Raw genomic sequence first — 72,089 nt, forward strand, 5'->3', positions numbered from 1 at the left:
ATATGGAATTCTATTATGAATGGCAAGCCAATTCGGTTCCCACATGTGATATGGAAACCTCTTTTGAATGGCAACTCAGTGAATCACTCCTTCTGTATTTCTATATTTTATGTGATATATTTCCATGTAAATCCATATTGGATTCCTTGTGATGTACTCCTATATAAACTGTCTTATTGAGAGATATCAATCAAGGAATGAAATTCAACTTACTAATTCCAACATGGTAATCAAAGCCACAACTCCAACGAGTACCCTAATTCTCTAAAAAAAAATTTCTCTTCACTTTACCATGACCGAAGGTGCTCTCTCCTCCACGGTTGCTGGCTCTATCTCTTCTTCTTCAACTAAGTTGCCGGGCTTACCTTCCTTCCCCAATGCACATCATTACATCTCCATTAAATTAACGTCGAAGAATTTTCTGTATTGGCAAACCCAGATAGAACCGTTTCTTGATGGCCTTGATCTATTTGGTCATGTTGATGGAACCAATGTCTGCCCCACTGATCCAGCGGCTGCTACTCACTGGCGCCGGCAGGACTCTATAATCCGCAGTCTCCTCCTTACCTCTCTCTCTGAAGAGGTCTTCTCTCTGGTTCTTGGTAAGCGTACAAGTCATGAAATTTGGACCACACTCTGCACCGCCTTCTTTGCTCCCTCCGAGAGTCCCATCATGTCTCTGTCCATGGCACTTCAAGATTTGGAGCAGAAGCCCGATGAGTCTATTTCGCAGCTTTTACAACGTGCCAAGGCTATTGCAGCTGAACATGCAGCTTCTGGGCAGCCTCTTCGCCCCACTCAGTTTAATCTTCACATCTTCAGAGGGCTCAAGGCAGAATTTTGCCCTATGGTGTCTTCTTTACTTACTCGCACGGACCCCATTGAGTATTATGATCTTCATGCGATGCTCCTTAGTCATGAATTCCTCAATGGTTTGTTCTTGAACAAACTCTCTCTCAATGAGTCTCCTGCTGCTGCCCCTTCATCTCCATCGACAAACATTGCTCAGCGCAAGCTCATGACTGGTGATTCTAGCGCTGCCCCTACTAACCGCGGTGGTCGTGGTGGCCGCGGTGGCCATGGCCGTGGTGGTAGAGGCCGTGGTGGTCAGCCCTATGGCCGCTTTTGGTGCACCATATGCCGTGCACTAATCATAGCACAGATCGCTGTTTTTATCGACAACAACAAGGCATCCCCAATTCCCCTCAACCGTCCTACCCACCCACCGGTCCTTACCCTACAGCCCATTACACTTATCCCACCACCCTACCTCCCTACGGCAATGCCAATCCACCACTGCTCCCTACACCACCCCCTCCCACTCGCTACCTTAGTAACCGAATTCGGGTACCACTCACCATGTAACCCCTGACCTTCACTCTCTCTCACAGTATGAAGAATACAATTGGATCAGATCAGCTTCATGTTGGTAATGGTAAAGGTTTGCCTATTTGACATCTTGGTCATTCATCTATTCCCACTAATTCTAATCGTTCTTTGCATTTAAATAATATTCTGCATGTTCCTGCAATTTCTAAACGTTTGCTTTTTGCTCATCAATTTGTCTGAGATAATAATGTCCATTTTGAGTTTCACCCGACTCATTTTCTTATGAAGGATCAGGTCACCAAGTCAATTTTGTTGTCCGGTCTAAGTAAGGGTTGTCTCTATGAGTTGGATCTGCCTTCTCCTCCATCTGCGCATGCCGCTGTTTCTACTTCTCTTGATCTGTGGCGCATCATCTCAATCATCCTTATGAGCGTCTCCTCAGTTCCATGCTACGCTTAAATAATTTGCCTTGCTCCTCTTCTCGTTTTGGTTCTCTTTGTAGCGCTTGTCAGATGGGCAAAGCTAGTCGCCTGTCTTTACCTGTTACTGGTAGCTGTAGTTTGTTTCCTTTGGACCTTGTTTTTAGTGATGATTGGGGGCCTTCTCCTACTACCTCTTGTAATGGTCATCATTATTTTTGTGGATGATAATACAAAATACAGTTGGTTTTATCCTCTTCTGCGAAAGCCTGCTGTTTTCACCATTTTTATTCAATTTAAAGCCCTTGTTGAATGCCTATTTGAGCGCAAAATTAAGTCGGTCTAGACAGACTGGGGTGGGGAGTTTCACACTCTCCCCTCCTTTTTTTCTTCAATTAGGGATTTCTCATCGCCTGTCTGCACCGCATACCCATGAACAGCAGGGCAGTGTTGAGCTCCACCATCGTCACATAGTTGAGACTGGGCTCACACTCCTTGCCCAAAGCAATGTTCTAAACCAAGGCCCAATGCCCAAAAAGTAATTCTGGTATACCAATATGTGTGGTGACCTCACATATGCATGCTTAAGAGTACAAGAGATTACAATTTACAAAAGTGAAATCCTAAATCAGAGAGATACACCACCATTGATAAAATCTTTGAAGAATGGTCGCTTTAAGATCTTGATCCACTCTTGCTTTGACGATCTCCAATTGGTCTTACTAATGGAAGCTTGATAAGTCAAGTTTGCTTAGCATTCATGATGCCGCAAAATGGTGGACTTAGATGCTTTTGATGTTGCCGAGTGTCACCACATGCCGTAGGTGGACTTACTATGGTGTAAAGTTTCCAATCCAAAAGCTTGAACTATTGGGTGGAGGGACTTACAGGTATATGAGGGAATAAAAGGTCTCAGGGATAATAGATGTGGGATTATTCTCCAAACACCCCCTCTTGTAGCTAGGACGAAACTGCCAACCATGGGAAGGCCAAGCTCATGATAGTGGTTTGACCATCCAGCAACCATTGCTTACAAATCATCTTGCACACTTATGAGACAACAAGTGAGGTTAGATAACACAAGTTGCAATAGACTTTTCCCATTGAGGATGCAATTAGTAATCAACAAAAACCAAGTGTATACACCGTGTCTCAACAATCACTCTCATATTTGAGTTGTTTAATATTTGGGTGGCCCCTTAAGTGATCCATACGGGGTTTTTAAACTCAGGATCACATCACTTGGGTTCAGGTTGGGTCCTTCTGTCATAGTACTAAGGATCCCTCAGCACTTTGGATGTGGTGGCAGTAAAAAGGTTCTGCAAGCCAAAGCCATTGCAGGAAGGTTAGCGTTTATGTAGAGTAGACTATCCCTCTATAGTGAGGGTAGATCTGATTAGGATGACCGACTGGAGGAACATATGGAGACAAAAAAAGGGATAGAAAGATGGATTATGGTTTCTTCTTTGGTAAAAAGTATATAGCAGTATGCCAAGATGAATTCTGCGTGTTTCTTCTTTTGGATTGGAGAGTCCATCCAAACTAGTTGCGCTACTAGGTGTATGGACCAAGTTCAATCTAAAGTATGGTTAGGCTGGTCTGTTCCCTGCCACACTGAAGCAGGGAATGAAGCTTGGATTATCAATAGGATACTAGATGCATATGATTCTATAAAGAAGTGAATATCTTTCTTATGCGTGCTATATTACAGGTGTTGTGGAAAATAATGAGCAATTACTGTTGCCAAAATCCCAGTTATGTCATTTTAGCTACTGTTTTCTTTAATGTGAATTCTTTTGGCCCTGTCTTTTGTAATTGGGTAACATGGGAGTTAAAACCAAAATTTTAGGAGATAATACCAATCCAAAATTTATTGTCATATAGTGGAGTTTTAGTGTGTGGAATCGTCATCGACTTGAGGAGCCAAAGATTACTGCAATTTGTTAATTAGTGTTGAAATTATTTATCCACCCATGTCCCCCTTTGGATAGTCCATTGTGTTAAAGCTCTTGTATGATATACATATTGTTTCCTCTCTTTCCTACAAGGTCAGTCGTTTAGGGGAAGTGGTTCCAACATGGTATCAGAGTAGGCAGGGATCACGGTATCAAGTCCCTCTGGGAGCGGGCAGGTGTTGAAACTATTTATCCACCAGTTGGATAGTCCGCCATGTTTGGGCTCTTGTATGATATACATATTGTTTCCTCTCTTTCGTACAAGGTCGGCCTTTTAGAGGAAGCGGTTCCAACAATTAGCCATAAACAAACCTAGCATTGTCTAAATATTTCCATCTGATGGATGTAATTTATTAGCATTATGCCTTTGAAACTGCTGTCTTTCTAATCAACAGGATGCCATCTTCAGTCTCTAATGGTGTTTCCCCCTTTCAACTTGTCTTTCACAAGGTTCCAGACTATAACATTTTACGTGTGTTTGGTTGTCTGTGTTTTCCCTATCTTCGTCCTTACAACCATCATAAGATGGATTTTAGGCCTTCTCCCTGTCTTTCTTGGTTATAGTCCTCCCCATCATGCTTATTGCTGCTTCAATCCTTCTATGGGTCGTTTCATAATAGCCCGTCATGTTCGGTTTGATGAAACCGTTTTTCCTTTCTCTACATCCATTCTTGGTTCACCACCACCCACGGCTTCTCCTCCTCCTCCTCCGTGGGGTGCTGCACCTGTTCAGCTAACTCCAAATGGGTCCCATGGCACACCCTTACCAGGCTAACCATCACCACTATCGTCCCCTTCTCCTCTCCCTACCCCGCTTCCCCATGGCACTCCTCCCCCCTCCCCGTTACCCCAACCGAACCTCTCACCAACACCCTCGCCTCCTTCCCCACCTGCCATGTACCGCCCTCTCCAGGACATTTATGCCACCACCCAACCGATTAAAACTCGATCTAGTGCTTTGACGGTTACTAATGCTACTGATGCTTCTGTTGAACCTACTTGTTTTACAAAGGCTTCAAAGGTTGCGGAGTGGCATGCTACTATGTTTGAGGAATTCAATGCTTTGATCCGCAAGGCACTGGAGATTGGTCCATCCTACACCCCACTAAAATCTAATTGGGTGCAAGTGGGTGTTCCGTATTAAACGGAAGGCAGATGGGAGTCTTGAGTGTTATAAGGCTCAGTTGGTTGCTAAGGGGTTTCATCAACAATAGGGTCTTAATTATGATGAGACATTCAGCCCCATAGTTAAACCCACTACCTTCCGGAGTGTGATCTCTATAGCAGTTTCTCAGGGCAAGCCCATTCGTCAGTTGGATGTCCACAATGCCTTCCTCCATGGCTGGCTTGAAGAGGAGGTTTATATGTCCCAACCTCATGGCTTTGTGGACTCTAACCATCCTCATTATGTATGCAAGCTTGAATGTTCCCTCTATAGGTTCAAGCAGGCCCCGAGTGCGTGGTTCCAACGCCTCTCTGAGTTTCTTCTACAGCTTGGTTTCCTTGGCTCCAAGATGGACACTTCTCTGTTCATACGTCGCATTGGTCGCCAGATCTGTTATATTCTCATTTATGTAGATGATAAATTGGTCACAAGCAATGACTCCAATGAAGTCTCCACTCTTCTCAAACAGCTATCACATGAATTTTCAATCAAATATCTCGGGCCTTTACAATTTTTTTTGGGCATTGAAGTGCTGCCCCATTCAAAAGGATTGTTACTTAGCCAATCCAGGTATATTTCAGATCTGCTACATAGGGATGGCATGAGTGATTGCAAGCCTGTGTCGACTCTTATGTCCACCTCTACGAAGCCTTCTGATTTAGGGGGTGATGCCATGCCTAATCCGACTGATTATCGATCCATTGTTGGGGCCCTGCAGTATGTCACACTCACTAGGCTTGATGTTTCCTTTGCGGTCAATCGGGCATGCCAGTTTATGCATTCGCCTACTATTGCCCACTAGCAGCTTGTCAAGAGGATTCTGCGCTACTTGAAAAGCACTCGGACACATGAGTTGTTGTTTGATCATTCCTTATCTAGATCTCTTTAGGCATTTTCTGATGCAGATTGGGCTGGGGACAGTACAGATCGGAAGTCCATAGGTGGATTTGCTATTTTTCTTGGGCCTAATCTTATCTCTTGGACGTCATGCAAGCAGTGCACTATTGCTCGTTCGTTGACTAAAGCTGAATTCAAGTCTCTGGCTGACACATCTGCAGAGTTAATTTGGCTGGAATCTTTGTTTTGCGAGCTAGGCTTCCCATTATCGGGTCCACCCATACTCTGGTACGATAATATAGGTGCGACATATCTCTCGGCCAACCCAATCTTCCATGCCCGCACAAAGCATGTGGAGATTGATTTTCACTTCGTGTGGGATCGTGTTGCCAAACGTCAACTTCAGGTCCAATTTATTTCTACCAAGGACCAGCTGGCTGACACGTTCACCAAACCCCTTAGTACTGCCAGATTTCAGTTTCTTTGAGACAAGCTGAAGATCCATGTTCCAGAATCTCTAGGAGTATCAAGGGTATATATGTCTTTCTCCTTTAGAGATTGCACGTGACTAAAATCCTGGTTGAAGATCACCACATGTGATATGGAATCCTAATATGAATGGCAAGCCAATTCGGTTACCACATGTGATATGGAAACCACTTTTGAATGGCAATTCAGTGAATCACCTTTTTTGTATTTCTATATTTTATGTGATATATTTCCATGTAAATCCATATTGGATTCCTTGTGATGTACATATAAACTCTCTTATTGAGAGATATCAATCAAGGAATGAAATTCAACTTAATAATTCCAACAATCTCAATTTCAAGGTAAGCCCTAGCCTAACAAGAATTCCTATTCTCTAATCCACTCCTAGCATGAGAACTTGGTTATCCTAAAAATCTAAAGCTATAGAGATTGTTAATTTCCATGGATACATGTATTCAGTTTAGGATCTTTGAAATTTAAACTCAATTACCCGTTGCATGCTCAATCCTAACCCATAAGCTTGAACCTAACCTTGTTTCTAACTTAATCTCTAGTTTTCCTTACTTGAAATACTTGAATTACAGCAATTGAAAACCAATTTCAACCATGCATGGCTGAATCCATGTGTTGGGAACTAAAATCCCCATGCATGGCTGATTCCAACCCCAATCCATCAAGTTACCCATTTCCTTAACCTAAATTGGGCTATACGAACTCAAATTCATATGTGGGTATCATCCCTAAGACCAATTGCAAAAAATCTAGTCAAAACCCCTTCCAAACCCCTGTTTTCAACTTTGATTTTGCTGTTGCAAAATCTCGAGTTGATGTCTCTGGTCGACTACTCCTATCAACCATAGAATGCAACCACAATCAAAATTGTAAGCCTAGCTACTGCCCAACTTTGGCTGACTGCACCCATCGATCAGAGTTGCTGTCATGATAGTTTTGACAACTAAGCCTAATCTAATCTAACCCTATGGCTACCCTAGGGCCCCACTTGCACTCTAACACAATTTAACACGCGTGTACGGTCTATCAATCATAGGATTGAATCGTTTGATTGTCGTTACCTATCGACAACTGATTCGGGAACCAATCTAACTTCGCGATCGCAAATACAACAAGGTGAGTGGGGATAGACAATCAACTTCTTTTTTTGGGAATGTTTCCTGCATTTAGTTGTTTTTATTAGGCGTCATGTATATGTATGAAATTCATGCTCATATATTTTGAAAATGTTCTGTTGATTTATTCCTGTTTATGTTATAGGATTATGGAATTATGGATGGTTATTGATGTGATGGTATGTTGTGTTTGGAATGCATGCTAATGAAATCGATAGATTAGATGTTGTAGCCGGCTTGGAAATGAAGGGTATGGTGTGTCGTAGTATGGGATGCGGGAGCACTGTACACTTCATACTATGTCATATAAAAAGCATGTGGCTAGGATTATCATCACCGTACTATGAACCCTTACCAATAAAGGTTAAGGTGTTAGATACCACAACTGTGTGAGGTCAATGTCCTGAAGGGGTAGGTATTGGTTGATCAGTAGACTCGTTCGGTCGTTAGGACAGGTGGTGTCGATTGTTCCATCAGTCAATAGGGCTGGTAGCACAATGGTAACATTGAAGGCTAGTTGGGATGACCTTAGGAAGGGATGCCAGAGCCGACTGATTTTCCCAACAACTCAATGAGTGTATCGCGGTAAGGGGTTAGAAGCTTGCACCAGGGATACATGTATTAGAGATTGTAGTAGTACTTACTTACCTAGTGACTTAGTTTTTTTGTTAGGTGAAATTAAGATTAAATCGAATTTCAGGCATATAGGATCTTGTTTGCGTGTGCTTGCATGATTTATCTTCACTCGTTGGGCAAAGTGGAGCTAACCCCTCGAGAAAACCCCCTTTTTAGATGTGTTGGGCAATTGGAGCATTTTGAAGTTGTGTTTTCGTTGTTGGCAACGTTTCTAGACATTTGATGATGCGGCAACGGTTTTTGGTGAGTTGGAAGAGTTGAACTGGTCAAATAGGCTTCTACACAGCGTCAAGGGCAATTTGGTCATTTGACAGGGTTATAGTGACATCTAAGCATGGGGGATGTATATTGACAGTATTTTGGGTCCCTAAAAGTGTTTGGCAAAGGCTCGAAGCAGCAGGTGAAGGTTTTGTACATCAAAAGCTGTGATTTCATAGGATTACGCAGTGGGGTCCACTTTGAATCTATTTTTGGAATCCTTAATGGCTGAACTGGGAAAAGAAGTTTTCATTAGAAATGAATTTCGTCAAGTCATGGTTCCAACACAACTGGTCTCGCATCATTTCAGTGTCGGACGAGAAAGTTACAGTTGTTTCCGTGTTGATGCGCAAAAACAGAGCAAATCTGGAAGAGGCAAAAAGTTTTATACTTAGCCAGATTTTTTGGTCATTTTTTTTTTAAGTGCTACTAGAGATAGAGGTTTCCCATTGTTTTGTTAAAGTTCCAGAATCACCACGGGCGTTGGATCGGCATCTAGTGCAAGATTCCTCTTAGACGCCGCGGATTGATGCAAGATTCTTCTTAAAAAAGAAGGGAGAGAGAAAGGAAATAAGGGATTTGGTAGTGGAGTGTGACATCAGCATGACATCACCTCCTATTTTTAACGTTGATAGCTTTGTGAATTTCTTTGACATGTGTCCTCGTTACGCATGGTTTTGTCACGAAGAATCTAGTTATTTACGATTCTGCCACTGGTTATCCGTTTTGGAGCATCCAACTTTGGAAAGCCATATCTTGGTCATCCAAAGTCCAAATGGGATGAAATGTTTTTTGAAATTGGGTGATTTTTCGAGAGGAATCCATTGGAATGAGTTGCAGAACCGTTTGAGCATAGAAAATCGATGACATCATTGGTTATGCTCGATGGCTCCGTATTGAAGATGATTTGAGCCGTGGAGCGTACACAGACTTGATTTCTATGCGTCAGAGGCTTCATGATTGTTTGATTACTCTACAAGAGGTAATCTTCCATTGTAAATCTCCATTGTGAGTTTCTAGGTTGCATGTTTAGTTGAAAAAAATCTAGTTTGATTGTAAGCCAATATTGGCCATTGTATTGGAGGATGTAGTTCTGTTATTTGCAATTAATTATTGTAACTCTGTCAAGTGGGGGCTTGCATAGAGATTAGGGTTGTTGCCCTCATTTGTGTGGTTGCACAAACTAAAGCAGAGATTGGGAGTTCCAAGGTGGTTGTAGCCATCAAAATTTGAGTAGTGTATTAAGGGAATACGAAACCCTATATGGGTATTCCTCCGTGGATGTAGGCATTCTGACCAAACCACGTATATCTGGTGTTCTGTCTTGCATTTATTTTTCAACATATATTTGAAGTGTGTGTTGTGCAGAGTGGAGGGGCACTGTCTGGTAGACCCAACCACATTGTGGTGTGTGGTGGACGTGTCTGTGTGTGATTGGTAATTACGGGACTGCCCCGGCCAATTTTGAATTGTGATTGAGAAAACATCTCCAGTGCGATAACTGTTAGAGATTGGAAGAAAGTTTTTGATGACCCTAATTCATCCCCCCTCTCAGTGTCAACCTCAGTTTATCAAGATGTTTTGCAGGTAAAGCTATATTAGTGTTGGGGAATGATGTTGATCCAAGAGGCATTACTGATGATGATTTTATAGAATTGGAGTCTGAGGGATTTGATTACGTTGTTTATGTGTTTACCGTGCTCTTTGTATTTATTGTATGGTTATATCTACTGTAAAATATATAATTGTATAGTTTAGTTTTCAATCTTGTTAATATACTTTTGGGGATGTAATCCAAGATGTGGGAAAACAAAACCTTAATGACTGTAAATATAAACTTATTTCAAATCAATAGGCTCTTTCCGCTGCACTTTGAATGGTTTTATTTAATTTCTTTATCTTAATTGTGGGGCTTGTGATGTGTAATTATTGCATCTGGATCCTAGAGGTATTTGAATACTTTGGGTATTTGGGTCGACTGCCAGATCCTCCCAGGGGTAGGTTCGGGTTGTGATAGCAAGTGATATGCTTGATTGGGAATGCGATGTGGACGAAATTTTGCTGCCACACCAGTAGTAGGAACATTCCTGCTACAAGGCTGGCAGCCAAGGAAATAGAATCTTAAGGGGTATTTTAGAAAATAATAAAACCTAGGAGGGTATTTATGAACCCAAAAGGGAAGTGAATTATTCCATTTCCTAAGTGTAGCAGCAAGTTTTTTCCACCTTCTCGTCTACCTGATTCTAGTAATCCATGGGAATGGGTGAAGTATTACCGACCAACTCTTTTGCAAGATGATCAGATTTTTCTTTTACTTCACCACCCAAAGACCCTCACCTTGACCACTAGGGCAATCCGTGGAGAAATGAAAAGCTTAAACCAAAAATCAACTATTAAGTTCTTTGACAAGGTTCAAATTTCTTCTCAATTGGGAGGGTTTCACAAGAAATCAACCTTTCAATTTTGATGTGTGCGTGTCTGTTGGTTTATTTCATGTTCTGCTCTGCAATTTTGTTGAATTTCAATCGCTCTGTAGTGGTTGAGAATGGTGGGGTGTGCTACTAAATCATCACTCCTCCAATGATGGGTTGCATTTAAAGAGAGAAAATCTTGAAGATGGCTTCCAGTGTAGAGATGGTGTGAGAGGATGCTTAGCTTGTAGGTGTTCTCACTCAACAGAAGAGGAATTGTAGATGTCCTTGCACAGCGGAAGAGGAATTGCAGGTGTTCTTGTGCAGCGACTAAGGAATTGTAGGTCTTCAAACCCTAAATGTTCGATTTTGGGTGAAGGGCATTTCTTTACCCTTACAAGGGTACATTAAAATGGCTTCAACACCCCTACCTTTCTCAACTAATAGGGACAATTAACAGTGAGTTTAGTTATTAATTAGTTTGGAAAACAAGGGAAGTATGCATTATTTGACAAACCTCACGGGTAAAAATATAATTAAAACAAAACTCAGGGGAGGTGCGTGTGAATTTCCCTTTTTTTTTTTTAATGGTAAGAGTTTATCCCTGACCTCCTAAAAGACCTTGCAACAACTGCCTGCAGGCTGCAAGGATACCAACATACTACATAAACACCAACAGCTTATGGTTTTCCATCTAGGCTGATATAGCTATGTATAGAATAATACATTAAGAAGTGTTTAAAAAGAAAGACAGGAGGTATGGAGGAAAGTTGACATGGATTAGTAAATTTGAAAAAATGGCAGGATTTTACGGGAAAAAAAAGAAGGTAAATTTGAAATATGACGGGATTTTTCTTCAAATCAGACAATTCATTATGGGTGCCCTATCTTCTTCCTGCTTTTGTTTTGGGTACTTAATTCGAATTCGAATAGAAAATTCTCTTTTCTTTATTATTCTGTTTATACACATTTCATACATTACATACCCGGAATTGGATCAAATTTCATGTGATTCAATAAATGAACCACAATATACATTCCAAGAGTTAAAAGGGCCGGTATCGGTTGACTTGACTAATAGCCAGGATAGGTTTTCATTGTCAAAGACAAAGCTATGACATAATCAAATACCAAAGGTGGGTTGAGTACTCCTCTGGTTAATCTAAAACAGTTTCAAAAAGGAACCACCGACCTGATCTGTCTGATCATGATTTTTTAAATTGTGGTTCAACTTAAGTTACGTTTGGATGTTAAGAAAAGAAAAACATAATAAAACAAAAATCATGATATGATGAAGGAATGATTGTTTTATGAGTCTACCTCTCTCCTAAAATTCAAGTGTTTTTTGAATTTTTCTTTTCTTTTCTTTACATCCAAACGTAGTCTTAGTCATTCCATATTTCACTGCAGAATTCTACAGGTTTTTGAAAAAGGGAAAACTATGTTCCCGCGAGCCACGGGGGGAAAAAGATTGGTACACTGTCTTTGTATATATTCTTTTATACGTTTCTCACATAACAAATACTGAGACCCACACTGACATTTCCCTTTTTTATTCTAACCATATAGGCCCCATAAAGATGATACCATTTTCTAAGCCGTTATTGCTTGTTGTGTGCATATTCATTTTTACACTATATATCCATGCAGGAAACCCTCTCCCCTCAATCAATCAACAAATCAATGTGAGCACAAGACACAAGTTCAACCAATCATTCCTTCTTTTCTTAGATGAATTGTCTAATTCCTATCTTCTTTACAAGTTCTTTGCTTGCAAAACTCAGTTTATTTTGAGAAAGAAGTTTCAGACCATTAGTTGACTGACCTGCATTATTGGGTTGCTTGAACAATTTAGAGTTGGGTCTTGCACGTTAACCACTTGCCTGCAAATTGCCCCTTATTTTTCTTGTTTGACAAGGGGAAGAAAACAAAAAAGCATCCCTTACTTTTGAATTAGGTTCCCTTTGACAATAGTCTAAGATTCTACTAAGTTTGTTTTTTTTTTCTCTTCTGTTTTTTTCCCCCTACTTCATATGAACTCAGTGATTATTACTTCTATTGGTGTTTCTTACATACAAAAATTTTATATTTGCCATTCATTTTCTTGGTTGACTTCATTTGTTTCTAAGTAAAAGCAATGCACCAAGGGTCTTGTTATAGGACACCCACTAAGGAGAATTTATGAAACCAGGCATGACATCAAATATTTGTCACATGGCAGTTCCAATGACACCTAAATTTTATCAAGAAGCTGAACCTAAGGTCCCTTGCCCACATCTTAATTTTCAGCACCCTCCAAATAGCTTAGGCCGTACGTGAATTAAACAATCAGAAATTCTAGGACTACAAAAGGGATGAATGGGCCATGATAGGGTGCATAGACATATATGGTGGATGTACCATTGCTGAAAGCGTTGGGTCCAATTGCACAGTGGATTTGGATCGGGTATTATACCTTTGCATTCAAATTTGATAAAATTTTAACGAATTGATATGGGAAACATTAGGTTACTTGAGAACTGCAATTGAAGTTTCTCCTCCAGATAATAGTTCTTCCTCGCTTGAGCGAGGAAGGGGATTGAACCATCCATCACCTTGAATCTTCAATCCGATGCACTATCACGAACGAAGATTTCACCAAAGTTGGGATTCCATATCCTTAAGCACCAAACATACATCACCTTTCAAGAGGAGAGAGAGTGTGTGTGTGTGTGTAATGCCCCAGTCTGTCCTGGGATAACGAAAAAGTGTTGCTCTCACGGGCGCTGACCGTAAGGCCAATATATTTTATATAATGTATGAATAATCATCTCTTTAACTTTTATCACTATCCACAATCGATACTTTAATAATCTTTCATAGTTACATCAGAGTAATCTACACAGCGGAAATGATTAAATTTACCATATAACAATTTCCTCTCAGCAATTTACATGGACCCACTCTCACTCCTACTTGAACTTACTTTCTTAATCTCAAGGGCAACCCTATCCATTACCGTACAATCTCAATCATAAATTGGTAACAAAAGGATATTCCGTTTGTCAAGCGATAGCAACATCAAAGGTTGTCTTGCAAAACTGAAAAGAGAGGGTACCCAAAGGGGTAAGCTACCACAGCTTAGTAAGAAAAATCTACTCTGAAATTCTCTCACCAACCATATTTTTTTTTGGTACGACTCACCAACCATATTAAAATAGTTAAACAGTTATGATTCACAACTATTTCTCATTTGCATTCTCTGAAAGTTATAATTAAATTGGTTCTCTCGATTTCTTTTGGCTCTCTCAAATGTACATTAATTCTCTAAGATTGGTACCATCGCCACACTCAAGGTGAGATGGCCCCCCATTAAAATTATACACACAACATGTTTGTTACAATCACACTGACCCAATCAGTTACATTCCCACACTCATGGTAGAATATGTTAGGATTTTGGGTTTAAGCACAAGGTTGCTTAAAGCAATACATCTTGCATATCAAGTTTGGAATAAATAGGTTACTGTCTCCAACTAGTATTTATAGGAAAGATTAGGGTTTTAGGATAGATGGACTCTATCCAGTGGGGCCCACCACAGCCTGATTCCTTATTCAAGTGAACTTATATAAGAACATATATTAGGGTTATAAAATATACCCAACAATCTCGTCCTATGTTCTACATATAGTCAGTACCAAGAATAGATAAACATTGTTCAAATGAAATATTGAATCAAATAAACAGAATATTTAAAACTTTAACAGATCATAAAGTAAACTTCAAGAAATAAAACATTTGAGTTTTAGATCGAATCTAAACCCAAACAACAAGCTCAGAAGTTTCACATGCAAGTGAAAAAGTAAAAGAAAAAAGATCTTTGCAATCCTTAATGACTTTACTCATCAAGTAAGTCATCATTATCGAAATCCAGATTTACATGTTCTCCTCCATCTTCGCCATCCTCTGTAATTTATCAAATATGAATTTCATAAGAAAAATGAATTCAATCATTTGCATAAAGATATTAGAGTATCTAGTTCAACAAGAAGAACTTAGTACAATTAATATAATGGTTGAAAATGAATCAAAATTCAAACAATAAGCATTATCGTCAAGTTTCTATAAAAAAATAAGACCCTATATAGTCTCTTTCATAAGGATCATATCATATTTCCATTTGGAATATTATAATCGTCATATCAACCACAGATGTTGTATCATCAAGTTTGGAATGACACATCAAACTATGAAGGACTGGAAGACAAGCATAATATCAACGAAACATATCAAAGCAACTTTCATATTTCTTTGTGGAATAACAAAGTACGGAAACGTCATACAAATATTTGCTACACCATCAGATCTAGAATGGCTTCACAAACCTTCATACTTAGTAATCTTACCAGATTATCTGAAATATTTAAATTGTCACAAATGCTTATTATGGCTAGATGAAATTCGAATAATTCAAAATAACATAGGATTAAATTAAGACCTGTCCAAAGGGTCTTTAATTTTATTTCTCCAGCAGTTTTGAATGTTCGATCTTTGTTAAATCCCTTTGGAAGAACATCTGCCATATTATCCTTCGATCGCACATCGATCAAAGTGATGATTCCGTATTCTGTCAGATAATTCAGCATGACTTGTTTCAACCTGCTATGCCTCCTCTTTCTATTAAAGAGTGAGTTATTAACTATCATTTTCGTAGCTTGATTATCACAGAATATAAATAGAGAGTTTAACTTCAAATTTCTCAATAGAATATTCATAATCAGATCTTTGATCCACTCTGCTTCATCTCCAGTAGAGGCTAGAGTAACAAGTTTCGATTCCATAGATGACAAAGCAATACAAGTCTGTCTCTTGGATTTCCATGCAATAGCTGCTCCACCCAGTGTAAGACATATCCACTGGTAGATTTACTATCTCCCAAATCTGAGCACCACGATACATCAAAATATCCTTCCAAAATTGGAGGATATCTAGTATAGTGTAAGACATATCTTAGAGTACCTTTAAGGTATCTCATGAGCCTTATTAGAGCATTCTAATGCTCTTTGCCAGGGTTACTAGTGAATCGACTCAGCATGCTTACCATAAAGACTATATCTGATCTAGTATAACTCATTGCATACATGAGACTACCAATCAGTCTAGAATAATCCAACTAATTCATGGTGTCACCTACATTAGATTTCAGCCGTTTAGTATTGTCATAAGGTGTCTCAATCGGTTTGTAATCACTGTATCCCCATGTGGAAAGTAGTTTATCAATATAATGAGTCTAGCTAAGAGTGATCCCTTGCCCATCAAAACTTACTTTCATATCAAGAATGATGTCTACTACACCAAGACCTTTTATGTCAAATTTTTTGGACACAGTTGCTTTAATGTCACTCACTACAGAATGATCAGAACCAAGAATCAACATGTCGTCTACATATAAGCAAATAATCGTAATCTTATTTGACACAAATTGAAAGTAAAGACATTTATCCGAGTTACTAGTATGAAAACCAAAGCTCTTTACTATTCTGTCAAACTTTTCATGCCACAATGTAGGTGCTTGTTTAAGACCATATAGAGATTTATTCAACTTAAAAACTTTATTTCCAAAACTTTTCATGACAAACCCTTCAGGTTGGTTCATGTAGATTTTTTTCATTAGGTCTCTATTAAGAAAAGCCATTTTCACATCCATTTGATGCACAATATAGTGTTCAATAGATACCAAAATAAGAAGAATCCTTATCATAGCCAAGTGACAGACCGATGAGTAGATATCAAAATAATCTATCCTATTAATTTGAGTATAGCCTTTAGCTACTAAGCATGTTTTATACCTGGCTATAGATCCATCAAGATTAAGTTTCTTCTTCAAAATCCATTTATTACCTATCGTTTTAGCCCTTGTAGACAAATCAACAAGCTGTCAGATCTTATTCTGCATTAAAGAGCTCATTTTTTCATCAATGGCTTCTTTCTATATTAATGAGTCCCTAGATCTCATCACTTCCTTAAAGTTGGATGGATTAGCCTCTAAATAGTAAGTCCCAAAGTCCTTACCAAAATTCTTGGGTACTCTATCCCTAATAGAAACATGTCTAGACTCTGATTCAGGGAGCATTGTGGGATGAGTGTCAGAAACAATTGGTTCAGATTCTAAAGGTGATTCTGTAACCATTCCTGTCAAACCTGGTAAGGTCATGCATTTGTCTTTGAGAAATTTATCCTTAAAAAATACAGCATCCTTAGATTCTATTACCACATTGGTTGAGAGATCCAAAAATCGATCTGTAGGGCACTGTCTTCTTCACATCCTAGCCACACATAAGTGTTGGTTCCAGTTTCCACCTTAGGTCTCTTAGGGTCTTGTATCCTTACATAAGCTATACAGCCCCAAATTTTAAGAGTGTCAAATCTACAAGGATGGTTATGCCAAATTTCATAAGGAGTAGAAGTCAACTTAGAATGTGGTAACGTATTTAGAATGTGATTGACAATCAACACTGCTTCTCCCCAATAACAAGCAGGCATGTCAGCTGTCAATAACATGGAGTTTAACATTTCTGTCAACGTTCTTCAACTATGCTGTTTGATTGAGGCGAGTAAGGAGTAGTAATTTCAAGTATTATGCCTTAAGAGACACAAATTTCTTGAACTCTGACAATTTATATTCTCCTTCTCTATCACTTCTAAGTCTTTTAATCTTTAAGTTCAACTGATTTTCTACTCTGTTCCTAAAAATTTTAAATTTTTCAAAAGCTTCATCTTACGATTTTAACAGATAAATATGACAATACCTAAAAAAGTCATCTATAAAAGTAATTAAATACTTCCTACCACCTCTGATAGTGAAACTTTTAAAATCACAAAGATCAGAATGTATTAATTCAAGAAGTTGTGTACTCCTAGAAACCAAACGGAAAGGTTTTCTAATAATTTGGTTTGAGCACACACTTCAAATTTGTCAAATTTAATCGAAGTGTCTAATGGCAAATTATGAGTTTTAGCTAATTTGAGCAATTTTCTATAATTCACATGTCCTAATCTGTAATGTAATATTTTAGGATCAAACAAATTTGAACTAACTTGATTAATTGTCTCATTTGCTAAACTTAATCTATACATGCCACTGACTAAATAAGCACAACCAAAATAATGAGAGTTAACAAAAAAAAGTTACTTTACCACCATAAAAAGAAACACACATGCCAGCATCACATAATAGTGTAAGTGAAATTAAATTCTTTCCAAAATCATAAACTACTTTAGCATCTTTCAAAATTAAAGTCTTACATGAAGACAAGATCAGATTTGTAATTCCTTTCTGAGTCACCTCCACTGATGCTCCATTGGTAACTGTAACCGTCTCTGATATTTTGGCTTTCTCAATCAGCAAATTCCTATTATTGTATACATGACAGGTTACTCCAGAATTCAACCACTAATCTGAAGAAGATCTGGCCTCATCCTTTCCAACTATGGAAACAAAATTTGTATGCTCAGTCTTATCTACCATCATGTGGACTTCTTTCTTTGGTGTGTCAGAATCCCCCTTTTTAAGGTGTCTACACTCAGATGCATAGTGATCCCACTTAACACAGTTGTGGCACTTGCCATTTTTTTGTGAAAGTAGTCTTTTTGGCCTCCAACTGCTTTGGTTCACTTTTAAGTGGCTTGGATTTCTTAGAAAATTTCTTGGGATGGAAAACCATTTTAGCAGCTGATTGTTGTTGTTTAACCATCTCCAAGTTATTCCTAGCCCTGTTCTCATCTTTGATTCTAATGAATCGCTTGAGATTATCCAGTCCCACTTGCACTTTCTTTCTATACATTTCAATTTTAAAGGAATGCCAAGTCGAAAGTAACTTTAAAATAATAGCACCAATTAGGAATGCATCACAAACAGATATTTTTTCTAGGTTTAGTTTAGACTATAAATTTTCAAGATCAGTAACTTGAGGGAGGATTGCCTTGTCTCCCTGAAATTTGAAGTTCATGAACTTATCCACCAGGTGAGTTTTGGATAGTTCACCCTCCTTCTTAAATTGGGCGTCTAAAGTATCCCAGATCTCTTTTGCAGTTTCAAATTTACTGTAAGTTTTTGCAAGTCTATCTGATAAGCAATTCAACAAATAATCTTTGTAAAAGTCTTCATCACTAACCCATTGAGAGTCCTCAATATCAATGCAGTCTTTGAAAATACTCGTTACAGTATAGAACACGTTCAAATATTTTAGACCAAATCGAGTCTTCCTTTTCTATGCATTGAACTCAGATCCAGTAAAAGTTTCCAGTTTGATCATCTCAAACGAAATGGCATGTTTCTCCATCTCAAGATTGCTAAAAAAAAATATTTAAAGCAAAACAATCGCACCTAGTAAAAGAAGAAGCGAAGGATACGGTGGATCAAGTACAACCGACGGGGACCCAGTGGATCTCGCTGGTCACTAGCGTTGACGCTGGTGCTGGCTAGTGACCGAAGCCAAAAAACTTTGTATAAAAACTTGACAAAAGGCTTTTTGCCAAAGGAGTTTTTTCTTTTGTTGTCTTCTTCTCCTTTTTTTTTAATTAACCAAAAGCTTTGAAGAGAAGAGAGCTTTCTGACAACGTTCCTTTTGGCCTATTTTTTTTTTAATCAACAAAAGCTTTGAAGAGAAGAGAGCTTTCTGACAACGTTCTATTTAGCTTTTTTTTTTTTTTTAATAATCAAAACAATCAAAGCTTTTGGCAAAGTCTTCTGACAAAAAGAAAACCTTTTTGTTTTCTCTAATCAACAACCAAAGTGTTAAACCTTGCACTTGACTGACTGGGATTTTGATTGAAGGACAGGAACCCCTGATCAGGCAACCAAGAACACTGTGGAGTATCACTCCAGTGATTTGGATTGATGAGGAAACCCTGTGTGGATCATCCTACATGCCTGTTATTAGGTGGATAGCAGACCCCTGCAAATGCATAACTCATAGCATGATGTATGGCCAGAACCCCAGGTAATCTCTCCCTTCCCCATAGATATGGGATCCACTTCTGAAAAAGTGTGTAAAAACCTCTAAAAGACATGTGGGGACAATGCCCTGATCAAGGGTCAAACCCTTGTGCAAGCCCCACTGAATTTCAACTTGCTGGAATTCTCTGGATGATGGTACTGGGAGATGCAGACAAGGCCCAGTGAAATTGCCCAGTGAGTGTAACAACACATTTTAATAAATTTTTAATTATGGGGACCACCCAACATGAACATGGGCACCCTCCATAGATAGAGGGGAGTTTGAGGGACCACCTCAAACCCTTAGTTCACTATGGACCCCACCAATGTGCCCAGAATCACTCAGAATCAGTTTAAAAACTCATTTTCAAGATAGGCCTTAATAACCAAACAAGCCTAAGTGAGGGCTGGGCCTATAAATAGGAATGTCTTGGGCTCATTTAGAGTCCTTAGCACTATTCAATTCGTGGGAGAGATGAGAGGAAAGAAAAGAGAGAAAGAAGAGGAAGGAGAAGAAGAAGAAGACGGAAGGGGATTGAAGGCTGCCACCCCCATCCAAGCTTGGATCGAGTTCTCTCACTTGGACAGGTATAAATCTTCATAAAAACCTGTTATCCTCTTAAGATCTCTGAGTTTTGAATGGCTTCTTGCTCCCTGGGCAGCCTAGAACAGCTAGGGTTTGCCCTGGACAGCTCCAGGTCTGCCATGCAAGCTTAAAGCATGGGAGATCTGTGATTTTTATTGGATTTTAATAGGATATAACACTGTTCTTGGGAGCCGAATCTGGCTGTGCACAGCTGTACTGCCCCAGATGCTCTGTTGCTTTGTGATTTAGAATCCTAGAAACAAGCTATGGCTGCATAGACCTAACCCTAGGTGATTGCAGCCATGAATCACCAAATTACATCTGTTTCCAGCCTTGCATGTGGCTGAAATTGAGGTTCATGCTTGGAGAAAACCCTGTGACACTATTCACTGGGTTGTCTGGGCAGCCTCTAGCAGCCAAATGGTGGGTCTGATGGAAGATCCATTTGGACCAAAATGGAGGTCACCCCTAGGACTACATAGCACCCTAACATGCATGGGGATCAAATTTGAACACTGACCACAAAGCCCAACCTTGGAATCTCAGCCCAATGTCGATTGCAGACTCTGGGCGATGCACCCAACGCCCAGAGCCATCGCCCAGTGAAAGGAAATAGACAAAAATGTTGATCTGGCTTTGAGAACCTCACCCATTGGCCATGAAACGCTGTGGCAAGATGAGAAATGACCTAAATGCCCTTTTCCACATCTGCCCTTATAAAGGAAATGCTTTGGAACCCAAGTGGGCCCCGCAGGTGAAGGAAACCCTGCTGTGCCTAGTCCTATAGCACAGACAAGCTGTGGACAGCACTATGAACTCAATCTGACCTAGGATCAGGTACAGTTGTGAAGAATGACTATTTTACCCCTAGACCACTAACTCTGGATAATGCACCGGGACATGAGCCTAAGGCCCAGTGATTCTAAGTGAGTACCAATTGAACACCGGGTCAACCTAGTAAGCTTAGGTTAACCGTAGGACTGCTAGGGACAGATTGGAAACTTAACATGACAGTTTTTTATTTACATCTAGGATTTGATCCCGCGCTCGAGGTCAACAACCAGGCTGCTGTCGGGACTGAGTTTGCAATCGAGTTTCTAGAACCAAACTCAGGTGAGTGAAGTATTGTCATATATGTATGTGTAACTATATGCCGGCAAATAATTATAAAATCTTAAATGCTATGATATTTAATTTCTGTTCATTTACTCAATTTTTGAACAATGATTGTCTGTTTATCAACACTTTGAATCTTACATGATGATTGTGATTGTTAGACTAGATGCCGTAGTCGGCTTGGAAATGAGGCCTATGGTAGCCCATAGAATGGGATGCGGTTGATACCACCCAACTCATACGATGCCATATAGACATGGGGTTAGAGTTTTATGACCCGTGCTACGCACCCTTGCCAACAGGGGTTTTGGTGTTGGATGCCTGTGAGGGTGACCATATGTGAATATGTGAAAAGAAAAGAAATGAAATGAAAAGAAATGTGATTACACCGGAATGGTGATTCTGAGCTATATGCCGGGCTATATGCCAGAAAAGAAAAGAAATGAGAAATGTGATGGATTACCCTACAGGTTAATCACAGAGGGCTGGTTGGGTTGACCTTAGTGAACGAATACGGGAGCTGACTGGTCCTCTCTGACAACTCAATGGGTGTATCGCGGGAAGGAGTTAGAAGCCCGCACCAGGGATACATGTATTGGGGATTGTAGCAGCACATACCTGACTTAGTTGTAATGCTAGGTGGCTAATAAATAATCTGGGCTTGCATATCATGTAGGATCATGTGAATTGTGGTTGCACGTGCATGTATGATGATATATTTTTCTCACGAGCTCAGTGGGGCTCACACTCTGTTATACATTATTTTTCTTAGATGATTTTGCAGATCAATGCCGTTGTGGCATGGAGGCTCATTACAAGGAGGCGAGCCCTAATTATTATGATGATATTGGTATGACCCCCGAAGGAGGTCGTGCCGATGATGCGTGCGTTCTCGGTGGTCATTGATGAAGACCGTTGAAGAGTGCACTTGATGTTTTGACTTGGGGACTCCTTTTTGTTTTTGTTAGCAGTTTATCCCCGTTCTGACTGTGGTTCTGTTGTAGTCGTCTTTCTTTTCCTTTTTGGGGTTGAGTTAGCTCACCCTGTATATATTTATGTATGTATTTACTTTGGTTTGTTTCTTGTCAGCTTTGCTTCCTAGTTTGTGGGTTGTTGGGTAATGTATCAAACTTATCTATGTATATATTATCATCATTTCCCGTATCGCTACGCTTTCTATTTGTTATTGCAATTGTAGTTTATCTGTAGCACTCTGATCTTACTTTTGGTAAAGTGATGAATGTGGTTTCGTGAATGTAAGCACTGCTTCTGGATCCGTGGGATTTGGCGGATTGCCGTTACACAATTCGGGTCACCTACTTAATCCTCCCAGGGGGTGGTTTGGGGTGTGACACAAAGCATTGAAGACAAATAGCAAAACCGATCACATGAGAGGCCAGATCCATGATTCCGATCACCAAAGCCGATCGCACAAGAAAAACTAAAACCGTGATTTGAACACCAAAGTCAATTCCATTTTGTCCTTTTGTGAGTAAATCAACCAAAAGCTTTGAAGACGAACACCAGAGTCGATCCCACAAAAAATCAAAATCGTGATTCCGAAAATTCGGAAAAGGTAATCGTTCAATCGAGGAGAGAAAAATATTGCTTTAAGATTGTTAGGGTTTTGGGTTTAAACACAAAGTTGCTTAAAGCAATACACCCTGCATATCAAGTTTTGAATAAACAGGTTGCTGCCTTCAACTAGTATTTATAGGAAAGACTAGGGTTTTAGGTTAGATGGGTTCTATCTAGTGGGACCCACCACAGCCTGATTCCTTATTCAAGTGGACTTATATTAGAATATATAATAAGGTTATAGAATATACCCATCAGAATATTATCACAATAAAATCATATTGATGACTAGTCATTACCATACTTACCCCGGGTGAAATGTACTAGTGACTGCACCCAAAAATAAACATTCATCGTAGTCACATATCACAATGCTCTCCATACATGAAGCATACTAAAATCTCTCTCTTATTAACTTCTCACCTCATGCCGATGATCACGTGGCCACATATCATTGTACTCTTCATCCCATAACTTCCACCGTTGGATGAGGTACACCATGAATACCCTCTCATCCGATAACTTCCTCTGTTTGATGAGGTATACCAATTACATTATCCCTCTCACCTCATAACTTACCCGTTGAATAAGGAAATCTCACAAATATTTCTCACAATTCCTATCACTGTCGTACTCACTCATCGAATGAGGTGGCTTACCATATCAATTCATGACAAATATGATTAACACATTGAAGTACCACGTGCAAGTAATCTCACACCACGTTTATTATGAATGGAAGTCACACAAGTCATCATATTTAGTTAGTTTTCAACCTTTCACACTAATCTTACAACAATAATTATATTCGTAACCTATCTCATTCATTCCACACAAATAGGTTACCTACTATGTACATATCACATTTCATTTAATGAAATATTCCTACAATGCACATTATTCAATCATTCCATAACCCATGTCATCACATCCATCTATCCAGAAAATTATATTGAAGCTCCCACCATCAAAACAGATTATCATACTATCCAAGGTATTTATACAAGTATGTTCACACATAGGGCTGGAAAGATAATCTCAAAGTAGAATTCACTCACATTGGTTTCATTGAAACACTCGCATCATGATCATCTGTCCATAAGAGGGATTAGAATAAGTTAGAGTCCTCATAGGTCTCATCCAACCCTTCTCATTGGATTCTGCCTATGAAAATGGGAAAAACTAATTTTGTGGCTGAGCTACGTGCGCTCAGGGATGGGCTCCGCATGTGCGATGAGTTGGGTTTTGATTTTGTGGTTAACTTGGATTCTGTTGATTGTGAATCAAATTAGCAATAATTTTTGCAGCTTGTGGAATTGTTGGGATTGGTCCAGGAAGTGTCAGGTCTTTGTGCCTCCCTCTGTGCTTGAGGTTCTTTTGCCTTCAAGGAAAGCAATTGAGCGACTGATTGGCTGGCTAATTTAGCTTGCTCAATTAATGGTAATTATTCCTTTCAGTCTTACTCAACCCTTCCCAAGGACCTCAAAGTTATAGTGAGGGAAGACAAGGTTGGTTTATCGGTATTTCAATTTTAAAGGTCATGTGGGTCTCGGGTTGGTTTTTTAAGAGTGTTTCCCTGAGTGAATTTTGTATTAGTTTTGGGGTAAGGTAGGTTGTCCCCCCCCCCACTTGTATTGCTTATTTGAGTTATTTGATTTAATAAAATTCTAGGGGCCAGCTCGGGTCCCAGGTATAATCAGGTAAAAAAACAAAAAATGGGCAAAACTAGCTTTTTGGGCCTATCGGACTCGCTGTTATCCTATCAGATTATCTTTCTTACTCGCCGACTGGTAATCTGATAGTCTCGGGTTTTGTTTGAAAATTAGGGTTTATGGTTCCAGGGGCTAACAGAAGTAACTGGTGTTTCCTCTAAAATTCCTTCCAGTCTGGAGACAGTTACAGACTGAGGGAACTTATAATGATCATGTTCCAGGCGAAGATGGATTCTACCAGTGCCTTGGTAATCCAAGGACATTTAAAAATGCAAAGATTGCAATGCCAAGAAGTAGAAGAAGAAATCAAATTACTTACTTTACAAAATGCATTTGTTGAAATCATTACAACTTGACAAATCCAAAATTGATGAGGCTTACAACTTGGTATCACTACCACTACTCTACGACCAAATTGCTACCAACATAGAAACGAGTTTGTTGAAGTCTTCATAACTCTCCCAACCACAAACTGTTGAAACTTTGTTGTGCCAAAAATCCTTCAGCCAACGAGGGGTGGGCCAAATGAGAATAGGACACCCTGTAACGTTGCAGCGATCTAGAGTTCTACTCGTGCCCCGGTATTCCGAGGACTTCTTAAAGATAACAGAACAAAGAGACTTGAAAATGGACTGTAATTGCACTTCAAATTACTCGTAGTGAACAATCTGCAGTGCAAATCATAAGGGTGCATAAAGCAAAATACAAGAAACCTTAGGTTCACACCATCGTGGAAAAGGAAAGAAAATAGTAAAGGAAAGTAAAGATAAGTAAATGCAGGTTTTGGTATGTGTTTGACTGATGCCGCTTTCTTGCTCTTCAAGCTTATTTTATACAGTAAAGGTAACCATAAGAAACGGTCTCCTTATTCATCGGCCACCATCCCCGCCACGTTTGAGTCAGCACATCATCCAAGTCTTAACTGCTAAAAACTATCATTGATGCTAACCGTTTGCCTCTTGGCCGATGAACCCAACCATGATCGAAAGGCGCCAAGGTGCTTCGGTCAATCCGCTTGGTCGAGTCACCCCGTGGCCGAGTGCCTCCATTTGGCCGTGAAGGAGTGGAGCAAAATCTGAGTGTAACAATGCCCCTCATAAGTTGGGAGGTTGATTTAGGGATCCCTCGTGACTCGTGCCTGCTCCAGTTTTGCTTAAAAATATCTTCTGATGCGCTGTAAACTAATGTGATTAAAACTCCTAGAAAAATACTGACCTGGACACGCGGCCCAATCATGATCCGGCGCTCATGCCCTTTGGGTTAGCCTTGCCATTTCCCAAGGCAGTCATCATTCCTTCTTTTGAGTTTCAAAAAGAAACCCTTCTTAAACCCCTCAGCGTCTCCAGTTGCAATACAACCTCTCATCTTCTCCTCTGCCCCTCTCATCTTCTTCTTTGGATCATCATGACTTATGCTCCGATTCTCTGCAACTTGAAGGAAAGGATGAGCCCAAAGGAAGATGCCGGTGGTTCCCAAACCGTAGCCGACCATCTCTAGGAGAGGCATGCTGGTTTACATCCTACCGTGAATTTGGAGGTACTTATTCCTCGTTCTGGCCACTTTGTTTTAGGTCCAATCTTTGAGGACCCCTCAGCCACTAAATCCATCAAAGACTTCCCATCTCACCTAGCCAACCGTCCTTTGTTTTGACGGGGCATTCGTACCACCCTGAAGTATAAGCCTGCTGTTGTAAAAGGGCATTGGGCTGGCAGGTACACCGACTGGAACGACTGGGTGAAAAGGATGTCCTCCGTTAAAGAAAAGTCCTGGAGGGAGCTTGGCATTTATGATGCCATTCACATGTCAACCGTCTACTATCCCTGTGACGCTGACCTCCTTCAGGCTGCTCTCCATTTTTGGTCCCGTTCGACCAACTCCTTTCATTTCAGTTGTGGGATGATGAGCCCTACTCTTCTTGAAGTGGGAGCTCTCTTGGGCTTCAGGGCCGCAGGGGAGGAGATTAACGGTAGCGCTGACTGCTCTCGGGTAGACTGGGATTTAAACCTTACTAAAATTGCCAGCTACACCTCTTATCTCTCCCAATAACAGATAATTTAGCGCTCGATACCTTGTCTTTCGGTCGACTTTAGCATCAAGATTCTAGAGAAAGTGATGACTGAAGATCTCCAATCCGGCTGAACCACGTCCAAACATCCTACCTCAAACAATTTGTCATCTAGAACGTATGAGAAAGTCTTTCTCTGGATGATGAAAACTTTTCCACCTCGCCCTTTGGATACGAGATGCTTGAAGTAGCTTGGGCCAGACAATTTGCCATAATGTTCTCCACCAGTGGAATGTGCTTGACTGAGGTGTCATCAAACTTGCTCAAACACTGCTAAGCCATAGAAAAATATGGAAGTAAAGCCTGGCTTTTGCAGCGGTATTCCTTGGCTAAATGCTTAATGACTAACTTTGAATCACCAATGATTTCTATCCTCACACCCATAGCGCTGAGCGTTTTAAGGCCAATTAACAAGGCTTTGTACTCGGCCTGGTTATTGGTGCACGAAAAACAAAGTTGGAAGGTGAGATGGGTCTCAACGCCGGCGGGAGGCAACAACACTATCCTTGCCCTTGCTGAGGCACTAGTCCTGGAACCATCAAAGAATAGTCTCTAGGGAGATCACGCAATGGCGTTTACCCCTTCATCCATGCTCGCCTCCCCTAACTCAATTGGGGGATGCACTGCGAGGAAGTCGGCCAAGGCCTGGCCTTTGACCGATTTCTGAGGAACATATTGAAGTGAGAACTCTGTTAAGGCCATCATCCATTTTCCTATTCGCCCCCTAATAATTGGCTTGGAAAGCATATACTTGATGGCATCTGTTTGACAAAGGACCAGCACTGTCGTGGGTAGAAAATAGTACCTGAGTTTGGTACAGGTGAAATATACTGTCAAACAGAGCTTCTCAATGGGCACATACTTCCTTTCCACATTGGTCAAGGCACAACTTAAATAATAAATGGCCTGTTCAAAACCAGTCTCATTGTCTTGAGCGAGCAAACTACCAATCGACTTGGTTGAGGCCGAAAAATACAACTTGAGTGGTACTGATGAGCACATTTATGTGTGAAATTATTCCATTTAATTCTGCGTTTTTATCTGCTTAAACTGGAGCTACCTTGGGTATTTTCTGTCTTTTTCAGGGTACAAGGGTATTTTATGCTATTCATGCTATTTTGGACTATCAAGCATCATATCTTCTAATTTACACGTAAAGTGGTCCAGTTTCTTTTCATGATTACAAAGAGGGCTGAATTCTGAGTAAGATGGATGTGTTACATTAAAAGTATGCATCGGTTTTGGAGTCCATTCATGCGATTATTCTTTTTGGGCCAGAAAAGAATAATGGGCTGGAAAATGAGTTGAAATGCAAGCCTAAGCCCAAAACCAGGGAAGATTGACTGGCATAATACAAGTGGGCCCCTCCTTCATTGTTGGACGAATTTTCTCTCCTATTTTCTCTCTCCCATATATCATCTATATTTTATTTATTTTTCTTTTTCTTCTTTCTCCCATTCACTTTCCTTTTTTTTTATTTTATTTTATTCAAACCCTACACTTCTCATTCCCTACTTCTTTCCCATCTTCTCTCAAACACCACACGGTTTGCCTTTCCTAAATCTATTTTATTCTCCTAGTTCTTATCCCCTAAAGTCTCTCCTCTAACTCCCATATGCTCCCCATTTCACACGTTCTCTCTCCCTCTCTTTTACTCTCCTATTCCAACCGGATTCCCTTTTATTCTTATCTTTGTCTTTTTAAAATCATCTAACCTATTCACGTGGAGGAGGGGGACTGATTTAAAGAGGGTTTCATTAAATTATTCTTATCTTTTTCTTTTTAAAATCATCTAACCTATTCACGTGGAGGAGGGGGACTGATTTAAAGAGGATTTCATTAAATTATGGGCAGAATTCAGATTGAGATCCTATCTCCCACCTATTTCCCAATTCCCTCACGGATACTCTATCTCCCTCATTCTCGCTATCTCTCATGCTTTCTTTTTCTTTTTATATTATTAAATTTCTTTTTAAAACACCAACTGTAAAATCCACGGACAGATCCCATTGCAAAAAAAAAAAAAGCAAAAAAACCGTGCCCTCTTCTCTTCTTCTTCTCTTTATTTTTCTTCCTTCTTTTGTTTTTTTTGTTTTTGGATCTTGGGTTCGGCAAGGGGAGGAGGGAGTGGTCACCGTTCCAATAGCTTCATCGCCATAGATCATTGTCACATTGCTGCCCTTTGTCTCTTAGCACCATGATTGGCTAAGTTCCCTCTGTCTTTAGGTGTAGATGAACTAATGGTGTTTGCTATTGAAAATTCTGGTTTGTATTCTTGATTGCTTGATGTTGAGACCCCATCCCTGTTTGGATGATTTTAATTGATGTATTTAGTTTCTATTGAAAATTTTGTTTCTGTGATTCATTATTTTTCATTCAAGCAATGGTATTTTGTTCTTATGTGGTTGTACCGATGATGGATTATAGCTGAACGAACTAAGCATGTCAAGTCCTATAAGCAAAGGACGATAGTACTCGTCAAGATAGTCCATACCTAGGAGGAACCCTACATTCTGTGGTATTATTAGGCCTGTGGTTATAATAAATCGAAACATGCAACCGAATTGAATGGCAACCCATTGGGGATTCGAACCCTAAAGATAGTCTTCTCCCGTATTTGCATATCGTTGTTAATTTAGATTTGTTTCTTTTGTTCTTAGTTTAAAAATCAGATTTAATGCATTTTAATTTTCATCACTTTCATCTTATCATCTTAGTAATTTAGTCTTCCAGTTCCCCGCAGATCGACCCCTTACTTACTACTTGTTAGATTAATTTAGGATTTTATTTTTGACCGATTAACGACACGATCAAATTTTGGCGCCGTTGCCGAAGAACCGAAGCACGGTTGCTAAGATTTATTGAGTTGTTTTGTGTTACTTTGTTTTAGCTTTAATTTCATAATTCCAGAATTTTTAATTTTTAATCTCTTTATTAGGTTAAATTTAGTATACCTAACACTCTTTGTTTGTGCAGCAAGCCGAGTAGATCGAGTAGGACAAGCTGTCTGTTTGGTTTACTTTTTAATTCCTAAATTGTATGTAATTAGGGTTATTTTATGTAATAATTTTTTTTTATTCCAGCATTAGATTGGGTGTTTAGGTTTAATTTTAATTCCCCCAGCCCCTTAAGATCATATGTGTAACCGTTCATCGGGGGTAGCACGTGGAATTGCGCAACCCCCAACACCAGGTAAGTATTTTCATTAGTTTTAATTTAGTTATTTTTTTTACTTTTTAGTTCAGATTTTTATTTTTATTAATTGTTTTTACTAGTTATCACATTTTAAATTACTAGTTTTAATTTTTGTTTAATTAGCACGTTCAACTGGTGTTGTGTTTTATGCATGGTCGGCGTTCTTTGCACCCCAACCTGACTTCCCTTGACCTAGAAATAGAGCGATCTGTGGCTAGACCTAAGGATACGAATAATAATAATAAAATGGGTGACGAAAACCAGCCAGGAAGGCTGCTGAGTGAGCACTTCGCTCAAACTGCCTATACCCTTGCATCTTGTATTCAGTTGCCTGTCATTCAGGCTGCTCAATATGAGATCAAGTCTAGCATCATACAAATGTTACCATCTTATTATGGACTTGCTAATGAGGAGCCTTACAAGCATCTTGATGAGTTCTTAGAGGTGTGCTCTACAGTCAAATTCCAAAACCTCCCTGAAGATGCCCTAAAGTTACTCCTATTCCCATTTTCCCTAAAGGACAAAGCCAAACACTGGCTCCATTCCCTAGATTTGGTTAGGATTTCTACATGGGAGGGAATGCAGTAGGAATTTCTAAAAAAATTCTTTCCCATTGGCTGGACTAATAGCCTTAGAAGAGCCATTACTAGTTTCTCCCAATTAGAGGGCGAACAATTTCATGAAGCGTGGGAGAGACTCAAGGAATTACTTAGGAAGTGCCCCCACCACGCTGTCCTGAAATGTCAGTTAGTCCAGTGCTTTTATGATGGCCTCCATGACTGATATAGGCAGATGGTAGACTCCTCTTGTGGTGGAACATTTATGCACACGAATGAGACGGAAGCATGGGATCTTTTTGAAACCCTTAGTGAGAATTCCCAACATCATGCTTCGGCCTCTCGGACTGAGATTCCACACATAGGGCAACCAAAGAAGGGTGGTCTCTATGAGATCAATCCAATTGTAGAGATGATTGCTAAGGTTGATATGCTGCCCAAGAAATTGGACTATCTGATGTCTGTAGGACAGCATTCTATGTCCCCTTTCCCAATGAGTTTCCCTCCATCCAATCAGACTGAAGCTTGTGCCCTATGTGCTAGCCCTAGTCACTATGTGACGAACTGCCCTTCGGCTGCACAATACTCTGAATTTGTTCAGGAACAGGTATAAGTGGCTCAAGGTTTCCCTAAATCGGGTAATGATCCTTTTTCCAATACCTATAATCCTGGATGGCGAAACCACCCAAACCTTTGATGGAGAAACTCAGTACCTAATAATCCTCCTAACCCACCATATAGGTCACCATTTAATGTTCAATCTAATGCCTATAGGGGTGGACAACCACCATATCCTCAACCCCAATAGAATCAATCCTTTGAGAAAAAGGTGCTAAAAGCATTAAGTGGACTCGAGCAGGACACATAGCTGCTACACTCACATACTCAGTACATTAATAAGCTAGAGAACCAACTAGGTCAACTAGCTGATGCTATAAGCAGGAGGGAGGTTGGCCAATTTCCAAGTCAGCCAATGGGTAACCCAAATAGTCAAACGGGTCGAAGGAAAGAGCCAGTCCAATCGGTCACAGGCCTAAGGAGCGGCAAAAGGGTGGAAAAACCTGATACACCCTTAGCCACTAATGAGACGTTGCCTACTAAGTCTCAAAGCCAAGGAGAGGCTGAGTTGTGGTGGTGTAGAAACACATGAGTCCATTATTGAAACACCACCTGTAGAAATCACTCATTAGTTCCCAAGGAAAGGGCTGCATATTCCCATTGTGGAGGGATCATCACCTGATTCTTACATTCCAAAGGTCCCTTTTCCCCAAGCCCTTCAGACACCATCTTACCCCCTTCAGGGTAAACAGGGTGAAAAGATGCAAGAGATGATCGACTTGTTCCAACAAGTTCGCATCAATCTCCCCCTTTTGGATGCTATCAAGCAAGTTCTTGCTTACGCTAAATTTTTAAAAGACCTCTGGACCCAAAAGCGTAAGTTGAGAACTCAAATCCCTAAGACTGTCCATTTGACTGAACAGGTTAGCTCTGTAATTTTCAGCCACCTACCCCCTAAGCTTAAGGATCTAGGTGCGCCTCTTATTTCCTGCATCATTGGAGATCTCTCCATAAGTAGGGCACTACTTGATTTAGGGGCTAGTGTGAATATCTTTCCTAGTTCAGTCTATGACAGATTAGGTTTAGGAGATTTGAAACCCACTGAGGTTATCCTTCAGTTGGCTGATCGTTCAATCAAAACACCTCGTGGGTTGTTAGAAGATGTTTTAGTGAAGGTGGAAGAATTGTACTTTCTTGTAGACTTCCTTGTCCTGGATATGGATATAGCTGTTTGAGTTAAAATAATACCGCAAGCGTACAGGTCAAACACGAAGAGATATACGCCACCCTATTTTACTCACTTTAAAGTAATACAAAGTGAACCAAATTAAAGTGTTAAATTAAACTAATTAAACTAATAAACTAATGGATCCTAACTCCCAAGCATCTAACGAATTAAATTGACGTCCTAACACATATCCATATAACCTATCAAACTCATGCGGATTGGAAGGGATAAATTGTAGCCACACACCACAACCACATAAAAAAATAAAAGAAGAAGAAGGAGAATGATATAGAAGAAGAAGAGAGAATGAGATAGAAGAGAGGGAGAACGAGATCAAGGGTTTAGAGAATAAAAACCTGGATGTGCTTGAACCAGATTGAACTTGCTTGCATGAATTAATTAAGCCTTGCATGAACACTTGAATAAACTTACCATGGATTCCTCTTCTAAATCTTCAAGTCTTGTCATCAACATAGGAACTCAGACTAGAAAGCTTTAAACCTAAACTAGAATTAAATTATTACAATCAAATTGAAGACATGAATTGAAAGTATGAATCAAAAGCATTACAACCATGAAATAAAAATCATAAAAATAAACTAGAACTTAGAAAGCCAAAAATTACAAATTAGGAGAAGAAGAGAAGAAATTTCACTAAGTGAATGAACTCAAAATTGCACTAAAAATTGGACTAATGTTGAACTAAAATTGAACAAATTACAACCCAAATAATGGGGTATTTATAGGGGAAGTAGGGAGAAGGGAGAAGAGGGGGGGGGGGAGCTCCTCTCCTTCTAAAAATCGTGGAGAGGAGAGAGAGTGGGAGAGGAAACCCAAAATAAGGGAATATTCCCTTCTCCTTCCTCCTTTACAATGCTTGACTCCCAAGAAAAAAGAGAAAAAATAGAAAGAGGGAGAGAAGAGAATCCTAGCTACATAAACCTTCTATTTTTACAAAAGTAACTTTCTAGTTCTAACTTGTGCTTCCTTTTCTTTGTAGATATCTTCTCCAAGCAATGAGATCAAGGCATCTTTGACCTTTCAACCTTCCATAGATGAGAGAATATCTTTCAAAAGAAATCTATCCTAAGTAGAATTCCAAAAGTGCCCTTGAAAAGTTGAAGGAGAGAGAGAGCAAGGGTGATGACTAGGATTTCCACTCAATCAAATAACGCAATGCCCATCATGTCCTCAAGCAAAATTATGGAGCACTGGGTGCAGCCCAATAAAAATCATGGACAGTAGTGGACCTTCAAAAATAATGGAATCTAGTGGCAGTGTGGATCCCTCCATGTGGATAACAGTCCTTCTCTCTCTTCAAGAATTAAAAATCACCATAACGGTCCTGTACTTGTAGTAGATCTCCACCATTGCTTAGAAATATCTTATATAATGTCAAAAATGTCCTTGGGCAGTGGTAGAATGACTATGAGCTTGCACTACAGCTCCTTTTTGATCCATTATCCTTTCTTGGGCTGAAAAGAACAATCAACTGCATGGAGGCCTAAACGAATGCGTACTTACGTTCTGTCACGTCCATCTTGCTCCAAATTTAGTCCTCTTTACAGCCATGAAAAGAAAAATGGCAACTTTACGTGTAACTTGGGACATACAGCTCCTGATAGTCCAGAATAGCCCAAAATACCCCAAAACCTGAAAAGCACAAGAAAGCACCAAAGTAACTCTGTCCAATGTGGTAAAATGTATGCTTTATGCCCTAAGATTTCACACATAAATGTGCTCATCAAATTCCCCCACACTTGAATGTTACTTGTCCTCAAGTAAAGCAAAAGAAAAACTAACCTAGAATGCGAAAAATCCTAACTCACTTTCGTAGGAATCAAGGTTGCACTTAGCATGTGCAACAAGCCTTTGAACCCCTAGGTTACCCCTGGTGGATGAGTTGTGTCTCGTGGGTGTTTGCACTGAATATACACCCAAAATTCAATAAATCAAAAAGAATGATGTAAATTTTTCTCATGGCATAAGTAAGATAGTGCACACAATCTCAAAGAGTGCTCAACTAAAGATCAAGGAGCCAAAGGTTCCCCCACACTTGAATTTTATCACCTGACATCAATTTAAGTAACAAGCATGCATCAAGGTCAGGGATCTCCTCATATGTTCTGAACACTACTCACCTTCAAGTAAACCACTCATAGCATTGATGGAACCAAAGACTTAGGCTTTGAGTATTTTTTACCATACTTTTTTTTTTCCAGGCATTAAGGCAAAAGTTTTTTTTTTTTCTTTCTCAATCACAAACTCTATTTCTACTCCACTACTGTTCCCTGAATGACATGGTGGAGCATACACTAGACAACCAAAGACTTTGTAGCTTCCCATTTTGCATATATCCAAAAGACATTGAGACATTGATGCAAGAGTTTTTTTTGAGTTTCCTTCCAAGGAATTTCGATCAAGTCACCCTGCTTCATGAGGCACAGTGCCCTGTCTAGTCCCAAGGAATTCCACTTTCTTTTCTTGTTTTTTCTTTTTTTTTTCTTTTTTTTTCCCCTTCTCTCATTCACTTTCATGCCTTGCCTTACCACAAACAAATTGGTCTCAACTACTAGCCAAAAGATCAAAGGGTCCATAAAACACATAGAGGAATCTAGCCATCAAAAGAAATAACGCTCATATTTTCCAACTCAATCCCTCTCATCGGATACAAATCAACTACTGTCCTTGAAAAAGGATTTGTTTATTATTTCGCATGTTAGGGCACCTAATTCCCTCTTCCTCTTGCTTTGTAATCAAAGAGACTTATGCACACAACCAATACTACCGCCATAATCAAAATTCATAAAATTCACCATTCAAGTCCAACACACCCCCCCTACACACTTAATTCATGCAATGTCCCCAATGCATGTAGAAAAGAAGGAACAAGGACAAGGGAGGGGATACATACCAGGAGATCAGTGGTTAAGGTAAAGAGGCTCATGGAGATCCATGACCTCTTCTACAAGTGGAGTGGGCATCTCTATGTATGGTTTCAATCTTTGGTCATTTACCTTGAAAGTAGCATCTGTACGAGGATTGGCAACCTCAACAGCCCTATGAGGATAAACAATTGGAACAATATAGGGGTCATCCCATCTAGAACGTAGCTTACCTGGAAAGATGTGCAAACGCGAATTGTACAACAAAACTTTCTGACCTACCTCAAAAGATTTTCTCAAAATGTGCCTATCATGGAAAGCCTTGGTGTTTACCTTGTAAATCCAGGCATTCTCATATGCCTCATTCCTAAGCTCTTCCAACTCAGATAGTTGGAGTTTCCTATGGACACCTGCAGTGGGTAGGTCAAAGTTAAGCTTCTTGATAGCCTAAAAGGCCTTGTGCTCAAGCTCAATAGGTAAGTGACACGCCTTTCCATATACCAAAAGGTACAAAAATTGACCAAGATTGATCTTAAAGGCGATCCTATGGGCCCACAAAGCATCTACCAATCGGTTAGACCAATCCTTGCGGTTCGAGTTGATGGTTTTCTCAAGAATTTACTTTATCTGCCTATTTGAAACCTCAACCTGACCACTAGTCTGGGAATGGTCGGGTGTGGCCAACTTATGGATGATACCATACTTTATCATGAGGGTCTCAAAAGGACGATTGCGAAAGTATTTGCCCCAATCACTAATGATAGCACGGGGAGCACCAAAATGGGAGAAAATGTTCTCCTTCAGAAATTTCACAATCACCTTATGGTCATTGATCTTACAAGAAATTGTCTCAATCCATTTGGACACATAGTCCACAGCAAGTAATATGTACAGATTACGAAAAGAATTAGGGAAAGGCCCCATGAAATCTATACCCCATACATTAAAAACCTCAACCACCAAAATTGGGTTGAGGGGCATCATATTCCTCCTAGAAAGACGTCCTAAAGATTGGCATGAAAAACACGCCTTACAATAAGTAAAAGCATCTTTAAACAGACTAGGCCAATAAAATCCACACTATAAAACCTTGGTCACAGTATTATTGGGCCCAAAGTGGCCTCCACAAGCCTGATCGTGGTAAAAAGATAAGACAGATTGTTGCTCATGATCAAAAACACACCTTCGAATTACTTGATCCGGACAAGTCTTAAAAAGATAAGGATCATCCCAAAAGAAATATTTCACCTGTGAAAAAAAATGATTCTTATCTTGGGTGGACCAATGTGCAGGTGTTACACCCGTAACTAGATAATTGATAATGTCAGCAAACCAAGGTTCACTAGACACTGCTATCAGGTACTCATCAGGAAAGTTCTCGTTGACTGGAGAATCAACAATCAAAGAATTAGGCAGCCGGGATAGATGGTCTGCAACAAAATTTTAACACCCTTTCTTATCCTTAATTTTAAGATCAAATTCCTACAACAAAATGACCCACCTAATGAGGCGAGCCTTAGCATCTTTTTTTTGCACAAGATATTTGATAGCTGCATGGTCAGTATAAACAATTACATATGATCCAACCAAGTAGGGCCTAAACTTCTCTAAAGCAAACACAACAGCTAAAAATTCTTTCTCTGTGGTGGTATAATTAAGCTGTGCATCATCAAGAGTCCTACTTGTATAATACATCACAAGGGGTAATTTGTTGATTCTTTGCCCAAGAACAGCCCCTATAGCAAAATCAGAGGCATCACACATAAGCTCAAATGGAACTGTCCAATTTGGAGCTTGAATAATGGGGGCTGAGGTCAATGCTCTTTTCAATTGCTCAAAACTCTTATGACACGCAGGAGAGAAATCAAATGGGCAGTCCTTTGCCAAAAGGGAAGTGAGAGGTCTAGCTATCTGGCTAAAGTCTTTGATAAATCTCCTATAAAAACCTGCATGACCCAAACAAGATCTAATGTCCTTCACACTCTTGGGTGGTGGTAAATTGACAGTAAGATCCACCTTAGATCTATCAACCTTAATCCCCTCTTTGGATACAATGTGACCAAGAACTATGCCTTGCTTCACCATGAAGTGACATTTCTCCCAATTCAAGACCAAGTTCTTTTCTATGCATCTTTTGAGAACCAAAGAAAGGTTATGCAAGCAATTAGAAAAGGTAGAGCCATGAATAGAAAAATCATCCATAAATACCTCTAAGAAGTTCTCTACCATATCAGAAAAGATACTCATCATGCACCTTTGGAATGTAACAGGGGCATTGCAAAGCCCAAAAGGCATACGCCGGTAAGCAAAAGTTCCATAAGGGCATATGAAAGTGGTCTTGTGTTGGTCCTCAAGAACAGTAGGGATTTGGTTATAGCCTACATATCCATCAAGAAAATAATAATATTCATGGCCAGCTAGTCTCTCTAACATCTAATCAATAAAAGGCAAGGGGAAGTGGTCCTTCCATGTTGCCACATTCAATTTTCTGTAGTCAATGCATACTCTCCATCCCGTTTGGATACGGGTTAGAGTCAATTCATTATTGGCATTTTCAACTACAGTGACTCCTCCTTTCTTAGGCATAACCTGCACAACACTCACCCATTGGCTATCAGAAATAGGATAAATAATGCCATGATCCAAGCACTTTAGGATCTCTTTCTCGATTGCCTCTTTCATCACAAGATTAGCCCTTCTTTGAGGTTCCCTAGAAGGATTGGAACTTTCCATCAGATGAATACGATGTTGAACAATGGAGGGGCTAATACCTTTGTTGTTAGACATGGTCCAACCTATGGCTTTCTTATGGTCCTTTAGAAGCTTAATCAACTCTTCTTCCTGAATAGAAGTCAAATCAAAAGCAATAATAATAGGAGAGTATGATCATGTCCTTGGAAGGCATACTTGAGGTTGGAGGGCAATGCCTTCAACTCTAATGTGGGGGGCTCAATAATGGAGGGTTTGGGAATGAAGGTGGATAGGGGTCCAAGGGGCTCCAAAGGTAGTTGGATGCTCCAGACCTCAGATAAGGGGGTATCATCAACACCCTCCAATTGCTGCATACATTCCTGAAATCCCGAATCAAAATTAATCTCAAAGAAAGTGTCAACATCATTGGGAAATCCCTGAAGCATATGCACCTCTTCATCCATATCAGGCTGCTTGCCCAACCTAAACACATTGAAGTCAACAGAAGTATTGCCAAAAGATAATTTCATGAGACCATTCCTGCAATTGATTAAAGCATTACTGGTAGCTAGGAATGACCTACCCAAGATGATAGGGATTTGGTCCTTGAAGTTGGCAGTAGGTTGGGTATCTAAAACAATAAAATCCACAGGAAAAATAAGTTCCCCAACCTTCAACAGGACATCCTCAATCATTCCCTTAGGAACTTTAATCGACCGATCTGCAAGCTAAAGAGTGATTTTGGTGGGTTTCAGTTCTCCCAATCCCAGTTGTTGGTAGACATAAAAGGGTAAGAGGTTCACAGTTGCATCAAGGTCTAATATGGCATGATTGATAGTGGTATTGCCTATAGTGCAAGAGATGGTGGGGCTTCAAGGATCCTTATGCTTGGCCGCTACTGGCTATGAGATGAGAGAACTAATGTTAACAGCCAAGAATGCCTTTTTGGGCATATTAGTGATCCGCTTTTGGGTGCATAAGTCTTTGAGGACTTTAGCATAAGCGGGGATCTGGGCAATGGCATCCAATAAGGGGATATTCACCTAAACCTATTTGAACACATCTAATATCTTCTCCACAGACAGAGACTTCTTGCTAACCAACCTATTTGGGAAAGGGGCAGGTGGGGTATAAATTCTTTCAAGGTTGGTCTTTTTAACTTCCTCAACAGAATCATCTTTGGTTTCCTCAACCAAATCATCTGAAATTTCTTCACGTTCATCGGACGAACCTAGAACAGTAGGCACTACAACGGTCTCTTCAGAAGGGGGAGAGTCAACAGGAGTATGAAATGGTAAAGACTGAGGTGTACTAGCCTATTGATACTCATAGCCACTCCTTAAAGCATATACAGCATTAACCTGGCTGGAGGGCCCTTGAAGCTGTTGGCCTTGTACCTGGTTGAGTGGAGGAGCTTGGGTACCTTGCTGAATATGAACCTGATGGCTAGGATTTGGCTCAGGTTGGCTAGGTAACTTCCCTATTTTCCTCTCATGCAAGATTGTGACAATCTGTGTGAGTGCTTCTCTATAAGGGAAATCCTTTTCTCCATCTCACCATTTCTTGGTGCTTCTCCTGTATTGGTAAACCCTGGGGGTTGCTGATAAGGTGCAAGGAGAGGAGGCCTAGCAGAATTTATAGAAGGTCTTAGAGGAGGACGAGGGGGGAAGGGGTTAGGAGACATGCCTTAGTTTTGTGATGCAAAGTTAGGCCTTTGGACACCAAGCTGGCCTTGATTGTGAAAGTTGGATGGACCTGCTTGGTTCCCTTGGTTCCAGGAGAAATTAGAGTGATTTCTCTATCCTGGGTTGTAAGTATTGCTATATGGATTATTTTGGTAGAGAGCACTTACATTCTCAGTGTTGGAATTGCCTACAAAGGTGTTGGGACATTCCTCCAAAAGATGTCCAGGAGTATGGCACCAACTGCATATAGACACATGGTTGACCTAGTTAACTGAGATAGACTCTTTAAGAACTATGGACTCCAACCTTTTTATGAGGCTGTCAAGTTTGGCCTCCTTGGCTGGCATACCCTCAATAAGATACCCTTTAGTGGTTCTTTTAGCCTCTTGGGAAGATTCGCACTCCCTAGTCTTATCAACAAAGTTGGTTAAGAATGTCCATGTATCATTTTTCTCTAAAAAAGAGGTAAAGCCTGCAGGATACATAAGCTCTACAAGTTGCTTGGTCTGAAAGTCAATACTCTCATAAATAATTTGGCATAGCTGCCACAAGTCAAAACCATGGTGAAGGCATTCTAAGAGGAGGTCCTTGAATCTTTCCATGAATTTAGAAAAGGACTCTTTTGGTTTTTGCCTAAACTGGAGTATATCACTCTTAAGTGTATCGGTCTTGTAAAGAGGGAAAATTTTTCTCAAGAAGGCAATGGTGAACTCATCCCATGTATTAATGAAATTTGTTAGCAGTCCATAGAGCCACTTCTTGGCCTAGTCTTTCAGGACAAAGGGTATAAACCTAAGCCTAACTGCATCATCAGTCAAATTTTGGACCTTAATTAGAACACAGACCTCCTCAAATTCCCTAAGGAAGAGATATGCATCTTCATTGGCCATCCCATGGAAGTGGGGTAGCATGCTAATGAAGTTGGTCTTGAGTTCATAATTGTTTCCTGTAACAGGTGGCAAGTTGATGCAAGAAGACTGTGCAGCCCTAGTAGGGTAGAACCTATCCTTAAGAGTCTTGGGTTGTTGGTCACCCATGGTCAAAGGTGGGGTCAAAGGTAGTGGAGAAGGTGGTATTCTAATAAGACAGTTACTTGAATCACGAGTCCACATCGAAGCCACCTAAATAGATATGAGGTCTCCTTTAGAAATATAAATAAAATAAAAGACTTAGAAAGAATCACCAAAAACAAGAGGGAGTCCAAGGTAGATGGTGCATCTATCCCTCAAGAATCGAAACAATGGTTCCAAAGTTGTAAGGATGCCATATAGGTTGACAGCAAGGGAACCCGTATAGTCTTCTATAGCCACCTACGTGTGACTCCAAGTGGATTCTAATGTAGGGTGGAGGACTACAATACGTTTTTGTCTCCAAAATCACTCAATATGTTGCTTTCCTGTTATCAAGAGTGGTCACCTCCAAAGATAAGTCACATGCCAATCCACCCAACCAAGTCAAGATGTAGCGTCATAGGTAACTTAATCCTATGAGGGACACCAAAAGATGAAGGGTTGGAACATATGAAGGACTTTAGATTGGGCGCACACTATTTGAAACAGAAGAGAAACAAGAAGAGGTTTTCAAAAACTTTTTTTTTTTTTAGAAGAAAAGGTAAAATAAAATAAAGCATCGAATTACTTAAAAATCAGAAAAATAAAGTGGACAATAATCTCCCCGGCAACGACGCCAAAAACTTGTTTGAGTTAAAATAATACTGCAAGCGTACGGGTCAATCGTAGCTACGGGTTGAACACGAGGAGATATACGCCACCCTATTCTACTCACTTTAAAGTAATGCAAAGTGAACCAAATTAAAGTGTTAAATTAAACTAATTAAACTAATAAACTAATGGATCCTAACTCACAAGCATCTAACGAATTAAATTGGCATGAATTAAATTGGCGTCCTAACACATACCCATCTAACCTATCAAACTAACGTGGATTGGAAAGGATAAATTGCAGCCACACATCACAACCACATAAAAAATAAAAGAAGAAAAAGGAGAATGAGATAGAAGAAGAAGAGAGAATGAGATAAAAGAGAGGGAGAATGAGATTAAGGGTTTAGAGAATAAAAACCTGGATGTGCTTGAACCGGATTGAACTTGCTTGCATGAATTAATTAAGCCTTGCATGAACACTTGAATAAACTTACCATGACTTCCTCTTCTAAATCTCCAAGTCTTGTCATCAACATAGGAACTTAGACTAGAAATCTTTAAACCTAAACTAGAATTAAATTATTACAACCAAATTGAAGACATGAATTGAAAGCATGAATCAAAAGCATTACAACCATGAAATAAACATCATAAAAACAAACTAGAACTTAGAAAGCCAAAAATCACAAATTAGAAGGAGAAGAAGAGAAGAAATTTCACTAAGTGAATGAACTCAAAATTGCACTAAAAACTGAACTAAAGTTGAACTAAAATTGAACAAATTACAACCCAAATAATGGGGTATTTATAGGGGAAGTAGGGAGAAGGCAGAAGAGAGGGGGGAGCTTCCAACGATTTTGGGAGCTCCTCTCCTTCTAAAAAACGTGGAGAGGAGAGAGAGTGGGAGAGGAAACCCAAAATAAGGGAATATTCCCTTCTCCTTCCTCCTTTACAATGCTTGACTCCCATGAAAAAAGAGAAAAAATAGAAAGAGGGAGAGAAGAGAATCCTAGCTACATAAATCTTCTATTTTTACAAAAGTAACTTTCTAGTTCTAACTTGTGCTTCTTTTTCTTTGTAGATATCTTCTCCAAGCAATGAGATCAAGGCATCTTTGACCTTTCAACCTTCCAAGTAGAATTCCAAAAGTACCCTTGGAAAGTTGGAGGAGAGAGAGAGCAAGGGTGATGACTAGGATTTCCACTCAATCAAATAACACAATGCCCATCATGTCCTCAAGCAAAATCGTGGAGCACTGGGTGCAGCCCAATAAAAATCGTGGATATTAGTTGTCAAACCCTGCTCCTGATTGGTTGGATTTTTGATTGAAGGGCAGGAACCCCTGGCCAGGCAACCAAGATCACTGTGGAGCATCACTCCACTCAATGAGATCAATGAGAATACTTTGAACAGGTTTCCCTATATACCTGCTAGAAGATGGATAGCAGACCCCTACAATTGTGCAACTCACAGCCTGATGTATGACTTGGATCCCAGGTAATCTCTCTCCTCCTTATAATGGTGGGACCCACCTCTAAAAAAGTGTATAAAATCCCCTAGTGGGCATGTGGGGACAATACCCTAACTTAGGGTCAAACCCTGTGCAAGCCCCATTGAATTTCAGCTTGCTGGAATTCTCTGGGCGATGCAGCAAGGCCCAGAGACATCGCCCAGTGACTAATTTTGAATATTTTAATGGATTTTATTTATGGGGACCACCCAATATGAACATGAGTACCCTCCACTAATAGAGGGAAGTTTGAGGGACCACCTCATGACCTCAGTTCACTGTGGACCCCACCTGTGTGCCCAGAATCAGTCTGAATCAGTTCAAGAATTGATTTTAAAAGAAGACTCATTTGACAAACAAACCTTAGTTGGTCTTGGGTCTATAAATAGGGGGTGTTAGAGCTCATTAGAGATTTTCTATCTGTTGGAGAATCCGTGGGAGAGAAGAGAGGAAAGAAGAGAGAAAAGGAGAAGAAGAAGGGGCTACTGCCACCACCCAACTAGGCTGAGAACTGAGCCCTCCCTGGCTCTGTGCAGGTATAAGAACACCCTATAGGCCTACTATTTCTATTTTCCTCTCTCATTTTCTGTGTTTATGCTCCCTGGGCAGCCCAAACTAGCTAGGGTTTGCCCAGATTTGATCCAGATCAACCATGCAGACCTTATGCACGGAAGATCTATGATTTTTGTATAAATCTAATAGGCTGTTATGCTGTTCTTGAGGCCGAAACCTAGTTGTGTACAACTGCACTGCCCAGGTGCCCTATAGCTCTATGGATTGGAACCCTGGGTACAAGCTAGGGCTGCAGAGACCAAACCCTAGGTGAATGCAGCCTTGAACCCTTGTTATTCATGCATTTCTAGCCCTGCATGTGGCCGAAACCAACTCCCAAGCCTGGACAAAACCCTGTGGTACTATTCATCTAGACTGCTTGGGCAGCTCTGGCAGCCTGATGGTGGATCTGATGGATGATAGAATTGGACATTGGGTAGGCCATCTCAGGGGCTACCTAATCCCCCAAACATGCAAAGGATCAAGTATAAGCCTAGCATGTAAAGCCCAGCCTTGGGAACTCAGCCCAATGTCGATTTTGAGGGCACTGGGCGATGCAGACATCGCCTAGAGCCAACGCCTAGTGAAGGGAAATTGGCTGGATTGGTGGACAGACCTGGGGGATCTCACCCACTGACCCCTGGACACTGTGGGAAGGCTGAAAAATTACCAAAAAGCCCTTCCCCACAACTGTCCTTATATGGAAATGTTTTCGAACCCTAGTGGGCCCCGCAGGTAAAGGAAGCCCTACTATGCTTGGTCCTATAGCACAGATAAGCCATGGACAGCACTGTAAACATATTCTGACCTAGGGTCAGGTACACCCATTGAAATGACCATTTTACCCTTTAAGCCACTGACATTGGTTGATGCACAGGGACATGACCTAAGGTCCAGTGCAAGGCCCAGTGATTCCAAGTGTGACCAATTAAACCCCGGGTCAACCTACTAAGTTTAGGGTAACCCCAGGACTTTCAGTGACAGACTGATCACTTAACATATCAACTTTTGATTTACATCCAGGACCTGATTCCGTGCTCGAGGTCAACGACCAGACAACTGCTGGAACTGAGATTGTGACTGAATACCTAGAGCCAAGTGCAAGTGAGTGATTAATACTATCATATGTGTATATGTAATTATGATCTGATGCCGGCTAATGAGAATTGAAAATAATTGTTGTGTCATTTACTTCTGTTCAAACTACTCAAATCACTGCATAATGACTGTCTGATGATGAACACTGTGAATTTTTCTGTGATGATTGTGAATGTTAGACTAGATGCCGTAGTTGGCTTGGAAATGAGGCCCGTGGTAGCCCGTAGTATGGGATGCGGTTGACACCACCTGACTCATACGATGCCATATAGACATGGGGCTAGAGCTTCATCACCCGTGCTACGCACCCTTGCCAACAGGGGTTAAGGTGTTGGATGCTTGTGGGGGCGACCATCAGAAAAAGAGAAAAGAGAAAAAGAAATGAAAAGAACACCAAAATGGTGCAAGAATGTATAGAACACCGGAATGGTGCACATGGGCTTTAAGCTAGAAAAGAAAAGAAAAGAAAGAAAGAAATGGATTGTCCCACAGGTTAATCACAGAGGGCTGGTCGGGTTGACCATGGTGAATGAATGCGGGAGCTGACTGGTCCTCTCCGATAACTCAATGGGTGTATCGCGGGAAGGGGTTAGAAGCCCGCACCAGGGATACATGTATTGGGGATTGTAGTAGCACAGACCTGACTTAGTTGTAAGTCTAGGTGGCTAATAATTAAAACTGGACTTGTATATCATGTAGGACCATATGAATTGTGAATTGTGATTGCATGTGCATGCATGATTGATGTTATTTGCTCACGAGCTTAGTGGGGCTCACACTCTATTATGCAATGTTTTTCTTAGATGATTTTGCAGGTGGATGCCGCTGTGGCATGGTGGATCATTTTGAAGAGGGGACTTTTGGTTGTTATGATGATATTGGTGTGGACCCCAACTGAGGTCATACCGATCCTGCGCACATTTTTGGTGGTTGTTGATGATGACCATTGAAGTGTGTTCGTGACAGCTTTTTGACTTGGGGACTCCTTTTGGGTTATTTGGAGTTATCCCCGTTCTGACTTGGTTGTTGTAGTTTTTCCTTTTTCCTTTTTGGGGTTGAGTATGCTCGCCCTGTACATGTCTTTGTATGTAGTACTGTACTTATCAGCTTTGCTTCCTTGTTTTCTTTGTGTGTGGGTTGATGGAAAATGTAAAACTTTTATATGTATATGTTATCATTGTTTCCCCGTATCGCTATGCTTCCTTTTATTATTGAAGTGTATTTTATCTACTGTACTCTGATCTTGCCTATGGTAAAGAGATGGTTGTGGTTTCGTGATCCTAAGCACTGCTTCTAGATCCGTGGGATTTGGTGGATTGCCGTTATGCAATTCGGGTCACCTACCCAATCCTCCTAGGGGTGGTTTAGGGTGTGACAGAGCTTTGTATCAGAGCGTGAGGCTCTTCTTACGATTATGGATTGCAGACTAGGACTAATAAGCTTAAACAGTAAAACATGTAATAATTAAAATTTATAAGTGGGGTAGATGTAAATAAACAAAAGTGCACAATTTCCATTAACTAAAAGGTAATTGTAGTTAAGCCATTACATAAGCTTTAATTATATGGGCTAAAATGCAATAAATACATAGCTAATATATAAAAATAAAAAAAAAAAGTACATAACCATAAAAACAAAGTGATCAGAACCACGGAGCAAGAATGTCCGAAACTGCTGGAGCTTCTCAGTTGGAGACAGATCACTAGGAGGAGGATGAGTCTGGCGAGAGTCAACTCTATAGAACCTGTCCCAGAAGTCTTGACGCTGCTCGACGGACTCCACTCTCACCTCCAAAGAAGTGAAGCCCTGATCCACCCTAGTCGCCAAGCTAGAGAGCTGAGTGCCAAGACTCTAGAGATGTGTCATCATCTGTGCCCAGTCATAAGGTCCTGGAACCTGAGAGCTAGTAGCACCTGTCGTCTCATATGCAGGTAAGTCAGTAAACTGAGTGTCAAAGCCCTCGAAGTCGCCTGGACCTATACCTTGCTCCTCTACATGTATGCCCTGGGTGTCACCCTGAGTGTCTCCCTGCTCCATCCCCTGCACCTCTTCATCGTGCACATCATCACCATGCTCCACTCCATACTCCTCTCCCTGCTGTATCCCCATCTGCCCCTCATCCTCTAGTGGTTCCTCTTCAGGAACTTTCATCTTCAGAATGGAAGTCTTATCTATGGGCCTGGATCTGGTCTTATCAATGTACTCACCCTCCAATGGCACCCCAAAATATCGAAAGACTAAGGTGAGAAATCTCCCATAGGGAAGGTTCCCATCTGCTGGGTTCCGAGCGTGATAAAGCATCACCTGAAGTAATAGATACGGGAGGTTGATGACTGGACCCCCCTTCCCAGCTCCTAGAAGACAGTGGGTAATATATGCCCTCATCATAGATATACTGCCCTTATTCCCGCCTTTAGGATAAATATTGTAGGTTACACACCTACTAATCACCCTAGCACTGGGCTTGTAAGAAGTCACAGACTTGGGCATGTTCGGAGAACCTGTCAAAGTCTCAAAGACTGCCCTCCTGGTCTCCAAAGAAAACATATCCGAAATATCCATACGAGGCTGATAGTAAATCCTCTCTCCTGTGTCAAGTAAACCAGGATCTCTGCCAATAGGGTAGTGGTAAGCCTGATATCCACTCCCTTCACCCTACTCTCCACCCCAAACTCCTGGGCACTAGAAGGCCCCAGGTTACGGTAAAAGTACCGAACCAAGTTGGGATAACAAGGCTCAGTAGGGGATAACATCGATGCCCAACCTAGGGCGTTGAACCGGGCATAAAGGTTGTATTGGTGGAAGTCCTCTACTCGCACCACCCGCCCGTTCACTATCTTTACAAACTCAAAGTTTTTCCATTCCTTGGCATATTCGCACCTAGAGAAGAAAAAGTGATCAAAGGTAGGCTCTTCTGAAGAAGAATCGTCCGTGGATGATGAAGTAGGTACCGAAGAGTAGGAAGAATCCTCAAATTTGACCTATAGCCTCTTTTGGGCTACCGATTTCCATGTAGTACGGTGACTTGTAGACATCTCCTACAAAGAATAGCAAAAACTACTAGGTTAGGGCAAGGAAAACAAAAGAAACCCTAACCCAAGGAAAGATTTAAATAAATAAACAACTATCTAGGTAATGTAGTGAAGAAAGCATACCTAGGCACGTGTAGACTCTCGAAAACCTTAGGGAATCTTGAGGATTTGATTAGGATTAGGTCACACTACCCTCCAAGAGCTTCTCCTAGGTGCTTAGTTGTGTTTTGAGAGAAATAGAACCAAAATGGGGCCCTCTCGGACTTAAAAAGCCGGCGCCCGATTCTCTGGGTGATGGCAATGGGCGATGTGGCAACGCCTAGAGACATCACCCAGTGTGTGCAATTTTGCTGTTTTAGGTTATTCACATACAAGGACTTGAGATTTGACCATATTACCCTTAATAAACATAAAAATATGAACTTTCTAAGATGGTTTAAAAAAATATATATATAAAAAAAAAAAATAACAATAAATTAAGCGAGTACTAAGTAAACACAACCTTCTTAAACCCAAAAAGGTGAAATTTCTATTAAAGGGTTGAATAAAGCACATAGGGCTTGAAAAACTTTTGTTGTTGTGCTTATGATAAATATTTAATATATACAGATAAATGTGTGTAATGATTGGTGTGTACTACCTAATTACCACATGTTTGAATATTATGATGTACAAACTGCTTGGAGTGCTGCTATGCAAACAGAACTCAGATATGTAGGTATGTTGTAATAAGGGATTAGTAAGTATAGGGAGTGTAGACCTCATCCTAACCAAGGCCTAGGATAGCTGAGAATGGGACCTAATAGGGTTCGTAGTAAATCAAACACCTAGACGCTAGGGTAGCTCGAGCCAACCCAAGAATTTATTTAATTGATTTTTTTTAGTTATTTAAGTTTCAATAGTTGTGTACTTAATTCTTTTAATTAAGTGTGCCCTAATGCCTAGAACCATTTTCTGTGATAGGACCTGTTACCTTGACTGAGACTGGAGACCCCAGCATCATGCTTTATATTAGACATCTACGAGAGAGACTGAGACAGATACGGTTCGTATTACCCCGAGCTGAGAATCGACTGGACTTTTACTTGGTCATCGCTGCCATTAGTGGACCCGAGGAACGAGAGTATTTTATGACCCTAGCTGGTGAAGTAAGAGCTGACATAGAATTTTTGCTTGTGATGGAGTTTGTGATCGGGAAGAAACTAGAGATGCTTGCCTGCTAGATCAGGTAAATAAATAAAAGTCTTTCATTTAAAAATCTAAAAATTTTCATTAGTGCCATCCATAGCATATTGACACATAAAATGCATAAGAAAGAGGAACATAAAGCATTCAATAAGACACGTCACCTAATAAACCAAGACAGTGAATCTAACAATCCACCTTACTGGTGTGACTCATGATACTCATTGGAACAGTGGACTGGATTTGTACCTGCTTAGCTAGAAAACAACTATTGATCCATATAGATGAAATTGGAATATTGAACACGCTCCTCTTTTCAGAGAAGCGACAATGGTTAACACTAGAAGTTCTTATGGAGGTCATAAAGGTAAACAACCTAGAGTTGTACCGGAGGTTGAGCTGCCTAACAGAACTAAGGCTCAAAACTCTGAGACATCAGCTGCTTCATCAGGAGCACAAGCTACTGCAGCAACACCTATGTCAAGTGTGGCAGCCGGCGAGGTGACTGCATTCATGACCACGATGATGCGGACCATGGAACAACAACCGAAATTGCTTGGTCAGATGTCTACACAGTTTGCAACCATGATGCACGAGCGTGCAACACCCCCACCTCCACCCAATCGACTAGTGCTATTTCCACCACCTGTGCCTCAGCATTTAGCAGAAAATTCCACTGCCAAGCTTATGGAGAGATTTAAGAAACTTCAACCGCCTGCATTTTCAAAAATAACCTTTGAGGCAATGCAGCCGGAACGATGGATCAGTGACCTAGAAAAAGCATTTGAAGTACTTGAGTGCACGGACGCACAAAAGATTATTTGTGTGGGTTATCAGTTGCAGAATGAAGCCGAAGCTTGGTGGAAGGCAACTAGGCCTAATTTGGATACTGCTGACCCAAATTCCACGTGGGCGCAGTTCAAGGAGATTTTCTTCAAAAACTATTTCCCTGAGAGTTTTAAGGACAGGAAAGAAGCAGAATTTATTGCACTGGTGCAAGGAACTAAATCAGTGCTGGACTATCAACAACGATTTGAAGATCTGTTCCATTTTGTCCCAGAGCACCTGAAAGGGGAAGTTAGTAAGGCCAAGAAATTTGAGAAGGGACTCAAAACTGAAATTGGGTTAGTACTATCAATCATGGATATTCGGGATTAAGCTCAAATGGTCAAGAAAGCGAAGATAATGGAGGATAGGTTCAAGGAAAAGGAGAAAGAAAAGATTGACGTCGTCTGGTTTGAACAAAAGGCCAAATAATTTTCAAACTTTTGGCTGGTCAAATAAAGCTTACCGTGGAACCAACTCAGGCTCCATCTCAACTCCGTATCGTAGGCCGAATGTGGGTTTGAATTCTTTTCGCCCTACATTTACTTGACCTGCTCAACCTACTACGAGTCAAGCGACGACAGCAGCCTCGCCAGCCCAACCAGCAACAAGTCAAGCAAGCAAAGCTTCAACACCTGGAGCTCCACCCTTTAAGTGCTATCTGTGCAATAAGGAAGGACATATGGCCAGAGATTACAGATCGCGTGGGTATGGCAACAACTCATCAAACCAGCCCTACCCTAGGACCTTCCAGCCACAGGACAATTGGATGCGAGGAAAGGTGTACACTTTAACAAATGAAGAAGCTGAGGCAAACCCCGATGTATTGACAGGTAAGTTACTAAACACTACTTAACTGTAGGGAATAAATGGCTTACTACATGTAACCTAAATTACCTAAGAACCCTAGGTACCCTGAACGTCTCAACCATACCCGCATGAGTATTATTCGATTCGGGCGCGACCGACTATTTCATCTCCTCAACCTTTGCGAGTAAGATGAAAGATCAACCAAGAGACATCGGGCACAAGTTAGTAGTCAGTACGCTGACAGGGAGTGTCGTGAGTCTGAAGAAGGTCTACGACCCTTGTCAGATTGAAATTTGTGGGAAGAAACTAACCGCACGACTGACAAAGATGGATATAAATGATTTTGACGTAATCCTAGGCATGGACTGGTTGTCGGCCTATGGTGCAAACATCTTGTGTGTGGAGAAGAAGATAAGGTTCAACTTGGAAGATGGGTCAACACTCACCTATCAAAGTGAACCCAAGAAGAAATCCAAGAGAATAACTCTGTCAGCCCTCCAGGCGTGAAAGTTACTTGATGATAGATGCCAAGGCTTTTTGCCCACTGTAATAGACACGAAGGCAAAGATAAAACCCTTGGAGGAACTAGAAGTCGTCAGAGAATTTCCTGAAGTCTTTCCAGAAGATCTAATGCAACTACCACCTGACCGTGATATAGAATTCGCGATTGATCTGATTCCTAGAGCAACACCCGTATCCATATCCAAGGCACCGTACAGAATGGCGCCGATCGAACTAAAGGAGTTGCAAGTTCAACTTTAAGACCTGTTGAAGAAGGGATTTATACGACCCAGTGTATCACTGTGGGGAGCACCCGTGCTTTTTGTTAATGAGAAGGATGGTAGTATGCGGCTGTGTATCGACTACCGCGAGTTGAATAAGCTGACCATCAAGAATCGATATCCACTGTCGCAAATCGACGACCTATTCCATCAGCTACAGGGAGCAAGAGTTTTCTCCAAGATTAATCTTAGGTTGGGATACCATCAACTGAAGATCAAGAGCGGTGATATCCATAAGACGGCATTCCGAACTCGATACAGACATTATGAATTCCTAGTCTTGCCGTTCGGGTTAACCAATGCCCCGACAGCATTCATGGATATGATGAACAGAGTATTCCATGTCGTGCTAGATAAGTTTGTCATAGTATTTATTGACGACATCCTGGTGTACTCTAAGAGTGAGGAAGAGCACGCGCAACACCTTACTTTCGTGTTGCAGCGATTGCGAGAACACCAACTCTTTGCCAAATTCAGCAAATGTGAATTTTGGCTTCACCAAATCAGATTTCTGGGACACATTGTCACCAAAGACGGCATCAAAGTAGACCCAGGCAAGGTGAAAGCAGTTCTCGAGTGGGAGACTCCGAAAAGTGCCACTGAGATCCGAAGTTTCTTAGGATTGGCCAGATATTACCGACGATTTATTAAAAATTTCTCACGGATTTCGGCACCAATGACAAAACTTACAAGGAAGGGAGCCAAATTCGAATGGAATGAAGAGTGTGAGAAAAGCTTTCAGGAGTTGAAGAACCGATTAGTATCAGCTCCAGTCTTAACCATTCCGGACCGCACCGGAGGAATGGTAGTATATACCGACACATCCAGGATAGGATTGGGTGGCGTCTTGATGCAAAGAGGAAAGGTGGTCGGCTATACCTCTAGGCAGTTAAAAGAACACGAGAAAAACTACCCCACTCATGACTTAGAGTTGGCAGCTGTAGTTTTGCATTGAAAATATGGCGACATTACCTATATGGTGAAAAGAGTGAGATCTTCAGCGATCATAAAAGTCTAAAGTATTTCTTCACCCAGAAGGAGCTAAACATGAGACAGAGTCGGTGGCTGGAATTGGTAAAAGATTATAACTGTGAAATCCAGTACCACCCTGGCAAGGCCAACGTTGTTGCTGATGCATTAAGCAGGAAATCTCAGACTGCGTCCCTCGCATCTTTGGTCGTGCAACTAATAGCGGAAGCTCAGAAGTTTGATTTGGAACTCGTGATCGAAGGAACGGCTATGCAATTATAAGCTATGAACCTGCAGTCGTCGATATGAGAGGAAATAATTGTGAAACAACCATTGGATCCCGAGCTGGCCAAAATAATTTGGGAAGTTCAACAAGGTGTCCATAAGGACCCAAATTTTTCCTTGGCCCATGATGGCGCATTGAAGTTTTGAGATAGACTATGCGTGCCTGATGACTTTGACATCCAAGATCGAATTCTTAAAGAGGCGCACAACTCACCCTACACAATCCACCCTGGAAGCACAAAGATGTACAAAGATTTGAAGAAGTACTATTGGTGGATGGAAATGAAAGCAATCATAGCAATATACGTGTCCAAGTGCCTCACCTGACAACAAATAAAAGCGGAGAGACACTGACTGTACGGATTGTTGCAGCTACTTCCCATACCTGAGTGGAAGTGGGAAAGAATCACTATGGATTTCGTGACAAATCTTCCCAATACTAGGAAAGGCATGAATGCAATTTGGGTGATCGTAGACGGACTAACAAAGGCGGCACACTTCATACCCATCAAAATAAGTTATCCAATGGAGAAGCTTACCCAGATATACATTGAAAACATAGTCCGCTTACGTGCCTGTCAGTCTTATGTCTGCCAAAGATCCTTGATTCACCTCAAGGTTTTGGAGAAGTTTGCAGAAGTCATTGGGATCTCAACTAAATCTTAGCACAGCTTTCCATCCGCAGACGGACGGACAATCAGAAAGAACCATTCAGACTTTGGAGGACATGCTTCGAGCCTGTGTTTTGGAAATGAATGGCAGTTGGGATGCTCACATACCACTGGTGGAATTTGCATACAATAATAGCTACCACTCCACCATTGGCATGGCACCATTCAAAGCACTTTATGGTAGGAAGTTCTGAACTCTGCTTTATTGGGATGAAGTTGGCGAACGAAAGTATCTTGGACCTGAGATGATACAAGCAACCTGCGACAAGGTGGATATTATCAGAGAAAAGATCAAGACAGCCCAGTAAAGATAGAAAAATTACACGAATAATAGAAAGAAGGACATTGAGTTTGAAGTCGGAGAAAAAATATTCCTTCAGGTATCTCCAACTAAAGGACTGCTACGATTTAACAAGAAAGGCAAGTTGAGCCCAAGATTCATTGGTCCCGTAGAGTGGGACCCGTAGCATACCGATTGGCACTACCACCATCTTTGTCAGGTGCCCATGATGTTTTCATGTGTCAATGCTGCAAAAATATATTAACAACCCGACGCATGTACTATCAACTGAACCTGAAAAGTTGGACGTGGATATGACCTACGAAGAACACCCCATGGAGCTATTGGACAGAAAGGAGCGTAACCTTCGTATCCGCACCGTCGCTTTCATGAAAGTTCGATGGGGAAATAATCCAGTAGAAGAAGCTTCATGGGAACGTGAAGAAGAAATGAAGGAGAAGTATCCCCAACTTTTTGGATTACAAGGTAAGCAAATTTCGAGGATAAATTTTTGTAAGGTGGGGAGAAATGTCAAACCCTGCTCCTGATTGGTTGGGTTTTTTATTTAAGGGAAGAAACCCTGGCCAGGAAACCAGGATCATTGTGGAGCATCACTCCACTCAATGAGATCAATGAGAATACTTTGAACAGGTTTCCCTATATACCTGTTAGAAGATGGATAGCAGACCCCTGCAATTATGCAGCTCACAGCCTGATGTATGACTTGGATCCCAGGTAATCTCTCTCCTCCTTATAATGTTGGGACCCACCTCTGAAAAAATGTGTAAAATCCCCTAGTGTGCATGTGGGGACAATACCCTGACTTAGGGTCAAACCCTGTGCAAGCCCCATTGAATTTCAGCTTGTTGGAATTCTCTAGGCGATGGCACTAGGCGATGCAGCAAGGCCCAAAGACATAGCCCAGTGACTAATTTTGAATATTTTAATGGATTTTATTTATGGGGACCACCCAATATGAACATGGGTACCCTCCACTGATAGAGGGAAGTCTAAGGGACCACCTCATGACCTCAGTTCACTGCGGACCCCACCTGTGTGCCCAGAATCAGTCTGAATCAATTCAAGAATTGATTTTAAATGAAGACTCATTTGCCAAACAGACCTTAGTTGGTCTTAGGTCTATAAATAGGGGGTGTTAGATCTCATTAGAGCTTTTCTATCTGTTGGAGAATCTGTGAGAGAGAAGAGAGGAAAGAAGAGAGAAAAGGAGAAGAAGAAGGAGAAGGAAGAAGAAGGGGCTGCTGCCACCACCCACCTAGGCTGAGAACCGAGCCCTCCCTGGCTCTGTGCAGGTATAAGAACACCCTATATGCCTGCTGTTTCTATTTTCCTCTCTCATTTTTTGTGTTTATGCTCCCTGGGCAGCCCAAACTAGCTAGGGTTTGCCCAGATCTGATCCAGATCAACCATGCAGACCTTATGCATGGAAGATCTGAGATTTTTTTATAAATCTAATCGGCTGTTATGCTGTTCTTGAGGCCAAAACCTAGCTGTGTATAGCTGCACTGCCCAGGTGCCCAATAGCTCTATAGATTGGAACCCTGGGTACAAGCTAGGGCTGCAGAGACCAAACCCTAGGTGATTGCAGCCTTGAACCCTTGTTATTCATGCATTTCCAGCCTTGCATGTGGCTGAAACCAACTCCCAAGCCTGGACAAAACCCTGTGGCACTATTCATCTAGACTGCTTGGGCAGCTCTGGTAGCCTGATGGTGGATCTGTTGGATGATCCAATTGGACCATTGGGTAGGCCATCTTAGGGGCTACCTGATCCCCCAAACATGCAAAGGATCAAGTATAAGCCTAGCCTATAAAGCCCAGCCTTGGGAACTCAGTCCAATGTCAATTTGAGGGCACTGGGTGATGCAGACATCGCCTAAAGCCAACGCCCAGTGAAGGGAAATTGGCTTGATTGGTGGACAGACCTGAGGGATCTCACCCACTGACCCCTGGACACTGTGGGAAGGCTAGAAAATTACCAAAAAGCCCTTCCCCACAACTATCCTTATATGGAAATGTTTTGGAACCCGAGTGGGCCCCGCAGGTAAAGGAAGCCCTGCTGTGCTTGGTCCTACAGCACAGACAAGCTGTGGACAGCACTGTAAACATATTCTGACCTAGGGTCAGGTACACCCATTGAAATGGCCATTTTACCCTTTGAGCCACTGACATTGGTTGATGCACCGGGACATGACCTAAGGTCCAATGCAAGGCCCAGTGATTCCAAGTGTAACCAATTAAACCCCGGGTCAACCCAGTAAGTTTAGGGTAACCCTAGGACTTTCAGTGACAGACTGATAACTTAACATAACAACTTTTGATTTACATCTAGGACCTGATTCCGTGCTCGAGGTCAATGACCAGACAACTGCTAGAACTGAGATTGTGACTGAATACCTAGAGCCAAGTGCAGGTGAGTGAATAATACTATCATACATGTATATGTAATTATGATCTGATGCCGGCTAATGAGAATTGAATATAATTGTTGTGTCATTTACTTTTGTTCAAACTACTCAAATCACTGCAAAATGATTGTCTGATGATCAACACTGTGAATTTTTCTATGATGATTGTGAATGTTAGACTAGATGTCATAGTCGGCTTGGAAATGAGGCCTGTGGTAGCCCGTAGTATGGGATGCGGTTAACACCACTTGACTCATACGATGTCATATAGACATGGAGCTAGAGATTCATCACCCGTGCTACCCACCCTTGCCAACAGGGGTTAAGGTGTTGGATGCTTGTGGGGGCGACCATCAGAAAAAGAGAAAAGAGAAAAAGAAATGAAAAGAACACCGGAATGGTGTAAGAATGTATAGAACACCGGAATGGTGCACATGGGCCTTAAGCCAGAAAAGAAAAGAAAAGAAAGAAAGAAATGGATTGTCCCACGGTTTAATCATAGAGGGCTGGTCGGGCTGACCTTGGTGAACGAATGCAGGAGCTGACTGGTCCTCTCCGACAACTCAATGGGTGTATCGTGGGAAGAGGTTAGAAGCCCGCACCAGGGATACATGTATTGGGGATTGTAGTAGCACAGACCTGACTTAGTTGTATTGCTAGGTGGCTAATAATTAAAACTGGACTTGCATATCATGTAGGACCATATGAGTTGTGAATTGTGATTGCATGTGCATGCATGATTGATGTTATTTGCTCACGAGCTCAGTGGGGCTCACACTCTGTTATACAATATTTTTCTTAGATGATTTTGTAGGTGGATGCCACTGTGGCCTAGCAGATCATTTCGAGGAGGAGACTTTTGGTTGTTACAATGATATTGGTGTGAACCCCAACGGAGGTCATTCCGATCCTGCACACATTTTCGGTTGTTGTTGATGAAGACCATTGAAGTGTGTTCTTGATAGCTTTTTGACTTGGGGACTCCTTTTGGGTTATTTGGAGATATCCCCGTTCTAACTTGGTTGTTATAGTTTTTCCTTTTTCCTTTTTGGGGTTGAGTACGCTCGCCCTGTACATGTCTTTGTATGTAGCACTGTACTTATCGCTATGCTTCCTTTTATTATTGAACTGTAGTTTATCTGCTGCATTCTGATCTTGCCTATGGTGAAGAGATGGTTGTTGTTCCGTGATCGTAAACATTGCTTCTAGATCCGTGGGATTTGATGGATTGTCGTTATGCAATTCGGGTCACCTACCCAATCCTCCTAGGGGTGGTTTGGGGTGTGACAGTAGTGGGCCTTCAAAAATAATGGAATCTAGTGGCAGTGTGGGTCCCTCCATGTGGGTAGCAGTCCTTCTCTCTCTTCAAGAATGAAAAATCACTGTAACGGTCCTATACTTGCAGTAGATCTCCACCATTGCTTAGAAATAGCTTCTATAATGTCAAAAATGTCCTTGGGCAGTGTAGAATGACTATGGGCTTGCACTACAGCTCCTTTCTGACCCGTTATCCTTTCTTGGGCTGAAAAGAATAATCAACTGCATGGAGGCCTAAATGAATGCATACTTGCATTCCGTCATGGCCATCTTGCTCCAAATTTAGTCCTCTTTATAGCCATGGAAAGAAAAATAGAAACTATACGTGTAACTTGGGACATGTAGCTCCCGATAGTCCAGAATAGCCCAAAATAGCCCAAAACTTGAAAACCCCAAGAAAGCACCAAAGTAACTCTGTCCAATGCGGTAAAATGTATGCTTTATGCCCTAAGATTTCACACATAAATCTGCTCATCAATAGCCACCACAGCCAAGCTTCCCCCTATCATTTTAGGACGCCCCTTCTTAGCCACTGCAAATGCTTGCATAAATTGTAGATCGGGTGCCATGGACATCTCTTTTGGGAATAAGAAGCTTAGGCTCAACATCTTCAATGCATCCTTAGGGTTCTTTAGAGAAGAAGAGTGCTTTGCATTGGATTTATTAGATGAAGTTGTGGCTAATCACACTTCTCATGTGCTTATTGATAACCCTTTGCAACACTCTGTGATGCTTGGAGATGAGTCTGAGGCATACACTGAAGAGGTGCATACTTTGCTAGATTCCTCACCCTCTTCAGAATGACCACCTTGGATAGTTAGGTTTGAGCCACTCCCCCCTTTGGTTACATCTCCCCAACCTTCTTCTAAATCGACTCCTTGGTATGATTTGATCCTTGACCCTCCGTGAGTCAGTCTGAGTCTGGCTGAAGACTCTAAACTTAGCGCTCTGTGGGAGACAACCCACTATTTTTTTTTTCTTTAGTACTTTTGTTTTTGTGTTTGTTTGCTTTTTTTTTTTTTTTTAGGTAGCTGCAATTGATTGTTGGATGCACTGTTCTGCTGAATATTGCTGATTTCTGGTACATTCCTTCCCTTATCCCTATTTTTATTCTTCTACATACATTGAGGACACTGCATACTTTACGTGTGGGGGGGGTGTGAGACCGATTGGTAGATAAATTTTTATTTTTTTTGGCTTTTGGTAAGTTTTACATGTCTCTCTGTTACTTTGATGCGAAACGCAGGAGAAAGAGACTTAGGAACTCTAATCGAAAGTAATGAAAACCCTGTTGAGAGGATAGTAGCTAGTATGTATCCTAAGATGGGTTTTGACTCAGACAATAAGAGCCCCATCTTGTCGAACGGACAGACCACTTGCCTGTCTTGTGTTTCTTTGAGCTTTTTGTTAGGAGCTGAGACCAAGTTTAGTTTTGGCGTGACATAAAAAAAAAAAAAAAGAAAAAAAAAATCTTGAGAGTTTAGTTTTGTTACTTCAACTTAGTAACCAGGGCATCTAGGCCACAAGCCCGGAGTCTCACGTAAAATGGTTGGAGTGACCAGTTAGGTTATTATTACTAGTATTCTTGAATCCAGTTCGGGCTTGTAGCCTTTTTGGTTCAAGTGAGTAAGCTCGAGGAGTGTTTCACACTCAATCCCCTAAAGCCATCTGGCTTGGGAGTGGTTGGCTTAAAGCTCGTTACATGAGCCTTCTAGAAAGCTTAAAACGCCAGAACATTGCATAAATATGAGAATCACGTAATTTTCAAAAAAAAAAGAAATAAATAAAAGTAAGAGTTGAATTCCTTGGAGCTAGACAAGGTACTCCGCCTCAAGAAGCGAGGTGACTTGATCGACACTCCTTGGGGTGAAACCTCTGAAAAAGAACTCTAGCATCACTATCCTTGTGGATTTATGTAAGAAACAAAGCTACCAAGTAGCTCGGGTGTCTCATGTAGTGACCCTGCATGGCATTTGAGGAATAGTAGTGGAGTAACAAATGGAGTTCATTATTTTGAAAAAAAAAAACAAAAGGAAGAAATGTCATTGCCTTGGTACAATTGTACGGTAAAAAATGCTTCGAAGCCTAAAGTCCTTGGTGCCCTTGACGTCATGAGTGGTCTTACCTTAAGTATGGTGGTGTTTGGAAGATACGGAGAGATTCCCTAATTAGGATGTGTACCTGTCACACCCCAAACCACCCCTTGGGAGGATTTAGGCAAGTGACCGGATATCCTACGACATCCACCAATCCCCAAGGATCTAGAAGCAGTATTTATACGTCAGAAACCACGCTTTGAGGTTAAAAGATAATAAAAGAATATCAGAGTGCAATAGAAGATCGAACTACCCATAGACGATTTATATCATCAATAATAAAATCCCAAATACATATGTTATACTATATACATATCCATTTATGTTCAATAGGTACATTATCTTGGTAATTACACTTCTTGAAAGAAAGAACTTAAATAATAACAAAGTTATCGCAAAGCAACGAGATGAAGAAGATCTACAATTCCATCGACAGCTTCCTCGCCTATTGGCAAACTCGTTCCTGCAAAATCAACTAAAAGAGAATATACAAGAGTGTGAGCTCCACCGCGCCCGTGAATGAAATATAAACCATGCATGCACATGCAAGCACAACTAAATGAGTCCTACATGAGGTGCAGATCATTTTATTTTATTGTGGCATAAAGCCCAGCATATAGCTCATGATTTAATTGTGGCTTAACGCCCGGCATATAGCTTATGATTTAGTTGTGGCTTAAAGCCCGACATATAGCTCATGATTTAATTGTAGCTTAATGCCCGGCATATAGCTCATGATTTAGTTGTGGCTTAAAGCCCGGCATATAGCTCATGATTTAATTATGGCTCCCACAGGCATCCAACACCTTAACCCCTGTTGCAAGGGTGCGTAGCACGGGTGATGAAACCCTAGCCCCATGTCTATATGGCATCGTATGAGTCAGGCGGTGTCAACCGTATCCCAAAATACGGGCTACCACAGGCCTCATTTCCAAGCCGGCTATGGCATCTAATCTAGCAATTCCACATACAAGCATTATCATACATTTCCAATGTTCATCAGATAAGATTCAGAATTCAAATGAGAATATAAAACAATTTAAAGTAATTAAAGATAGTAAATATTGTTGTTGTTGTCATGACCCATCAGTCGTGTTACACCTACACTTATGGTGTAATTCCACTCACCTTAGTTTGATCCTATTGGTTAAGATGTTTGTTCAGTTTCGGTCGGTATCTGGCTGTGCACGTTGAGCAAGGAAACAAATCCTAAATTAAAAAATCAGAAATATGTTATTTTAATTATTCAAAACTGTTTTGGATAACCTAGTGTTGATCTAGGCTCACTGGTCTAACTCGGTGCTTAGTCTGAGATCACTTTGAATTCTTCGGGCTTTGCACTGGGCTTTAGGCTCATGTCCCGGTGTATCATCCAGAGAATGTGGGTTAGGGTCAATATCGTATTTTATCACTATAGTACATTGTTCTAGGTCATAATATCCTTACAACACAGTCCCTAGGTCAACAGTGATGTAGGACCAACACAAACAGGGTTTTGAAGCCCTGCGGGGCCCACTTAGGTACCCAAGGTATACATAATTGTGGACAGATGTGAGGAGGAGTATTTTGGTCATTTTTCATTTCCACCTCCTTACACTGTTTGTAGTCCATATGTGGAGGTCCCCTAAGTCAAATCAGCAAAACAGTGAAGTTTTCATTCACTGGGTGATGTCTCTGGGTGATGTCTGCATCGCCCAGTGCGATCACCCAGAGATTGCAAAACCGGAATCAGGCTGAGATTCCAAGGTTTTGAACCACGGGTAGTGCATGGATCCTCTCCTCATGCATGTTAGGTCATCTTGGACTTCCCCGGGGTATACTTTGCACTGGTCCTTGTGGATTTTCACCTGGACCCACCACTTGGCTGCCAGAAGCTGCCCAGACAGCCTAATGAATAGCAACCTAGCATAGCTTCAGCTGCAAGCCACGCTTTTGGCTGCATGCAAAGCTAGTTTTAGGTATAAAATCGTAATCCAAAGCTGCTACCACCTAGGGTTAGGTTCCATGCAGGCAGAGCATGCAATCAGGACTCCAAATAGTCAAATAACAGTGCATCTGGCAGTACAGTCATGCACAGCCAGATTTCGGCTTCAAGAACAGCAAAACAGATCTGTATTTTTACTCAAATATCTCAGATCTTCCATGCTCCATGCTTGCATGGCAGATCTGGAGCAGTTCTAGGTAGTTCCCAGCTGTTCTGGGCTGCCAGTGGCCCAAAATCCATTAAAACCACAGAGATCTAAGAAGAAAAATAGTAATAGTAGGTTTATTACATGAAAGATGCTCAGATCTTACATGCAACAGGTTTGCATGTTAGATCTACGGCAGCACATGGCAGCCCCCAGCTGTTCTAGGCTTTCCTTGGCCAGATCTGCCTCCATAAAGCATAGATTCAAAAGTGCAAACAGAGAACAGCAGCAGTAGCATATTAGGGTAAGGATTATACTTGAGTTTTGGTCTGAGTATGCTACTGGAACCCAGTTTGGGTGCAAGGTATGCACTCCCTCCTTCCTTCCTCTTCTTCTCCTTCCCTTCTTCCTCCTTTCTCTCTCTTTTCCTTCTCTTTTCTCTCTTTTTCTCTCCTCCACGGTTTGAGCAGTGTAAGGGCTCTAAAATGAGTCTGAGGTCTCTATTTATAGACCAGCCCTCAACTAAGGTTTGTTTGGCAGCTTAGGCCCATTCCAAGAATGTGTTTTTAGACTGATTCTTAGTCATTCCGGGCTCTTTGGTGGGGTCCACAGTGATCCAAGAGTTTGAGGTGGTCCCTCAGACTCCCTTCAACCTATGGGGGGTGTTCATGGCCAATAGGGGTGGTCCCCACACATCTGAAGATTAAAATACTGCATTTTCCCACTCTGGGTGATGTCTCTGGGTGATGTGTGCATCACCCAGTGCCATCGCCCAGAGAATTCATCTACAGATTTGTTTGGATTGAAATGCAATTTCATTCCATTTAGAAACATAATTGGGTCATGGTTCCTTCTAATAAAATGAAGCTCTATGAATCTAGTTTCTATCAAAACTTGAATCAAAGGAAATGATGATTGGATTATGAAGTTATGTTATTTTATTTACGCAAAGGTCAACCTGTTAAAACAGCAGGATCCGATTTTGATTGCAACTTGGGATAAACTTTTCACTAACTTAGAGACATATCTAGGTAATGGTGTCTGCTAACAAAATACATTCCTATGAGTCTAGTTTTCAAAAAAATTGGAACCAACACAAATGAAGTTTGGGTGGTGGAGTTATATCATTTTAACTAAGAGAAGGTCAATCTGTAAATTAGCAGAATTTGTCATTTATGTTGGGATTTAAGATGTATGTATGGAATTGGGTTCCCATCATCAAATCAATCATGCAAATTGATGTTTGGGTTTAAAAATGTTTTATCTAAAACATTCAAGTTGATGAGGGTCATCATTGGTTTAGCCTAGAACTAGGATTTAATTCCAAGGGTCCTAGAATCAAGGGATGGTACCTTCCTTAGCCAGTACATTTGGTGGTGAGATGTACAATCACAAAGAGTTGGTGTTTGCCTTCTTAATGATACGTAGGTCCTCACCAATGGGGCTATCTCATTATGTTCAACCTCGGGTTCAATGCACGACAGTATACTGGTAGTTTTGACCTCAGATTCTGGGCTTTCAACAAAAATTCCAATTAGCCTGTATTTTTGGGCAGGGGTTTTACATTCCCCCAACCTTATAAAAATTTCATCCTCAAAATTGAACGTGTCTGGTGATTTAAGCAGATAAGGATACTTTGACCGCCTTTCATCTTCTCGTCAACCGGACATTCCTTGATCGAGCCGACTATTCCACAGTACCTTTACAACAAGATAATCCAGTTGTGGAGGTTGTGCTTCTCACACCCCACATTCTCTTCGGGTTTCTCTTGACAGGTCATGGCGACAGCAAGCCCAAGTGATTTTTGAGTCAAGATATGAGTCGAGTCCGGGAGGTACTTCTTCAACACTGATGCATGGAATACGTCATGGACTTCTTCCAATCAGTACGCTACTGGTCAAAATTCTCGGATTCAACTTCCCTTTCTTATCAAACCGCACCACTCCTTTGGTTGGCGATTCCCAAGACGTACTTCAGGCCCTTTCGTCTTGTATCGGGATCGCTCATTGCTTCTATTGAGCTATAAAGATTTGGTCCTCAAACATATCCAACTCCCAATAAGTTATCTAAATTTCTCCGTGTTCAGCTTGATTTTAATGGCCTAAGGAAAATCAAACTCCCAACATATACCTCAAAAGAAATCAAATGGTCTAACTGCTTCCGCGTATTTTGCCTAATAATCTATACTTCTACGGCTTTGGGTTATGTGGCATAAGTCTACACCATCTTTCCTACATGGCTCTTCCTATGAATGCTTTAACTTCTAGTTTCCTAATACCTAGTCTCAACTTTAGGATGAATTGGGACATTGATGGAATCCCTATTGTTCACTCCCAATAACAGAGGGGACATTCAGTGACCCATTACCCCCTTTATACCTATTGTTGAGCAAGGTTTTGTCGGATCATTTAGTTCCAGTTTCATCCTACTCTTGGTTGTTTTTTTTTTGTTATACTAACACCCATTTCTGTCCTTGTCACTAACTAAATTCCTTCACCTCTGTTATTCACTTCCAACTACCTAGTATACTTCACACTTCCCTGAATCCTGCCTGGGATGTTTTATTCGTTTGGTTTGCGGTATAACACTTTACCAAGGCCTAACTACACTCCTACAGTCTTTTATCGTCCTCCTAGAATCTACATACGAATATAGAATTTCCAAATGGACAGGGTCTATAATCTTCATTTAATTTCACAACGTTTCAAATAATAGTGCTAACCACCCATTTGTGTTCTAAGTTCTTCGAGGGCACCTTCCTCTTATCAACAACCTCAGTAGAACGAAAGAGTGCGATGTGCTGAAATCAAATAATACTTAACAGGTGAGGACGATACAGATAAAATACCTGTTATTACTCCAAACTCGCCTTACTTCCCCTATGGTCAAGGCATTTACTTGCCCTCGAACTCTGTCTCTATGGAGCAAGAAGGCCGAGCAGCAAATTGGAATGGTGGATATGGATTGTATCCCTGGCTGGCACACTCTCTCGCTATGTGTCCGAATTTGTTGCACATAAAACACCTAGCAGGCATAGTGGGTTGGGGAGAGACCTGACTCGGTTGACTCGATGCCGGCCGAGAAGGTTGAAAATTTTGCTCCATTTCTGGCCTACTATCCTGTTGTGGCTGCTCCGGGTAGATGACATTCAAATACGGCACGAATTTGGCTCCCCGATACCTATAATTCCTGGACCTATGCCCCGATCGATTGCAGACATAGCATCGGTTGTTTGACTTAGATAGCCAGGGCGCAGCGGTGAATTGTGCCGATTGGCTAGGTCGATTTGCATCCTCCCCGTCAGACCATGCTGGAGTTGAATCAGGATAGGGTCCTCTTCCTCATACGTTTCATGAGGTAAGTGGGATCCACAATAAAATATTCCACAATCGGTTAAAATAACCTAGGCAGTCCTAAACTGGACCTGTACTTCGAGGACATCAAAGGGAAGGGTAAATAAATAAGATACGGGGCTAGAACTTATTTCACAACTACCATGGTGTGTTCCCTATGACCCCGAATAGTTTCCCACAACAATACTAAGTTCATCACTGAACGAAGTGTCCAAGTAGGGCGACACTCAAGGGTGCTTTCTCTCCGATATTCTTCACTTCCCGGACTGATACTAGGATAGTCAACAAAGTCCAAAGTCGCCATCAACAAATTTCCCCTACTGCCGGTTGAGGGATCTTTCCTCCACAGGCAAACTTGTACTATGGTCAATGATCACCATCGAGAACAACTCACCAGCATACATAGCAGCGGTAACTACATGTCATGGGGAGGAAATAATAATTAATTATAATCCTAGGTGCGGGTATAACAGTGTGTACAACCCATAAATGACCTAAATATCCTACCTCAACTGCCCTTGCTGCCATCCACACTTTGGGTACACAAGTGGGCCCTACAGAGCTAGGTACACACTCCCAGACTAAGCCAAACATGAGTTGAAACCTTTGGCCCTATTTTGCATGCTTGGTGGGGCTGTGATTAAGTTAATATTTCCCTAAAATTCATTAGAACATGGGTTTTGTATCTCTGGGTGATGTACTGGGAGTTTGACCCAAAGGCCCAATGCAAGTCCTAGAGAATTATAACTTAATGTTTAAGTTCTCAAATCTGAATCCAATCAAACCTAGACCAACCCAAGGACATTAATCTTTTCTAAACCATGATTGACATATTTTAATAGCCCAGTTTACATAGGTTATAACCCTAAACACGTGGCGCAGTGTTAGATACCGACGGGGACCGAACCGATAGAAGAGCTAGCAAGAGCACTACATGGTGAGTGAAATTACACCATGAGTGTAGGTGTAACATGACTGATGGGTCATGACAACAAGAAGAATATTTACTGTTTTTAATTACTTTAAATTGTTTTATTATCTGATGAACATTGGAAACGGATGATAATGCTTGTATATGGAATTGCTAGATTAGATGCTGTAGCCGGCTTGGAAATGAGGCATGTGGTAGCCCACATTATGGGATATGGTTGACACCACTTGACTAATACGATGCCATATAGACATGGGGTTAGAGTTTCATCACCCATGCTACGTACCCTTGTGAACAGGGGTTAAGGTGTTGGATGCCTGTGGGAGCCACAATTAATGTCAGGAGCTATATGCCAGGCTTTATGCCACAATTAATGTCAAGAGCTATATGCCAAGCTTTATGCCATAATTAATGTCAGGAGCTATATGCCGGGCTTTAAGCCACAACTAATGTCAAGAGCTATATGTCGGGCTTTAAGCCACAATTAATTTCAAGAGCTATATGCCAGGCTTTATGCCACAATATAATCCAAAAGAAAAAGAAAAGAAGAGAATTAAGCTAAATGCCAACAGTTACCTCACAGGTTAATCACAGAGGGCTGGTCGGACTGACCTAGGAAGGGATGCTGGAGCCGACTGGTTCTCTCCAACAACTCAATGGGTGTATCCCTGGAAGGGGTAACCAAGCCCGCACCAGGGATACACGTATTGAAGATTGTAGTAGCACTGACCTGACTTAGTTGTGATGTTAGGTGGCTAATAAATAAAATGATCTGCACCTCATGTAGGACTCATTTGGTTGTGCTTGCATGTGCATGCATGATTTATATTTCATTCACGGGCTCGGTGAAGCTCACACTCTTGTATTTCTCTTTTAGCTGATTTTGCAGGTACGGGTTTGCTAATGGGCGAGAAAGCTGTGGATGGAATTGTAGATCTTCCTTATTTTGTTGCTTAGTGATGATTTTGTTATTATTTAAGTTTCTATATTTCATGAAGTGTAATTACTACGACAATGTACTTTTAGAACATAAATGGATATGTATATGGTATAACATAGGTATTTGGGATTTATTATTGATGATATAAATCATCCGTGGGTAGTTCGATCTTCCGTTGCACTCTGATATTCTTTTACTATCTTTTTACCCTCAGGGTGTGGTTTGTGACAAGTTAATACTGCTTCTAGATCCTTGGGGATTGGCGGATGTCGTGGGATATCCGGTCACTCGCCTAAATCCTCTCAGGGGGTGGTTTGGGATGTGACACTATCATCCCGAGAGGTATTCTGGGTGCATCAATGTCCCATTCCATCTAGTACCCGGGTACCAGCACGGCACGGCACATACAGTTCTGGATGACATACAGTAGTTTTCATAATTAAGTAAATTGGGGTTTCAGTACCAACACACCGGCACCGTAGCCCGATACATTTGTGAGCATTATACTATCACATTCATAACAATTCACAACTGAATAAAATGCAATGTGCGCCATGCTTATAAATATACCATAGCATGCTTAACGTTAAAAATTATATAATATTCAAGCCCAATAAAGTCACCCACAACCCACTCACCTAACACAGGCATCGCCATGTGTAGTTGACATGAATCTCACCTAGGTTTCCTACTCTCCATCTAGTTGGGTAGCCTAGGAATATAAAAACAATCATTAAAGCATGCATAGAAGGGTCCCACACTGGGCCCATAAGGTTAGAATCAGATTTCCACCAAGACAGCACGAGTGGACTCACGGGCGATCTTAGCAGAGGTGAATCTGCCCCTGACTCCATTCAAGCCAAAGGTAAAACTAGAGCGAGCGGAACTTCTTACTTGAGTCTAGTGGTTGATCCGTTCAACACCTAAGGCACAGTTAAAAGGGAACGGATCCACGGGTGGATGTGTTTCTTGGGTCCGCCCCTGCATCCATTCGATTTCCTGAGATAGGACCTGAGAGCAACAGGTCCCGGGCAGAGGCAAGTAGAGTAAATCCGTGCCTTCATCCACTCAGGCCAACACACAGGGTTTATACTGGGCAGACTGACGGGCGGTACTACGATAGATGGATCTGGTCATTCGTCCGCCGACAGTCTCTTTCGAGATTGCAAAGGGCTTCAGCTCTAGCTTGAAGCTTGGAACTCCTTAGCACCTCAGGGTCATGGAGAGGGTGTCTAAGCCTTCCTAGGGTCACTTAGATCCTAGGCTCACCTCAAGGATCCACGATCCTACAAGGATTGGGTCTCACATTGGTCCATGGGGTTGGGTTTAAGGTTTAAAACCCAGGGTTCATTGGCCATGGCTACAATTACAGTACTTAGAGGCCTAGGTCAGCATCCATTAGAGCTCCCAACTAGGGCCGAGCTTCACCTTGAGTCCCAAATGGAACCCTAGGTTAGCCCTAGCTCAAGAAACCAAAAAAATGAAAGGGAAATGAGGGAGAGCTCGGTTTGGGAGCTTACCTTGGTGAGCTTCCTTCTTCCAACCACTATCTCCGTCTCTTCTCCTCCTCTTTCTCTTCTCCCTTGGGTTTGGCCAGCTTGGGAGGAGGAGTGGGGTTGACAGCCACCTTGGCATGGCTTCCATCTTCTTCCCTTCCCCTCCTATTCCTCTTCTATTTCTCCTTCTTCTTCTTTCCTCTTCCTCCTCTTTCCTCTTGTCTCTTCTCCTCCACGATTTATGGGGGAGGGGGAGAGATAAGTGAGTGAGAGGGGGTTTCTTAGTTTTAAGGGGGTAGAGGGTCCTTAGGGTGTGTTTGGTTCAGGGGCCTTATGTAAAACCCCTGCCCAAAAATAGGGGCTAATTGAAATTTTTGTTGAAAGCCCAGAATCCGAGGTCAAGGCTACTAGTATACTGTGGTGCAATGGACCCGAGGTTGAACATGATGAGGTAGCCCCAATGGTTAGGACCTACATACCATTAAAAAGGCAAACACCAACTCCTTGTGACTGTACAGCTCATCACAAAATGTACTGCCCAAGGAAGGTACCCTCCCTTGATTTTAGGACCCTTGGACTTAAATCCTAGTTCTAGGCTAAACTAATGATGACCCTCATCACCTTGAATGTTTTAGATAAAGAATTTTTACACCCAAATATCAATTTTCATGATTGGTCTGATGATGAGAACCCAATTCCATACATACATCTTAAATCCCAACATAGATGATAAATTCTGCTAATTTACAGATTGACCTTCTCTTAGTTAAAATGATATAACCCCACCACCTGAACTTCATTTGAGTTGGCTCCAATTTTGTTAGAAACTAGACTCATAGGGTTGCATTTTTTTTAGAAGACACCATTACCTAGTTCTATCTCTAAGTTAGTGAAAAGTTTAGCTCAAGTTGCTATCAAAATGGGATCCTGCTGTTTTGACAGGTTGACCTTTGTGTAATAAAAATAGCATTACTTCATAACCGAATCCTTATTTCATTTGATTCCAGTTTTTCTAGAAACTACACTCATAGAGCTTCATTGAAGCTAGGGGCTGCCTTGTGCTGCTTCAGATCTAACATGCAAACCTGTTGCATGTAAGATCTGAGCATCTTTCATGTAATAAACCTGCTGTACTATTTTTCTTCTTAGATCTCTGTGGTTTTAATGGATTTCTGGCCACTGGCAGCCCAGAATAGCTGGGAACTGCCTTGAACTACTCCAGATCTGCCATGCAAGCATGGAAGATCTGAGATATTTGAGTAAAAATACAGATCTATTTTGCTGGTCTTGAAGCTGAAATCTGGTTGTGCATGGCTGCACTGCCAGATGCACTGTTATTTGACTGTTCGGAGTCCTGAGTGCATGCCCTGGCTACATGGAACCTAACCCTAGGTGGTAGAAGCTTTGGATTACTATTTTATACCTAAAACCAGCTTTGCATGCAGCCAAAACCGTGGCTTGAAGTTGAAGCTATGCTGGGTTACTATTCACTAGGCTGTTTGGGCAGCTTCTGGCAGCCATGTGGTGGGCCCAGGTGAAAATCCACAAGGACCAGTGCAAAGTATACCCATGGGGGTCCAAGATGACCTAACATGCATGGGGAGAGGATCCATGCACTGCCCGTGGTTCAAAACCTTAGAATCTTAGCCTGATTCTAGTTTTGCAATCTCTGGGTGATGGCACTGGGCGATGCCACTAGGCAATGGCACTGGGCGATGCATACATCACCCAGTGAATGGAAACTTCACTGTTTTACTGATTTGATTTGGGGGCCTCCACATGTGGACTATAAACAATGTAAGGAGGTGGAAAATGACCAAAATACTCCTCCTCACATCTATCCACAATTATGTATACCTTGGGTACCCAAGTGGGCCCCGCAGGGCTTGGAAACCCTGCTATGTAGGTCCTGCATCACTACTGACCTAGGGACTGTGTTGTAAGGATATTGTGACCTAGAACCATGTACTACAGTGATAAAATATGATATTGACCCTAAGCCACATTCTCCGGATGATGCACTGGGACATGGGCCTAAAGCCCAATGCAAGGCCCAGAGAATTCAAAGTGATCTCGGACTGAGCACCAAGTTAGACCTAGGAGCCTAGACTAACACTAGGTTATCCAAAATAGTTTTGTATAATTAAAATAATATATTTTTTATTTATTACCTTAGGATTTTTTTTCGTGCCTGAGGTGCACAGCCAGATACCGGCCGAAACTGAACAAACAACTGAACCGATAGGATCAAACCAAGGTGAGTGGAATTACGCCATGAGTGTAGGTGTAACATGACTGATGATGACATCAACAACAATATTTACTATCTTTAATTACTTTAAATTGTTTCATATTCTCATTTGAATTCTGAATCTTATCTGATGAACATTGGAAATGGATGATAATGCTTGTATGTGGAATTGCTAGATTAGATGCCGTAGCCGATTCGGAAATGTGGCCTGTGGTAGCCCGTATTATGGGATATGGTTGACACCGCCAGACTTATACGATGCCACATACACATGGGGCTAGAGTTTCATTACCAGTGCTATGTACCCTTCCCAACAGGGGTTAAGGTGTTGGATGCCTGTGGGGGCAATCGTATAATCCTTGAGCAACATGTCGGGTTTTAAGCCATAATTCAATTATGAGCTATATGCCGGGCTTAAAACCATAATATGGAAAATGAATATAATCCTTGAGCTGTACGTCGGCTTCTAAGCCACAATTCAATTATGAGCTATATGCCGGGCTTAGAACCGTAATAAGGAAAAGAAATGTCGTTATGAGCTTTATGCCACAATATAATCCAAAAGAAAATGAATGTGATTATGAGCTATATGTCGGGCTTTATGCCACAATATAATCCAAAAGAAAAAAATGTAATTAATGGTTACCTCACAGGTTAATCACAAAGGGCTGGTCGGGTTGACCAAGGACTAGTGCGCTGGGGCTAACTGGTCCTCTCCGACAACTCAATGTGTGTATCGTGAGAAGGGGTAATCAAGCCCACATCAGGGATACATGTATTGAGGATTGTAGTAGCACTAACCTGACTTAGTTGTGATGTTAGGTGGCTAATAAATAAAATGAATTGCACCTCATATAGGACTCATTTGGTTGTGCTTGCATGTACATGCATGGTTTGTATTTCATTCACGGGCTCGGTGGACCTCACAGTCTTGTATATTCTCTTTTAGTTAATTTTGCAGGAACAGGTTTGCCAATGGACGGGGAAGCTGTCTATGGAATTGCAGATCTTCCTCATCTCGTTGCTTAGCGATGATTTTGTTATTGTTTAAGTTTCTTTCTTTCAAGAAGTGTAATTACCAAGATAATGTACTTATTGAACATAAATGGATATATATATGGTATAACATAGGAAATTGGGATCTGTTTATTGATGATATAGATCATCTGTGGGTAGTCTAATCTTCCATCGCACTCTGATATTCTTTTATTTATCTTTTTACCCTCATGGTGTGGTTTGTGATGTGTAAGTACTGCTTCTTGATCCTTGTGGATTGGCGGATGTCGTAGGATATCCAGTCACTTGCCACATAATCGAATCATGATTTCCTTTGATTCTAGTTTTGCTAGAAACTAGAGTCATAGAGCTTCATTTTTTTAGAAGGAACCATGATTCAATTAAGTCTCTAAATGGACTGAAATTTCATTTCAATCCAAATAATTCTGTAGATGAATTCTCTGGGCGATGGCACTGGGCAATGCACACATCACCCAGAGACATCTCCCAGAGTGAGAAATTGCGGTATTTTGATTTACAGATGTGTGGGGACCACCCATGTTGGCCATAAACACCCTCCATAGGTTGAAGGGAGTCTGGGGGACCAGCTCATACCCTTGGATCCATGTGGACCCCACCTATGTGGCTAAAATGAGGGAGAATTAGGCTAAAAATGCATTCTTGAAATGGCCTAAGTAGTCAAACAGGCCCTAGTCAAGGGCTGGTCTATAAATAGAGGACTCAGCCTCATTTTAGAACCTATTTCTACAGCTGAAAACGTGGGAGAGAAAAGAAGAGAGAAAAGAGAGAAAAGAGAAGGAGAAGAAGAAGAAAGGAAGGGAAAGAAGAGAGAAGGAGGGGAACCTGTCCCTACCTCCAAAGCCCAGCTCCGGCAGCCATTCTTGGCTGTTCTCAGGTATAAAACAACACCTATATCTACTGCTATGCTGCTGTTCTCTGTTTCCTCTTTTGAATCTAGGCTTTATGGAGGCAGATCTGGCCAAGGAAATCCTAGCACAGCTGGGG

The 72,089-nt window shown here is 41.2% G+C and overlaps 1 non-coding gene across 1 annotated transcript; it reads right to left on the bottom strand.

Moving 5' to 3' along the window:
- Positions 1–30,486: 30,486 nt before the first annotated feature.
- Positions 30,487–30,593, bottom strand: LOC122666363. The gene has a single exon (XR_006333556.1). It is a non-coding gene; the product is annotated as a small nucleolar RNA R71 (small nucleolar RNA).
- Between the last annotated feature and the right edge of the window lie 41,496 nt (positions 30,594–72,089).

The sequence above is a fragment of the Telopea speciosissima genome, chromosome 6 (genome assembly GCF_018873765.1).
Source record: "Telopea speciosissima isolate NSW1024214 ecotype Mountain lineage chromosome 6, Tspe_v1, whole genome shotgun sequence".
Classification (NCBI taxonomy): domain Eukaryota; kingdom Viridiplantae; phylum Streptophyta; class Magnoliopsida; order Proteales; family Proteaceae; genus Telopea; species Telopea speciosissima.